Source organism: Hyla sarda, chromosome 4 (genome assembly GCF_029499605.1).
Source record: "Hyla sarda isolate aHylSar1 chromosome 4, aHylSar1.hap1, whole genome shotgun sequence".
Taxonomy (NCBI): domain Eukaryota; kingdom Metazoa; phylum Chordata; class Amphibia; order Anura; family Hylidae; genus Hyla; species Hyla sarda.
Genome location: NC_079192.1, coordinates 163,914,961 through 163,987,049, shown reverse-complemented (window position 1 = coordinate 163,987,049; position 72,089 = coordinate 163,914,961). Strand labels below are relative to the sequence as shown.

Sequence of the window (72,089 nt, the reverse complement as noted above, 5' to 3'; positions counted from 1 at the left end):
TTCGGTCATTAAGACCGGCATTCCCGGTAGCGTTTAGCCGTATTATCCAGTGAGCTTCTCACTGAAGAAGGAGTTTTCCTCTGTCACCTCCATTTTTCGGGGGTGGAATTCTTTCTAAACCTAAAAACTTCAGGTTGCTATAGCTGCCGCCATGTGCTTGGTTCATGTGGGCAATGAACCTAGGAGTTCCCAGCTCGGTTCGAATGGAACGGATATGTTCCCTGAACCGTACCTGGAGCTGCCTAATGGTCTTGCCCACATAGAACCTCCCACAGGGACAGACTAAGGCATATACCACAAAAGTGGATCTGCATGTAATCAGCTCTTTAATTTGATTGTACCATCCTCCTAATGATATGGCATTACTTATATACATATGTATGCAGTGTGGACATGTCCTGCAGGGGTAATTGCCTTTAAGGGGATTTCTCGTTAACCAATCTTTTTCAGGGCGATGACGGTTGGTGGTGTCTTTCAACTTTTTTAGTTTTTCACCTATTGTGATGTTTTTTTCTAAATGTGACCAGTGGAGGATGTTGAACCACGTCATGGAGGTCAGAATTGGCTTCTAAAATGAACCAACTGCGGCGTATAGCACTGGCCACCTGTTGGTTCATGGTGGAATTGGCCAGGGAGAAACAAAATCGTTTGGGGGTCATGTCGCGTTTTTTGTTATGGTTTAAAAGAGCTGATCTATCTAAGCTCCTAACTTCTCGTAGGCTCATCTCAATCATGTTTTCTGGGTATTGTCTCGCCAATAGGCGTTTTTGAGCTCTTCGGCTTGACTCACAAAAACCTTATCTTCGCTGTTGATCCTGCGGAGATGAAGGAACTGGGAATAAGGAATGCTTTTCTTTACGTGTAGGGGGTGCGAACTCTTAAAATACAATAATGCATTTCTGGCAATGGGTTTGCGAAATCCTTCAGTGGTGAGGGTATCCCCCACCACTTTAAGTTTAACGTCCAAAAAGTCAAGTTCAAGGCCCCCAAACACTGCAGTGAAAAGCATATTTTGGGTGTTGGTGTGATTCAGGTATTCAACAAACTTAAAAAAACTCTGTCTCAGAAGAGTCCCAAACGACCAGTATGTCATCGACATACCGGAGGAAGGTCTTGATGTGTCTACAAAAGGATTAGTAGGAGAGAAGACATACTTCCGTTCAAAGACGGTGAGGAACAGATTGGCGTAAGTGTAGGAGACCGGCGTGCCCATGGCTGTGCCGGTCTCTTGCCTGTACCAGTCCTTGCCGTCTTTGAACTCATTGTGAGTCAGAATGAAATGGAGAGCCTCACAGATGCAAGAAACAAATTGTTCTGTCTTGTCTGTTTCAGACAAGACTTCACGGACAGCTTGTACACCTGCATCGTGAAGGATGCGGGTGTACAGGCTCTCGACGTCCAACGATGCGAGTCTGTATGTCTCACACCAGTGGAAGTCATTTACGTATGAGGAGACCATATAGTGGCTGAATGACATGGCGTGGAGGTGGCGGCAACATGAGGAGACCATATAGTGGCTGAATGACACAGCCTGGAGGTGGCAATAGCCTGATGAGACCATAGGGCCTCACATTTAAATTGAAGATTTCAAATGAACCTAAAAAGTGTTATTTAATGTGCCAACAGCATGAGGAGATCACATGGCGGTACGGTGACACAGCCTGGAGGTGGCGGAAGCATGAGGAGACCATATAGTGGATGAATGACAGAGCCTGTAGTTGATGGCAGCATGAGAAGACCCTATAGTGGCTGAATGACACAGCCTGGAGTTGGCGGCAGCAAGAGCAGACCATATAGTGGACTGAATGAATGACACAGCCTGGAGTTGGCAGCAGCATGAGGAGACCACATAGGGGCTGAATGACAGCCTGGAGTTGGCAACAGCATGAGGAGACCATATAGTGGCTGAATGACACAGCCTGGAGGCTGCAGAAGCATGAGGAGACCATATATGTCACGACTCGGCTGGCTGGAGGTGGATCCTCTGTGCCAGAGAGGGATTGGCGTGGACCGTGCTGGTGGACCGGTTCTAAGTTGCTACTGGTATTCACCAGAGCCCGCCGCAAAGCGGGATGGTCTTGCAGCGGCGGTAGCAACCAGGTCGTATCCACCAGCAACGGCTCAACCTCTCTGACTGCTGAAGATAGGCGCGGTACAAGGGAGAAGACAAGAGCAAGGTCGGACGTAGCAGAAGGTCAGGGCAGGCAGCAAGGATCGTAGTCAGGGGCAACGGCAGGAGGTCTGGAACACAGGCTAGGAACACACAAGGGAACGCTTTCACTGGCACAATGGCAACAAGATCCGGCGAGGGAGTGCAGGGGACGTGAGGTATAAGTAGGGAGTGCACAGGTGAGAATACTGATTAGGCCTGCTGCGCCAATCAGTGGCGCAGCGGCCCTTTAAATGGCAGAGACCCGGCGCGCGCGCGCCCTAAGGAGCGGGGCCGCGCACGCCGGGACAACACAGACGGGGAACGGGTCAGGTACGGGAGCCGAGATGCGCATCGCGAGCGGGCGCGTCCCGCATCGCGAATCGCATCCCGGCTGGGAGTAATATCGCAGCGCACCCGGTCAGCAGGTCTGACCGGGGCGCTGCGAATGAGAGAACGCTGCGAGCGCTCCGGGGAGGAGCGGGGACCCGGAGCGCTCGGCGTAACAGTACCCCCCCCCCTTGGGTCTCCCCCTATTTTTGGAGCCTGAGAACCTGAGGATAAGACTTTTGTCCAGGATGTTGTCCTCAGGTTCCCAGGATCTCTCCTCAGGGCCGCAATTCTCCCAGTCGACCAAGAAGAATCTTTTACCTCTGACCGTTTTGGATGCTAGAATCTCCTTCACAGAAAAGACGTCAGAAGATCCGGAAACTGGAATGGGAGAAACAACTTTGGGAGAGAAGCGGTTAAGGATGAGTGGTTTAAGGAGAGAGACATGGAAGGCATTGGGAATACGGAGAGAAGGAGGAAGAAGGAGTTTGTAAGAGACAGGGTTGATCTGGCACTTGATTTTGAAAGGACCAAGATAGCGTGGTCCCAGTTTGTAACTGGGGACACGAAAGCGGACATATTTAGCGGAGAGCCATACCTTGTCTCCGGGAGCAAAAATGGGGGGAGTTCTTCTTTTTTTTATCAGCAAATCTTTTCATCCGGGATGAAGCCTGTAAAAGAGAATTTTGGGTCTCTTTCCATATGGTGGAAAGATCACGAGTCACTTCATCCACAGCGGGCAAACCAGAGGGCAAGGGAGTAGGGAGGGGGGGAAGAGGGTGACGGCCGTACACCACGAAAAATGGGGACTTGGCAGAAGATTCGGAGACTCTGAAGTTGTATGAGAATTCGGCCCATGGTAGAAGATCTGCCCAGTCATCCTGGCGGGAGGAAACAAAATGCCGTAAATAGTCACCCAGGACCTGATTAACTCTTTCTACTTGCCCATTGGATTGGGGATGATAAGAAGAAGAGAAGTTTAATTTGATCTTGAGCTGTTTACAGAGGGCCCTCCAGAATTTAGACACGAATTGGACGCCTCTATCTGAGACGATATGCGTGGGCAAAACGTGAAGGCGAAAAATGTGTACAAAAAATTGCTTTGCCAACTGAGGCGCTGAAGGAAGACCAGGAAGAGGAATAAAATGTGCCATCTTGGAAAATCGATCAACGACCACCCAAACAACTGTATTGCCACGGGATGAGGGCAAGTCCGTAATAAAGTCCATACCAATCTGTGACCAAGGCTGTTCAGGAACAGGCAGAGGATGAAGGAGACCAGCAGGCTTCTGGCGAGGAGTCTTATCCCGGGCACAGACAGTACAGGCCCGCACGAAATCAATAACATCAGTCTCCAGAGTCGGCCACCAATAAAATCGAGAGATGAGTTGCAAGGATTTTTTGATGCCCACATGGCCTGCGAGGTGGGAGGAGTGTCCCCATTTGAGAATCCCGAGACGCTGGCGTGGAGAAACGAAGGTCTTCCCTGGAGGAGTTTGCCTGATGGAAGCTGGAGAAGTGGAGATCAGACAGTCCGGAGGAATGATGTGTTGCGGAGAGACCTCTACTTCAGAGGCATCAGAAGAACGAGAGAGGGCATCGGCCCTAATGTTCTTGTCAGCAGGGCGAAAATGGATTTCAAAGTTAAAACGGGCAAAGAACAACGACCACCTAGCCTGGCGAGGGTTCAGTCGTTGGGCAGACTGGAGATAGGAGAGATTCTTGTGATCAGTGTATATGATAACTGGAAATTTTGATCCCTCCAGCAGGTGCCTCCATTCCTCAAGCGCCAATTAAATGGCCAGTAGTTCTCGATCCCCGATGGAATAGTTTCTCTCCGCCGGGGAGAAGGTCCTAGAAAAAAAAACACAAGTCACAGCATGCCCGGAAGAATTTTTTTGTAGAAGGACAGCTCCAGCTCCCACTGAGGAGGCATCTACCTCCAATAGGAAGGGTTTAGATGGGTCAGGTCTGGAGAGCACGGGAGCGGAAGAAAAGGCAGACTTGAGATGTTTAAATGCGTCTTCCGCTTGGGGGGACCAGGACTTGGGATTGGCATTTTTCTTGGTTAAAGCCACGATAGGAGCCACAATAGTGGAAAAGTGTGGAATAAACTGTCTGTAATAATTGGCGAACCCCAAAAAACGTTGGATAGCACGGAGTCCGGAGGGGCGTGGCCAATCTAAGACGGCAGAGAGTTTATCTGGGTCCATTTGTAGTCCCTGGACAGAGACCAAGTATCCTAGGAAAGGAAGAGATTGACATTCAAAGAGACATTTCTCCATTTTGGCATAAAGTTGATTGTCACGAAGTCTCTGAAGAACCATGCGGACATGCTGGCGGTGTTCTTCTAAGTTGGCAGAAAAAATCAGAATATCGTCCAGATAAACCACAACACAGGAATATAGGAGATCACGAAAAATTTCATTAACAAAGTCTTGGAAGACGGCAGGGGCGTTGCATAGGCCAAAGGGCATGACCAGATACTCAAAGTGTCCATCTCTGGTGTTAAATGCGGTCTTCCATTCGTCCCCCTCCCTGATGCGGATGAGATTATAAGCACCTCTTAAGTCCAGTTTGGTAAAGATGTGGGCACCTTGTAAGCGATCAAAGAGTTCCGAGATAAGAGGTAAGGGGTAGCGTTTTTTTACCGTGATTTTATTAAGTCCGCGGTAATCAATACAAGGACGTAGGGAGCCATCTTTTTTGGATACAAAAAAAAATCCAGCTCCGGCAGGAGAGGAGGACTTGCGGATAAACCCCTTTTTTAAATTCTCCTGGATGTACTCCGACATGGCAAGAGTCTCTGGAGCAGAAAGAGGATAGATTCTGCCCCGGGGTGGGGTAGTACCCGGGAGGAGGTCAATAGGACAGTCATAAGGCCTGTGAGGAGGCAAAGTCTCAGCTTGCTTTTTGCAAAAAACGTCAGAATAGTCCATATAAGCCTTAGGAAGACCGGATACAGGGGGAACCACAGGGTCACGGCAAGGAGTACTGGGCACCGATTTAAGACAGTCCTTGTGACAAGAAGTACCCCAGTTCTTGATTTCTCCTGTGGACCAATCAAGGGTTGGGGAATGGCGTTGAAGCCACGGTAATCCAAGAAGAATTTCAGAAGTGCAGTTGGAGAGGACCAAAAATGCAATTTTTTCGTGATGAGGTCCGATGCACATTAGGATAGGTTCCGTGCGGTAACGCACGGTACAGTCCAATCTTTCATTGTTAACAGAATTGATGTAGAGGGGTCTGGCGAGACTGGTCACCGGGATGTTGAACCTGTTGATGAGAGAGGCCAAAATAAAATTTCCTGCAGATCCGGAATCCAAGAAGGCCGTAGCAGAGAAGGAGAAGGTAGAGGAAGATATCCGCACAGGCACAGTAAGGCGTGGAGAAGCAGAGTAGACATCAAGAACTGTCTCATCTTTGTGCGGAGTCAGCATACGTCTTTCCAGGCGGGGAGGACGGATAGGACAATCTTTCAAGAAGTGTTCGGTACCGGCACAGTACAGGCATAGGTTCTCCATGCGGCGTCGTGTCCTCTCTTGAAGTGTCAAGCGAGACCGGTCAACTTGCATAGCCTCCACGGCGGGAGGCACAGGAACGGATTGCAGAGGACCAGAGGAGAGAGGAGCCGGGGAGAGAAACCGCCTCGTGCGAACAAAGTCCATATCCTGGCGGAGCTCCTGACGCCTTTCGGAAAAACGCATGTCAATGCGGGTGGCAAGATGAATAAGTTCATGCAGGTTAGCAGGAATTTCTCGTGCGGCCAGCACATCTTTAATGTTGCTGGATAGGCCTTTTTTAAAGGTCGCGCAGAGGGCCTCATTATTCCAGGATAATTCGGAGGCAAGAGTACGGAATTGGATGGCGTACTCGCCTACAGAAGAATTACCCTGGACCAGGTTCAGCAGGGCAGTCTCAGCAGAAGAGGCTCGGGCAGGTTCCTCAAAGACACTTCGGATCTCCGTGAAGAAGGAGTGTACAGAGGCAGTGACGGGGTCATTGCGGTCCCAGAGCGGTGTGGCCCATGACAGAGCTTTCCCAGACAGAAGGCTGACTACGAAAGCCACCTTAGACCTTTCAGTTGGAAACTGGTCCGACATCATCTCCAAGTGCAGGGAACATTGCGAAAGAAAGCCACGGCAAAACTTAGAGTCCCCATCAAATTTATCCGGCAAGGATAATCGTAAGCCGGAAGCGGCCACTCGCTGCGGAGGAGGTGCAGGAGCTGGCGGAGGAGATTGTTGCTGGAGCTGTGGTAATAGCTGCTGTAGCATCACGGTCAGTTGAGACAGCTGGTGACCTTGTTGCGCTATCTGTTGCAACTGCTGGGCGACCACCGTGGTGAGGTCGGCGACAACTGGCAGTGGGACTTCAGCGGGATCCATGGCCGGATCTACTGTCACGACTCGGCTGGCAGGAGGTGGATCCTCTGTGCCAGAGAGGGATTGGCGTGGACCGTGCTGGTGGACCGGTTCTAAGTTGCTACTGGTATTCACCAGAGCCCGCCGCAAAGCGGGATGGTCTTGCAGCGGCGGTAGCAACCAGGTCGTATCCACCAGCAACGGCTCAACCTCTCTGACTGCTGAAGATAGGCGTGGTACAAGGGAGAAGACAAGAGCAAGGTCGGACGTAGCAGAAGGTCAGGGCAGGCAGCAAGGATCGTAGTCAGGGGCAACGGCAGGAGGTCTGGAACACAGGCTAGGAACACACAAGGGAACGCTTTCACTGGCACAATGGCAACAAGATCCGGCGAGGGAGTGCAGGGGAAGTGAGGTATGGTAGGGAGTGCACAGGTGAGAATACTGATTAGGCCTGCTGCGCCAATCAGTGGCGCAGCGGCCCTTTAAATGGCAGAGACCCGGCACGCGCGCGCCCTAAGGAGCGGGGCCGCGCACGCCGGGACAACACAGACGGGGAACGGGTCAGGTACGGGAGCCGAGATGCGCATCACGAGCGGGCGCGTCCCGCATCGCGAATCGCATCCCGGCTTGGAGTAATATCGCAGCGCACCCGGTCAGCAGGTCTGACCGGGGCGCTGCGAATGAGAGAATGCTGCGAGCGCTCCGGGGAGGAGCGGGGACCCGGAGCGCTCGGCGTAACAATATAGTTGCAGAATAAGACAGCCTGGAGGTGGCAGCAGCATGAGGAAAACATATGGTGGTAGAATGAGACAGACTGGAAGTGGCATCAAAAGCATCAGGAGTCCTGAAAGTGACCTGGCGACATAGTGGGGGGGGGGCGTGGCAATACAGTACCCTTGCATCACATCAATACTTGGTGGTGTAGGTGGTACATGGTGCTTCTTGCACACCTTTCCTTTTGTTTGATTAAAAAAAAAATTGGGTACATTTATTTTATCATAAGAAATGTTAAGTTTTAGCTAATGCATATCCTCAATACTTACTTGTGGTCTGATGCCGAAGAATGTCTGTAAATGGGGAGCAGCGCCTTAAATATGTTTTGCACAATCCATATTTGTGAAGTGTTGGTGTGGCACGATAGTCAATCTACTTTGATGCATCAGGCATTGGTGAGTGGAAATCCTGGCAGTTCCATGCCTGATTTATCTTCACAAAGGTCAGTCTCTCCACATTTTTCATGGACAGACGAGTTCTCCTTGGCGTTACTATGGCCAGCGCCGCACTAAACACCCACTCTGATGGCACACTACTGGCCGGGCAGGACATCTTTTCCCGGGAAAACTCTGCTAGTTGGGGCCACAAATCAAGATTGGCTTCCCACAAGTCCAGTGGATCTTCAAGGTGTGTTGGCATGGTCCTGTCAAGGTATGCCACCACCTGCTGGTTCAGGTCCTGCTCCAGGTCTACCTGCTGCTGATGAGTTGCTTCACTATGCAGGTGAAGAAAGCTACTCAACAGCGACTGTAGACTCAGGCAGGCTGCTGCTGATTAAGCTGGTACTGCTTTTGCCACCCCACCCCTCCCCAGCAGCCATGGCAGTGGAAGGTGAGCTCAGAGGCCCCCCCGAGTCAGACCTGCAAGAGGATGGACGATGGGGCAAATAGGCATCGGCCAACTGACTACATAGGATGTCTCTGTAGTAGGTCAGTTTGTCCTCCCTCTCAGTGGGTTTAAAAAAGGCCCCCATTTTGTGCCAGTAGCAAGGGTCCAATAAGGTGGAGAGCAAGAATTCATCCCGCTGCCGAATGGTGACAATTCGGCGGTCATTACACAAGCAAGTGAGCATGCATCATGCCATTTGTGCAAGTGACTTGGAGGGACTCCCTGCCTCCATCTCCATTGCATACTGCCACGATGTGTCTGGGTCCTCTGTCTCACCTTCCTCATAACCCTCTAGCTCCTCTAGCTGCTCCTGCTCCTCCTCTCCTGTCAGATGACTACAAAAACTGCCATCTCGGGAAACCTAAACTGTTCTCCACTGTGCCCCTCCCCCTCCTCCTTCAGTTCAGCCCCCACAGGGCTCATGTGGCCGTGAGATGTAGGCACCACGTCTCCATTGCTCTGCTCAACCATTGTTTCCAACACATGTTGTAGTAAATGAAGAAGTGGAATGACAATGTTCCTCCCATAATCATGGCGACTGACCAATAATGTGGCTTCCTCAAAGGGCCTAAGTAAACAACAGGTGTCAGGCATTAGCTGCCACTGCTTGACATTGAAGTTACACAGGGGAGTTCCCCTATCCGCTTGGATCATCAAGAAATCAGTGATGGCTTTTCTCTGCTCGTGTAGTCAGTCCAACACATGGAAGGTGGATTCCAACGTGTGGAAATGTCGCAAATCAGACTATGTTGGGGGATACCGTTCTGACGCTGCAGCTCAAGGAGGGTGTGCTTTGCGATGGAGGAGTGGCTGAAGTGCATACAAAGTTTCTTTTCCATTGTAAGGATTTCTTGCAGATGGGGGGAACACTTTGGGAACTGTTTGACAACCAGATTGAACACGTGTGCCATGCAGGGTGCATGTCTCAGGCATCCTTGTCGCTGCGCAGACAAGATGTTCTTCCCATTGTCGGTCACCATGGTTCCCATTTCCAGTTTTCGTGGAGTAAGCCATGATTCAATTTCTTGATGACTGAATTTTAGCAGTTTGCCAAGGCAAGGCAAATGAAGAACAGCGTGACACAGCCGTGGCCAGCACACATGGTATGCTGGAGGGGCACTGAGACTTGTCCATGCAGTGGAGTCTGAGGACACGGTGGAGGATGAGGAGGCGGAGTTGCACACTGTCACAGGACCAATGGCCTGAGAGCGTGGAGGCAGAAGCGGCGTGACCTGTCAAAGTTGCTGTTGTAGCTGTAGGAACCACATTTACCCAGTGGGCCGTAAAGGACATGTATTGTCGCTGACCGTAGTTACAGCTCCACACGTCAGCATGCCATGCACTTTGGTACACACTGACCGGCTCAAGGACTGGCCCACCTTCTGTTCCACAAAATTGTGCATGGCTGGTACTGCCTTCTTTGCAAAGAAATGACAGCTTGGGACTCTCCACCTCGGCTCAGCACAAGCCATCAGTTCTCTGAAAGGTGCAGAGTCCACCACTTAAAAAAAGGGAGGGACTGCAGTAACAGCAACTTGGACAGGAGCACATTTAGCTCCTGTGTTGTGATATTTTCGTCAGTCGGGAGACGTCATCTTTGTTTTTTGATGCTTCAGTTCCAAGAACATGTTCCCTCACTCTCCTCCTCAATTCACGAGTAGTCATCCCTACATAGATCAGACCATATGGACAGGTAGCATGGTATATGACTCCTATCATTGTACATGTAATTGTGTGGGTGATTTGAAAGGAACACAATCCACTCGAGTCAACAAACTGCGTGGCATCTATTACATTTGGACATGCAACACATTTCCCACATCTGAAACACCCCCATTTGGGTCCCTTCGAACCAAACAATCTATCCATTTTTTGTCCACAATGATGACTGCGCACCAAAAGGTTGCGTAAATTAGCTGAACGCCTAAATGTAATTGCAGGTCTCTTGAGTAAATAGTTTCAGAGTGTGGTCCATCAGTAAGCGGTCCCAATACTTGGTCAATGTGGCCTGTACTTCTGATGCCTGTGCATGGTAAGACATAATATAACTATGATATTAATCAATCTTACCTGAAGTCTCTTCCGTGGCTGTAGTAGAACGTCTCTCTTGTGTGTTTCGCTCTTAGATAAATCGGTTTGTAACCCCCCTGAGGAAGCATTACGCGAACCATTCATAGGGGTAGGTGGTACTGTGTCTCCAGATGAAATGCATGTTGACAAGAATGATCTAATAAGTGCATATCTATTTATTACTATTTTATTTACCTTTCTGTTTTCTATTATGTGGCTAACCTTGGTTATCCGTGGAACTATTCCTATACTATGTTATATGCCTCTCTGTTTCTCTCTCACTGTAATACACTTATTGCTTTGTATCTTGGATGCCATTTTGTATGTACACTTGTATCAACACCCCCTCTTTTCTATGCCTGTTTCATTTTAGTGCCATTTTTCTCATGTTCTATGTTAATGGTTTTTTTTTTTTAACTATATTTTGAACAATAACATTTTGATGAATTCAGGTAGAAAACAGACATGGTGCACATCTACAATCTTGCACAATGATCTAATTGCTTCTCAGCATAATTTCAAAAACGAACAGGTTGTTAGTATATACGTTTTGATCAAAAAGTACAAAGTCCACTCGCCACGTCAAGGCCACCTATTTAGAGTGGGTCCCTAAAGTTCCTAGCATAAAATGGCGTAGCACTGGGCGGCGACCACCACCACCGTGACACCAGTGCCCACAGGGGGAACGACCCACTGGCAGAGCGGCCCCAATGCCACTCAAACCAGTCCATGGGTCGCACCTCCCCGCAGACACAGCACAACGGCAGCAATGGACGCCGCACAGCACCACAACAGTGTGAACAGGATGTTACAGCTCACTTACCATGCTCTCCCATTCAGACTGGGAGGCTGCCAGGAAAGAAAAGGCCCATGTGTAGCTAACTACTACTTATATAGGGTTGGGCTGAGGGGGTGGGGAAGAGTGCAGACACATGTTCAAACAAAAAAAAAAAAGAGGGGATAGAAAACACAATGTGAAGTCAGGTAGAAAACCGACATGGTGCACATCTACAATCCATAATTTTTAATAAAATTTTGATATTTTTCTAATGTGACTGGTGTATTAGTTTGGTGATATACAAAATTTAACTTTGCCGCCTCAATTCTCAATTGTGGAGTGTTTTTCTGCATCTGGGACAGGAAAACTGGTCAGGGTGGAGGGAAAGCTGAATAGAAAAGTAAAGAGATATTCATGATAAACATGATCCATAGTGCTCTGGACCTCAGACTGGGATGAAAATTCACCTTCCAAAAAGACAATAAATCTAAACACAAAACCAACAAAGAGTGGTCAACACTGGAATGGCATGGCAAGAGCCCTGATTTGCACTCAACATCTTGGGGAGGCATGAAAATGGCTTCCAACAACAGTCCCCATCCATCCTGACAGAGCTTGAGAGAATCTGCAGAGAATGCCAAAAAACTTCTAAATCCAGATATTCAAACTTTGTGGCCTCATAACTAAGAAGACTGGAGGCTGCAATCTCTGCCAAAGGGGCTTCAGCTAAGTACTGAGTAAAGGGTCTGAATCAGGGCTCGAGACCTGCAGGAACGCATAGGAACAGAGTTCCTCCACTTTTCCCACAACAGGAACGCAGCTAGCAGTAGTCCTGCAGGACTGTCCAGGCCCATTTTCCTTCCATAGTAAAAAGCAAGCGGGCAGGTAAAATCAGTGATAGGAGGCAGAGGCTCAGAAAAACATTTTTTTTATATGTCGGCCACCTCCTTAATGGTGAAAACTACCTGAAGGCATGTGTGGATCTACTGGAGCGACCTAGCAAGCTAGCGTTTTCCAACCCACTAATCTACTCACTACTGCATGGGAAACCAAGTGCCTCATACATTCTCAATGAAGCAGCCCTGCTCCACAAACAATGAGTAAAGTGTTAGCGACACACGTGTTGTGGTGTGCACAGCAGATGGAGAATATTAAATATGTTGAGGAGGGTGTGCTTTGGCATTGCTGAGGGTGTTGTTAGGGGCATAGCAGAGGGTACGCATAGGGGCATGGCTGAAAATCTTGGTTAAGTTCCAAAACTTTTTCCCAAGGACTTTACTTTCTAGATAGTGTTGAGCGGCATAGGCCATATTCGAATTCGCGAATATTCGCGAATATATGGACGAATATTCGTCATATATTCGCGAATATTCGCATAGTCGTTATATACTCGTTTTATTTTCGCATATGCGAAAATTCGCGCCTGCGAAAATTCGCGAATGCGAAAATTAACATATACAAAATTAGCATACGTGGAAATTCGCATATGCGAAAATTAGCATGTGCGAATTTTCGCACGCCAGTCTCGCACAGTAGTATTACAGCCTTCTTTACAGCACACAAGCTGGAAGCAGAGAGGGATGATCACTGTGATGTGTACTGTGAAGAAAAAATAAAAAATAAAAAACGAATATTCGTAATTACGAATATATAGCGCTATATTCGCGAAATTCGCGAATTCGCGAATATGCGATATTCGCGAATAATATTCGAATTGCGAATATTCGCGAGCAACACTATTTCTAGAGACACATACATATAGTTAGTGAAAAAATGTATAAAAAAAATCAAAATCAGAAAACACTTTGGCCCTAATTTAGCAAACTTTATCTGATCTGTAATTTTGCTTTTTTTTTGGCGCACAACAATTTTCAACCTTGATGTGCCATGGTGCACCAGAAATCCCCAGATGTCTAATCAAAACAACCAGAAACTCTACCAATGGGGTGTAATTGCAAACGAAAATTCAAACATCACATATTTATTAACTTCTTATTAAAAAGTAAAAAGTTTCCAACTGCCTTATTTATCGGCATATAACACAACTTTTAAAACTTAAATTTATGGCAAAAACCCTACCTCCATGTTATACACCGATAAATGTTCTGGTCACTGATTCAAAGTGGCCACAGTGCCGGCTGCTTGTTAATGATAAGCAGCCTATTCGCGGCCACTTTAAAACAGTGATCAGCGGCGGCTCCTGTGGGCAAACATTTCTCCCCTGTTCTGCATTTTATATTTTTTTTATTTATCCATTACCTGGCCGCACTCCGGCAGGCTCAGGCCAGGTGGCAGGCCTTGCAAGGCTGTGTGGCAGGTATGTCAAGGAATAGTGACGTCTCCTGTCGGCTCCTCTGTACGGCGTCAGGGACGTCACTCCTCATTCCCTGCTGTTCTAAACTGTCCGTGCCCGGGCTGCTGAACTTTGATAAGCAGCCGGCGCTGCGGCCACACTGAACAGCGGGGGCTTCAGGGAATGAGGAATGACATCCCTGATGCCATACAGAGGAGCCGGCAGGAGACGTCACTCATCCTTGACATACCTGCTGCACAGCCTTGCAAGACCTGCCGCCTGACCTGAGCCTGCCGGAGCATGGCCAGGTAATGGAGTATAAAAACATAAAAAGCAGGGGGGAGGGGGGATAATGAGCAGGGGGGGGGGGATAAAGAACAGGGGGGGGGTAATGAGCAGGGGGGATAATGAGCAAGGGGGGCGGGATAATGAGTAAAGGGGGGGATAACAAGCAGGGGGAGATAACAGGCAGGGGGAAATGATAAGCAGGGGGGATTAATGAGGCAGGGGAGAATGATGAGGCAGGGGGAATCACAGGGGAAAGGAGGCACAGGTGATCAGATGTGGGAGGTTAATGTGGCACAGAGGCTCATAAAAGGGGAGTATGATGTGACACTGGGGGAGGGGGGGGGGGACCAAACTGAGGAGCAGGGGGAAATCAAAGATAGGGGAATGGTGAGGCATACAGTTCAGAGCTTCCAAGTAATTTATTTTTGCTTTATTTTTTCTCAAATTTCCCTGTGAAAATGAAGGTGCGTATTACACGCCAATGCGTGTTAAACGTGAAAACTTGTCCCTCTTAGTACACTGCTCAAAAAGGGAACACTTAAACAACACAATGTAACTCCAAGTCAATCACACTTCTGTGAAATCACACTGTCCACTTAGGAAGCAACACTGATTGACAATCAATTTCACATGCTGTTGTGAAAGTGGAACAGACAACAGGTGGAAATTATAGGCAATTAACAAGACAGTCCCCCAATACAGGAGTGGTTTTGCAGGCGTGACCACAGACCACTTCTCAGTTCCAATGCTTCCTGGCTGATGTTTTGGTCACTTTTGAATGCTGGCGGTGCTTTCACTCTAGTGGTCGCATGAGACGGAGTCTACAACCCACACAAGTGGCTCAGGTAGTGCAGCTCATCCAGGATGGCACATCAATGTGAGCTGTGGCAAGAAGGTTTGCTATGTCTGTCAGCTTAGTGTCCAGAGCATGGAGGCACTGCCATGAGACAGGCCAGTACATCAGGAGACATGGAGGAGGCCGTAGGAGGGCAACAACCTAGCAGCAGGACTCCTACCTCTGCCTGTGAGCAAGGAGGAGCACTGCCAGAGCCCTGCAAAATGACCTCCAGCAGGCCACAAATGTGCATGTGTCCACTCAAAGGGTCATAAACAGGCTCCATGAGGGTGGTATGAGGGCCCAACGTCCACAGATCGGCTTATAGTCCAACACAGTGCACGACCTTTGGCATTTGCTAGAGAACACCAATATTGACCAATTCGCCACTGGCGCCCTGTGCTCTTCACAGATTAAAGCAGGTTCACACTGAGCACATGTGACAGACGTGACAGAGTGTGGAGATGCCATGGAGAATGTTCTGCTGTCTGCAACATCCCCCAGCATGACTGGTTTGGTGGTGGGTCAGTAATGGTGTGGGGTGGCATTTCTTTTGGGGTCGCACAGCCCTCCATGTGCTTGCCAGAGGTAGTCTGACTGCCATTAGGTACCAAGATAAGATCCTCAGACCCCTTGTGAGACCATATTCTGGTGCGGTTTGCGCTGGGTTCCTCCTAATGCCCAGACAATGCTAGACCTCATGTGGCTGGAGTGTGTCAACAGTTCTTGCAAGAGGAAGGTATTGATGCTATGGACTTGCCCACCTGTTCCACAGACCTGAATCAGATTGAGCACATCTGGGACATAATATCTCGCTCCATCCACCAACGCCACATTATACCACAGACTGTCCAGGAGTTGGCGGATGCATTAGTCCAGGTCTGGAAGGACATCCCTCAGGAGACCACCTCATCAGGAGCATGCCCAGGTGTTGTGGGGATGTCGTACGGTCACGTAGAGGCCACATACACTACTGAGCCTCATTTTGACTTGTTTTAAGGACATTACATCAAAGTTGGATCAGCCTGTAGTGTGGTTTTCCACTTTGATTTTGAGTGTGACTCCCTATCCAGACCTCCATGGGTTGATAAATTTGATTTTCATTGATCATTTTTGTGTGATGTTGTTGTCAGCACATTCAACTATGTAAAGACGAAAGTATTTCATATGATTAGTTCATTCGTTCAAATCTAGGATGTGTTATCTTAGTGTTCCCTCAATTTTTTTGAGCAGTGTAAATGAGGGCCATTTCCTACTCTGGACAGTTCCTGACAGAGGTGCCAGCATGAAGCACTGTGGTCAGACAGAAAATAACTATGCAACTTCCTCTGGAGCATACAGCAGCTTTCTGGCATAAGTTAATTAAAAAAATTGGTTTTCCACCGGAGTACCCCTTTAAAACTACTTGAATACATCCTAGGTACCTATACAGGGCGTTATGGCTCTTAGACAGTGTTAAGGATTATTGCTGAGTTCGAGAGTTGGTACAAACTTATTCACTCGAACCAAACTTTTTGACAAACCTTGTCAAACCTGCTGAAGCGAGTTTCTAAAAAGTTCTCAACTCTATTTAATACTCATAGTTTATGTGCTAGTAACAAATCACATACTATTTATTAGATTGTTAACAAAATATGTAAATATTGATCATGTGGGACAAGGATGATTTCTGTGCATTTATAATTAATTTCTATTCAGTATAATCATACTATACCAGCTAATTTATCCCCAGGAGAAGACATTAAAGATATAAAAGCGCCTGCATTTAGTGTGTCAATATAAATGAGCCGGCTTTACATGTAATGTTCTTACTGACAATTCTTTACCACTATGCAAGGACATCAAGTAGTAGGAAACTGAACAATTCCTCCAAGGACACGAAATCAACTTACAACAAAAAAGCAATATACAGATGTGAACATGGATGGATTTAACAATGGTCAGTGACAAGAGATTGATTCTCCCTGTCTATAAACAAACCAAGAAGTGACTTACATGTCCCATCACTGACTTCCAAATGATAATTTTATTGGATATCTATATCTTATTTCACACATTGGTTACTCCAACATTTAACTTTTTACGTGACCTGTGCACTTTTCTTTCTTCACTAGTTGTAGCATATTCTCCCACTAGGGGCTCATGTACAGTGAGTCCCGTATACCAGACCCAGGCACTCCTTCAAAATCCTATGCACTTTAGATATATTTAAAAAAAAAAACTGAAGTAAAATTTTTTAGGAATCGAGGCTGGGTTCACACTACAGAATTTCCAAGCGCAATTTTGTTTTGAAGTTTTGCTCGTAAATTCAGATGCACAGTGCACACAACATGTTATGTATATGACACATTAGACAGAGCCACCGCTTCAACAAATACACAATGAATGGGCTGGAAACAGATGGTTTCATTAGGGCTGTGTTTTCACTTGGCAGTTTTTTTTTTTTTTTTATCCCAATGCAGTTTTTGAGCCACAGCTAGAAGTGGATCCATGACAAAGGATAAGCATACGTCTCTCCTTTATATTTCCCCTTTGGCTCAAAATGGGAGCAAATCAGTGCAAGCAAATGCCACGTGGAGACGCAGCCTTAAGGTGTACCTGTCATTAACAAAAACTTTTGATATAATGTAGATAATACCATTATACAGTGGGGCAGAAAAGTATTTAGTAAGCCACCAAATGTGCAAGTTCTCACACTTAAAAAGATGGGAGAGACCTTTAATTTTCATCATAGGTATACTTCAACTATGAGAGACATAATGAGAAAAAAAATCCATAAAATCACATTGTCTGATTTTTTAAGAATTTATTTGCAAATTATGGTGGGAAATAAGTATTTGGCCAATATCAAAAGTTCATCTCAATCCTTTGTTATATACCCTTTGTTGGCAATGACAGAGGTCAAACATTTTCTGTAAGTCTTCACAAGGTTTTCACACACTGTTGCTGGTATTTTTGCCCATTCCTCCATGCAGATCTCCTCTAGAGCGGTGATGTTTTGGGGCTGTCGCTGGGTAACACTGACTTTCAACTCCCTCCAAAGGTTTTCTATGGGATTGAGATCTGGAGACTGGCTAGGCAACTCCAGGACCTTGAAATGCTTCTTACAAAGCCACTCCAGTCGTCCTGGTTCCTTAGCAGATAAACAGCCCCAAAGCATGATGTTTCCACCCCCATGCTTCACATTAGGTATGGTGTTCTTTGGATGCAACTCAGCATTCTTCCTCCTCCAACTCGACGTGTTGAGTTCTTAAAAAAAAGTCCTACTTTGGTTTCATCTGACATTCTCCCAATCCTCTTCTGGATCATCCAAAGGCTGTCTAGCAAACTTCAGACGGGCCCTGTACTTAAGTAGGAGGACACGTCCGGCACTGCATGATTTGAGTCCCTGGTGGCGTAGTGTGTTACTGATTGTAGCCTTTGTTACTTTGGTCCCAGCTCTCAGCAGGTCATTTACTAGGTCCCCCCGTGTTGGTTCTGGGATTTTTGCTCACCATTCTTGTGATCATTTTGACACCACTGGGTGAGAACTTGGTGGAGCCCCAGATCGAGGGAGATTATTAGTGGTCTTGTATGTCTTTCATTTTCTAATAATTGCTCCCATAGATGATTTCTTCACACCAAGCGGCTTGCTTATTGCAGATTCAGTCTTCCCAGCCTGGTGCAGGTCTACAATCTTGTTTTTGGTGTCCTTCGACAGCTCTTTGGTCTTGGCCATAGTAGAGTTTGGAGTGTAACTGTTTGAGGTTGTGGACAGGTGTCTACTATACTTTATACTGATAACAAGTTCAAACAGGTGCCATTAACACAGGTAACGAGTGGAGGACAGAGGAGTCTCTTAAAGAAGAAGTTACAGGTCTGTAAGACCCAGAAATCTTGATTATTTGTAGGTGACCAAATACTTATTTTCCACCATAATTAACAAATAAGTTCTTAAAAAATTGGACAATGTGATTTTGGGATTTTTTTTTCTCATTATGTCTCTCATAGTTGAAGTATACTATGATGAAAAGTACAGGCCTCTCTCATCTTTTTAATTGGGGGAACTTGCAGAATTGGTGGCGGACCAAATACTTTTTTTGCCCCACTGTATGTATATTTGTAATATACATTGGTTAAAAAATGTGTATATTTTTGTCCCTACAGCTATTGTCTGTGTGTCTCTGTGAGTCTCTGTGAGTCAAAATACAGGAAGTGTGGGTGGACAAGCAGGGCTCTGTGCAGTGAGGCTCTGTGACACTCCCCTGGCTCACACATCAGGATGATTGACAAGCCCTGCTTGTACTGTCCTCACTTCCTGTATTTGGACTCCTCACAGGGAAACACAGGCAATAACTGCAGCATTATTTCACCCAAAAAATATACATATTTTTTAATCAATGTATATTACAAATATGCATATAATAGTATTATCTACATTATATAAAAAGTTTATTTTCTTCTCTGCATGGAATTCTGCATGACAATCCTGCAGTATAATCTGCAGAAATAATTGCCCATTCACTTCAATGGAATTCCTGCAGTGGAAGTTTGGCAGCGGAATCTCATTAAAGTGTATTGGCTATAAATTCATGCAGAATTCCATGCAGAAATACTGACACCTGAACGTAGCCTTATCATATCAGCTAACATTCTCCATTCAGTGCAAGTCCTTCATACCCTAGACCTGTAAGTCTCAGATGTCCCTGTATATTTTTCCTGTGTTCCATCAGTGATGTACCCACTTCTAAGGTGTGCAGAGATGATAGGTAAAACAACAACTCCCACCATATCTCTAATATTGCTTAGGTTATACTGGTAGAAACTATAGTGTCAATCTGGCAACATGGTCTGTTTGATTATTAAAACAGTAATAATTTTCACAAAGGCATCTGTCACGGCAAATAGGGAACGTGTTATTAAAAATTAAAATCCCACAACCAGATTAACCAATTAGAGAATGTGATAACTAGAAATGAGCGTAGTGAATCTAAGTCAAATTTGTTCCGAATTTCATGAAAAATTTGATTCAGACCAAATCCGAACTTCGATTCGATTCTAAATAACTAATTTCTTCATTAGTGACACCCCTGCGATCGTCCTGTATAATGTGTAGATGAGAGCAGCTTTCTCCTGCTCTCACAGCTCTGCAATAGATAGGACGATTGCAGTGGGTGTCAGAGGTGACATTTGCTGGGACCTGTCCTCAACTGCAGGTACTACTGCTCCCAATATGGAGCACACTTTGCTCCATGCTGGGAGCTGAAGTACCTGCATTAATAGACAGATCGCAGCGAGTGTCACTTCTGACACCAGATGCGATCGTCCTATATAATGTATAGATGCGGGTAGTTAGCTGCTCTTCTCTGGTCGCACTGTAGTATGAGCATATGCCGTAAATATATACCTATTATTCATATTTCCCACAGAGAGCTGTGAGTGGCTGGAACCATCTGGCCAATCACAGCTCTCTGCGGGAAATATGAATAGGTATATATAAGGCCATGCAGGGGACCATAGAAGAGCGGCCAGCCGCATCTATACATTATACAGGAGGATCACAACAGGTGTCAGAAGTGATACGAGCGATCTGTCAATTAGTTAAGGGAATTCTACTCCTATCATGGAACAGTGTGTTCCATGCTGGGAGTAGTAGTACTACCTAAAAAATGTTTTTAAAAAAAGTGAAAAGCACACACACACTACATTTTTATTATTGTCGGCTACATTATTAGTGCCCTGCCTGCCCACATAAATTGATCCATGTTTAAAAATTTAACTCTCATTATAATGAAGATAAATTCTGTTAAATAAACATTTTTCCATCACTACTGTATCTTTTTTAATATTTTTTTTAATGGTACCTGACAACATTTTATTAAAAAGGCATCTCCATCACTTTTTTGGATCGCTAAAGTTCATATTTTCTCCATTATTGCCTCCTAAACGGAGCATTCTAATAACGGATGCAAACTGATGCAAAGGGGTGCCATTTTGTTTCTCATCCATTAGTATCAGCCGTTGGCAGACTCCAGCAGCCGGGACTACTACTACTCCCATCAACTTCTTTCCATGATGGGAGTAGTAGTTCCCTGGCTGCGGAGGCTACATTAGTGCTTGTACTACTACCCCCATCATGGAGCAGAGTATGTTCCATGTTGGAAGTAGTAGTATAGGGGATAGGGATTGATCGCACTTCTGAGACCCAATGCGATCAGCAGTTATAAAGCAGGGGAGCTAGCGGCATGTATATACTACTGTGTACACTTTTATTTTTAAATCCCCCGCCGGGAGTCCTGAATGGCTGGCAACGAGGAGCCATTCAGGGCTCCCGGCGGGGTTTTTAACCTACTACTTTGTCCCCCAAATTTATGCCTCCATGCATGTTTATAATAATTAATTGGCCCCAGTGTGCTCATAATAATTCATTGGCTCCAGCATGCTTATAATAATGCATTGGCCCCAGTGTGCTTCTGAGCAGGGCAGCAGCGGGACATGTCGGGAACCGGGGGTGGTGAATGAATGAGGAGGCAAGGGCACGCGCGTGCCGGAGCTCTTTCACTTAAAGGGCAGGTGCTCAATTAATCAAGTGTCTGCACCTGTCCCCTGTTCTTAAATATCAGCTCCTCCCTTGGTTCCCTGGCGGATCTTTGGTTGCCTACTGCCATAGGGAAAGTTCTGTGTCTCTGTTACTGTGTACCTGTTCTTTGCTACCTTACCTACCCTGCACCTGTGTTACCTGCCCTGACCTACTGCCATCTTGCCACATCCTGCCAGTCTCCTTCTGTGCCACGCCACCTTCCAGCTACCTTGTTGGACGAGTCATGTCAGGGGTAGCGACCTGGGTGCCGCCTGCTGCAGCAAGACCATCCCGCTTTGCGGCGGGCTCTGGTGAAAACCAATGGCCCCTTAGACTCTGCTCCCTGGCACGGCTCACGTCATCATCCACACAGGTCCAGAGGATTCACCACCTGCCTTGACATGTTAAAGTATGGGCTTCTTGTTTGCGCCATAATCTTTAGTTTTAACAGTAGAGCATTGTGGGGTAGATGGGATTCTTTGATCATTTTTTTAAATCTTTTTTTTATGTTAGGTGGCCAAAAAGTATGGCTACTCTTTTTATTTAATGCTACTCTTTAGTTGTTATCTGCTAAAAAGAGCCAGCAGCCGCCAGGTATGGAGAGAACTCGATTCTATAAACCTTCCAATACCTCCTTAATACCACCATCATGTACCAGTTTTTCATGGTAGATTGTGGGTGTAAGCCAACCCCTGATTCTGGCATACACATGAAATCTGTATGCCCCTGGCTGTTCTTTGACGTTTTTCCTATAAGAGGACATTAGAGTTTGTTATGTGGTTTAATCTGTTTTACAGGTCATGGAGTGTATAATGCATCATCAGAAAAAGCTTTTCACTTTCTAGGATTTGGTGATCAAGGAAAGCTTCAGATTTTCTTCTTTCCAGTCTTCCTGTCTATGTATCTAATCACTGTTTCAGGGAACCTGGGAATCATGCTGCTTATAGTGGCAGATACTCATCTGCACACACCGATGTATATTTTCCTTTGTAACCTGGCATTTATTGACCTTTGGTATTCTTCAGGCATCACACCTAAAATGTTGGCTGATTTAGTTACAGTGGAGAAAAGAATATCGTATATTGGGTGTGCATGCCAAATGTATTTCTTTAATGCCCTTGGGAGTAGTGAAAGTTTTTCACTTGCAGTCATGGCCTTTGATCGCTATGTAGCCATATGTAATCCTCTCCTTTACCTGAAGATCATGACCAGGATGAAGTGTGTTCAGTTGATAAGTGGATCCTATGTGGGCGGCTTTCTTCACTCTTTAATACAGACGTGTTCTACTTTTCGTCTTTCATTCTGCGGTTCTCATTACATTCACCATTTCTTTTGTGATATTCCACCTCTGCTGGAGCTGTCCTGTTCTGACACCATTATAAATGAATTCATTCTGTTTATTTTTGCATCTTCTGTCACTTTATCTTCCATTATTGTCATTGTCACTTCTTATATTGCCATTTTACAAGCTGTATTTAGAGGTAACTCTTCCAAAGGGAGACATAAAGCCTTTTCCACTTGTGCCTCTCACTTCACCTGTGTAATTCTATTCTACAGCACAGTTATCTTCATGTATATGAGGCCAAGTTCTAAATATTCCTTAGAACAAGACAAAATTGTTTCTATAGTTTATACATTGGTTATTCCTATGCTAAACCCTCTTATATACAGCTTGCGGAATCGAGAAATAAAGCTAGCACTGAAGAGGATAAAAGCATTTCAATGTAAATAAAACACAAATATGATCAATATTATTTCCCTAGCATCTTTCAGCAGCACAATAATGGGTTAACTTGGTCCCCTGTGTACTTGCAGGACTGTGGAATTTTTAATTAAAAATTAGTATTAGCACCCCTCCTTGATAGCATATAAACCCTCTATCACCCCCGGTCACTGAGTTTTTTTTCAGTCCTGTGTGCAGGACAGAGTTATACCATCTATATGAAGAATGTGTGTTTTACTCTGGGGAGGTGCCGGCGTTACCTCCGAAGTGGGCACGCTATTCAGGTGTCCTGTGAGTCCGGACCTGCGTCTGCAATCTCTCTGCATATTAGTCACGTGGGATGCTGTGACACTCTGGAAGGAGGCAGAGCTCATCTCTATGGTATCCTTCCTATTGGTAGGCTAGCTGGGTGTAAGCCAGCCTAGCCATGTGTTCCAAATTTCTATGTTATTACTGAAGGGGTGTTCCAGGACAAGCTCCTGCAGCCTACAGACACGTCTCTTTGAGCCTGCTCCAATCTTCTGATTGCTGCATTTAAAGTGATTGTGATTAATGAACTTTACTTCTGCTTAAAGATATTATGTTCTTTTTTCTACCCACCTACCCTCCCTTCTATTCCTACACTATGCTGATTATACATTGTATATATTTTTTAGATGTCATCAAGGGACTCAGGAGGTAGAGAGTCTGCTACTAAGTCCACTCAAAAATGCAAACACCTAGCATGTAGGGAGTGTCACATCCCTCTTCCTGATGACTGACAATACTTTACATGTCAATCCTTCCGTCCCTGTCTCTTGGAGTCCGAAGAACCCACTATAAGAGATGCTTAATCTGTGTAAAGGATTTTGTGGAGGGATCCATTAATAGTTTAAAAGATACTTTGGCTTCACAGCCTAAGAAGAGAACTAGATATTGTACTAGTCCACCAATCTCCCCTATGGACGAGGACATTACCTTTTTGGAAGACAAAGCTACTTTAGCTTCTGAGAGCATATCAGATGATGAAGCCCTGACTTCAGGGAAAATTTATTTTCCCGCTGAGAAGACACACAAACTTATTAAGTTAGTGCAGACCGAGGACCACCCTTTAGATGAAGAAGAAGCTTCTTCATCATCTAGAGGGCCAAGGGCCTTTAAGGTGGACAGCTTGGTTAATTCACTTATCCTGACAGAATGGATGAAACCAGAGAAAGCTCCTGTGGTTTCTAAAAGGTTCAAATTAATGTTTCCTTTGAAAGAGTCACAGTCCAAGGGCTGGTTGATCACTCCAAAGGTTGATGTAGCAATAGCCAAGCTGTCTAAAAGAACTCATTCCTGCCGAGGACGGTTCAAGTCTCAAGGACCCCATGGACCGTAGAATTGAAGTCTCCTTTAAAAGAACTTATACTGCTGCAGCTAGCCAGAACGCGGTCTCTATCGCTTCCCAGGAACTAGTCTGTTCCCTTAGGAAATGGCTAAATAAAATTCAAGAAGACATAGACAGTGGGATCCAGAGAGATGATATTCTGGCCACTTTTAAACATGTTAAAGGGGTATTAAAGGCAAAACCTTTTTTTATATATATCAACTGGCTCCGGAAAGTTAAACAGATTTGTAAATTATTTCTATTAAAAAATCTTAATCCTTCCAATAGTTATTAGCTTCTGAAGTTTTCTGTCGAACTGCTCAATGATGATGTCACGTCCCGGGAGCTGTGCATGATGGGAGAATATCCCCATAGGAACTGCACAGCTCCCGGGACGTGAGTCATCAGAGAGCAGTTAGACAGAAAACAACAACTCAACTTCAGAAGCTAATAACTATTGGAAGGATTAAGATTTTTTTTATAGAAGTCATTTACAAATCTGTTTAACTTTCCGGAGCCAGTTGATATATAAAAAAAAGTTTTGGCCCGGAATACCACTTTAATTTAGCTTGGCCAACCAACAAATAAGATTTGCTGCAAAAACTATGGCATTGTCAAAAGCGGGTCGCAGGGCCCTTTGGTTGTGTCCCTGGTCTGGGGACAATCCTTCTAAATACCATTTATGTAATAAAAAAAATTCACCAGGTAGATTGTTTGGTGCAGAATTAGATAATCTTATGTCAGATCTGCCTGACAAGAAAGGGAAATCATTGCAGGCTCCTAGAGCCCATCGCAAGTTCACTAATTACAGGTCTAAATCACCTCAAAGACCTGGACCCTCTAGAGGCTTTACTAGGCTTCACGGTGGTGGAACATCTAGGAGGTGGTGGAGATCCAAGGAATCCCAAGCCAAATAAAAAGCTTGAATTTTGACGGTAAAGATATTCCAGTAGGCGTTCACCTTTCTTAATTTTTTCTGATGTGGGAGCAAATAATAAAAGACCCATGGGTCCTCAAACTTATAAAAGACGGGTACGCTCTCTCTTTTCCATTTCCTCACCAAGACAGGTTTACAATGTCATCAAACCTTCAGGCTACAGAGAAAGTTCTACTGTAAAAATCTATACTAGACCTTCTGCCACTCGCCGCCATAGAACCAGTGCCACCGTCCCAAGTAAAAACAGGAGTATATTCTCCAGTATTTCTAGTGCACAAAGCCCTCAGGAAAATTAAACCGATATATATAGTGAAAAAGACATTTCACATGGAAACAATAAAATCGGTCAAGCCTCTCCTGTCTCAAGGAGACTATATGGCCTCCTTAGACCTGAAGGATGCGTATTTCCATATTCCCATCCTTCCCGTGCACAGAAAATACTTGAGAATTGCGGTTCATATTCAGGGGGTTCCTCAACATTTTCAATTCAAAGTGCTCCCCTTTGGAATAACCACAGCCCCGTTTGTTTTTACCAAAGTGGTATCTGTGGTGGTGTCCGTCCTCAGGTTACAGGGGATAAAAATGATTCCTTACCTAGACAACTGGCAGATTATAGCCAGTACACAAGTAATGTTCCAGGAGCATCTTCAGACTGTTCTTTCCCTACTAAAATATCTAGGCTGGATCGTCAATCAAGAAAATCAGACCTAGTTCCAGCCACAACCAAACAATTCCTTGGTTTTGTAATCAATTCCCAGTCCATGAACATTTGCCCATCTGCTCAGAGGAAAGCTTGCATCCAGTTGGAAGGTCGTTATCTGAAATCTCCTCGCGAAGTAACCCTGAGAACTCTAATGAGGTATCTTGGTCTTCTCTCCTCCTCGGCGGATGCCGTGTCTTGGGTGCTATGGCGCTTACGGCCTCTACAGTTGGAGTTTCTCAGAAAGTGGAACAGAACTTCCTAGGATCTGGAAGCAGTACACAGACTTTCTCTCGCTACCAGGAAATCCCTTCAGTAGTGGATAAACCTCAAAGACGGTGTATCCTTGGAAGAACCTATCTGGATGACACTCACGACAGACTCCTCAGGATCAGGGTGGAGTGCTCATCTAGGGCTCCAGACCACCTCAGCATTCTGGATGATAGAAGAAAATCAACTATCTTCAAATGTGAAAGAGTTAAGAGCCATTTACTACACACTAAAATACTTCAAACCCTTCCTGGTAGGGAAAGCAGTCAGAATCAAGACAGACAACATGGCCTCCATGTTTTATATAAACAAGGAGGCACAAGGTCCTCAATCCTACTTGTAGAAGTAGGAGAATATTATCTTGGGCTGAGCAGAAGACAACCAGGTTGTCAGCTCTTCACATCAGAGGATCCTTGAACATCCTTGCAGCCCGCCTCAGTCGGAATGTGTCTATTCCGGTGGAATGGTCTCTATCCCAGGAGGTTTTTCAGCAAATTGAAGATTTGTGGGGACTTCCAGAGATAGATCTGATGGCAACCAGACTAACTACAAAACTAAACAAGTTTTTCTCTCTTTACGAGACAGACCACCCGTTTATGATAGACGTAATGTCCATTCCTTGGACATTCAGGCTAGCCTATGTGTTCCCACCAACCTTGATGATTCCGAGGGTCTTACCAAGATCAAGCAAGATCAGGCCATGGTAATAGCGATCATTCCATTTTGGCCGAAGAGGTTGTGGTTTTCTGTTCTGATGATGATATCTCAGGGAATCTATTGGGAGTTGGCCCTGCGACCAGACCTTGTCTCTCAGGGAACCCAGTTTTGCCACAGCCTAAAAACTTTCCACCTAACAGCCTGGAAGTTGGTAAGCCCGTATTAAGATTCAAGGAGTTTTCTGATCGGGGGGTAAATACACTAGCACACTCTAGGAGTGTCTCTACACAGAAAACATGCTAGAATCAAGAACATTTAGAAATTTAGATCCCACTTCTCCATCTATTCCACAAATACTTGAATTTTTACAGGATGGTTTTGATAAGGCTTTTTCTCCTAATACTATAGTTCAAGTGTCTGCATTATCAGCCTGTTTTCAGACTAAGTTACATCAAGTATTATAAGTGAAAGACTTCCTTAAAGCCTTAGACAGATTAAGACCAAGAGTGGTTCAATCTGTAACCCCTTGGGACCTAACCTTGGTTATAAATCAAGTATGTGAACATCCATTTGAACCTCTAGAAGAGGTTCCCCTAAAATATGCATCCATGAAGGTAGCCTTCTTGTTGGCAATTACTACTGCCAAAAGAGTAGGAGAATTGGAGGTCCTAGCAGCAATAAAGCCATACCTATCTTTTCATCCTGACAAAGTACTGATAAGATTTTTACCATCTTTTCTTCCAAAGTGTCCCATCTTTTCAAACACTAGCCAAGTAATTTGCCTCCCGAGGTATACTCCCACCTCTGAGGATGGAGAAGTGGACTATAGTAGTCATGACAAAGTAAGGTGTCTAGAACTTAACATCAAACGTACCAAGCCCTTACACAAGGATAAGAACCTTTTTGTCTCTTGTCAGGGGAGTTGCAGAGGCAAAACTGTTTCTAAACCTACAAGATCTAGGTGGATAACTGACTGTATGAAGACAGCCTATGAGGCCCAGGACTCTGAGCCCCCAGAGTTTATTAGGGCTCATTCTACGGGGGCTGCTGCCACATCTTGGGCTTAAAAGGGTTCAGTCACTTTGGACCATATATGTCAGAGTGCTCCATGGTCCACTCCATTGACTTTTTTCAAGCATTATAATTAAAGACTGCATAAAGACGCAAGGGAAGATTAGATAGTTAACCCCTTAACAACCACGGACGTAAATGTACATCCTGGTTTGGCGGTAGTTCCCGTACATTTACGTCCAGTGTATGACCACAAGCATCGGAGCGGTATTTGCGTCATACACGGCAGGTTCTGGCTGCTTTCAGCAGCCGGGGACCCGCCGGCAATGGCCGACATCCGCGATTGCGCGGATGTCAACCATTATCCCCTCAGATGCCGTGATCTGTACAGATCACGGCATCTGCGGCAATGCGCATGTTAAAATAGTAGATCGGATTGCCCACAGCGCTGCCTTTGCGATCCGATCTTCTGTAATGGCGGCCGGAGGTCCCCTCACCTGGCTCCGGCCATCTTCTGCTCTGGTCTGATCGAGCAGACCAGAGCAGAAGATGACCGATAATACTGATCAGTGCTATGTCCTATGCATAGCACTGAACAGTATTAGCAATCAAATGATTGCTATAGATAGTCCCCTATGGGGATATAAAAAGTGTTAAAAAAAAAGTTGAAAAATGTAAAAACAATAAGTAAAAAAAAAAGTGAAAAATCGCCTCCCCCCAAAAAAAAATTGTCAGTTTTTCCCATTTTACCCCCAAAAAGAGTAATTTTTTTAATAAACATATTTGATATCACCACGTGAGTAAATGTCTGAACTATCAAAATATAATGTTAATGATCCCGTACGGTGTACGGCGTAAACTTAATCGTTTTTACAAAAAGTCCAAAAATGATGCTTTTTTGTCACATTTTATAAAAAAAATTAATAAAAATGATATAAAAGTTTTATATATGCAAATGTGGTATCAATACAAAGTTCAGATGAGGGCGCAAAAAATGAGCCCTCATACCGCCCTATATACAAAAAAATGAAAAAGTTATAGGTGGTCAAAATAGGGAGATTTTAGATGACTGATTTTGTACAAAAAGTTTTAGATTTTTTTTAAGCGGTACAAAAATATAAAAGTATCTAGCCATGGGTATCATTTTAATCGTATTGACCCACAGAATAAAGAACACATGTCATTTTTACCTTAAATTGTACAGTGTGAAAACTAAACCCTCCAAAATGTGCAAAATTGTGGTTTTCATGAAAATTTCCTCCCTAAAAAATATTTTTTTTGGGTTCGCGGTACATTTTATGGTAAAATCAGAGGTTTCATTACAAAGAACAATTGGTCACGCAAAAAACAAGCCCTTATATGGGTCTGTAGATGGAAATATGAAAGAGTTACGGATTTTAGAAGGCGAGGAGATAAAAACAAAAATGCTAAAATAAAATTGGCCTGGTCCTTAAGGTGAAAATGGGCTTGGTCCTTAAGGGGTTAATCTGCTTTCCCTTAGTCTTGTCAGCAGCATAATGGTATATGAATGGTCCTTGGATTGTAGCCTTTTGTACTCAGAAATGCTTTTGACTTGATAAAAGGAGGAATCCCAAAAGCTTATCTTTACAAAATACTGCTAGTCCAGTAAAAAAGGTAACACAATAGTAAAGAAAGAAAATAGCCATCAGGCATTGCCAGTGCAGCAAATTGTACCAGTCCGTATGATTCAATTGTGTCATCTGCCTCTTATGGTAACATACTGCAGAAGAATTCATGGAGCGGGGAGTGAGAGCAGCTGCTCTCAGATGCAGGGGCACACCACAGGTGGCAACTAGTTTCGTGTCAGCCGACGCTTCTTCCATCAGCTGACGCCTCTACTCTGGACAGTTCCTAAAACGGAGAGAGGTGTCAGCAGAGAACACTGTGGTCAGACAGAAAAGAAATTCAAAAAGAAAAGAACTTCCTCTGCAGCATGCAGCAGCTGATAAGTACTGGATAGATTAAGATTTTTAAATAGAAGTAATTTACAAATCTGTTTAACTTTCTGGCATCAGTTGATTAGAAAAAAATTGTTTTCTACCGGAGTACCCCTTTAACCCCTTAAGGACTCAGGGTTTTTCCGTTTTTGCACTTTCGTTTTTTCCTCCTTACCTTTAAAAAATCATAACCCTTTCAATTTTCCACCTAAAAATCCATATTATGGCTTATTTTTTGCGTCGCCAATTCTACTTTGCAGTGACATTAGTCATTTTACCCAAAAATGCACGGCAAAACGGAAAAAAAAATCATTGTGCGACAAAATCGAAAAAAAAACGCCATTTTGTAACTTATGGGGGCTTCCGTTTCTACGCAGTGCATATTTCGGTAAAAATTACACCTTATCATTATTCTGTAGGTCCATACGGTTAAAATGATACCCTACTTATATAGGTTTGATTTTGTCGCACTTCTGGAAAAAATCATAACTACATGCAGGAAAATTTATACGTTTAAAAATGTCATCTTCTGACCCCTATAACTTTTTTATTTTTCCACGTACAGGGCGGTATGAGGACTCATTTTTTGCGCCGTGATCTGAAGTTTTTATTTGTATGATTTTTGTTTTGATCTGACTTTTTGATCACTTTTTATTCATTTTTTAATGTTATAAAAAGTTACCAAAATACGCTTTTTTGGACTTTGGAATTTTTTTGCGCGTACGCCATTGACCGTACGGCTTAATTAATGATATATTTTTATAGTTCGGACATTTACGCACGCCGCCGCGTGCCACATATGTTTATTTTTATTTTTTTTTACACTGTTTTTTTTTTTTTTATGGGAAAAGGGGGGTGATTCAAACTTTTATTAGGGAAGGGGTTAAATGACCTTTATTAACACTTTTTTTTAACTTTTTTTTTGCAGTGTTATAGGTCCCATAGGGACCTATAACACTGCTCACACTGATCTCTCATCCTGATCACAGGCGTGTATTAACACGCCTGTGATCAGCATTATCGGCGCTTGACTGCTCCTGCCTGGATCTCAGGCACGGAGCAGTCATTCGTCGATCGGACACCGAGGAGGCAGGTAAGAGCCCTCCCGGTGTCCGATCAGCTGTTCGGGACGCCGCGATTTCACCGCGGCGGTCCCAAACAGCCCGACTGAGCAGCCGGGATACTTTCAGTTTCACTTTAGAAGCGGCGGTCAGCTTTGACCGCCGCTTCTAAAGGGTTAATACCGCACATCGCCGCGATCGGCAATGTGTGGTATTAGCTGCGGGTCCCGGCCGTTGATTAGCGCCGGGACCCACGCGATATGATGCGGGATCGCGGCGCGATCCCGCTTCATATCGCGGGAGCCGGCGCAGGACATAAATATACGTCCTGCGTCGTTAAGGGGTTAATGCACAACTAATGCACTTCCCCTGTATAGCTTTTCTGCTATGGTAATCCCTGTAACACTATAATCACACTCCAACACCATTAACAACATTTTATAATCATCAACAAGCATGAGTGACGATGAGGCCTGTTGAAAGTCTGGACAGAGGACTGGCCTACACTGCCGTTGAGGATGGTGTATGCTGAAGAGTGACATGGGTCTTGGAGATAGAAACCTTCAGAGGGTGTCATTGTGGATTGTGATAGAACCAAGGAGCTAGTGGTAATTTATGGTCTAAACATTATTTAGACCCCAACAAATTAGCAAAAGAACTGGTTGACCACAACCTGGTGCTATTAGAGACTATGAGACAGCCCAACTGCACCAGTAAGAGGCTGATAGATAAAAATCCTCCTCCTGCAAGTGAGGAAATGTTCTAGTGGTATTGGAAACAGTAAGGGTGTTGTTAGGGGCATAGCAGAGGGTACGCAGAGAGGCATGGCTGAAAATCTTGGTTAAGTTCCAACACTTTTTCCCAAGGACTTGACTTTATAGAGGCACATACATATAGTGTCAGCACCAGCAGGGTTAACAGGTGCTGACAAGGTGTTGTTGCAAGGTTGCCGGGTTACGCCCTGCTGTCTGAGTGGCTAGCTACTGATTGACCACATGTGCATCTCCCTATATTACCAGGCATCAGACACTGGGAAGATGCCTGTGAAACTGGTCATTACCTGATTATCTAGCATTCCCTTATTTCCTTGTATACCCGGAAACTTGACTTCTGGCTTCCTATCTGACTTCTCTTTTGTTATAGCGATTTGGCACCTCTACCCACTCCTGGCTAGACTCGGTTTGACTGACATTGACTTTATGTGTGTATGTTTAGTTTGTCTTTGTTAGTTGCTTGTTTCCATGTTGCTCCTGACAACTGACAGGATTGTATTTTATTGTGTTGACATTTGACTCCCCTCACTTATTTAGGAAGGGATTGTCGACCAGTTTCCGGGCCTATCATTTAGGATAGGCAGGCAAGTAGGCAGGGACAGGGGCGCGGGTGAGCTTAGCGAGCACTCCTTCCCTGCCCATATGTGACATTTAGTTAGTGAAAACATTTATCAGAAAAACAGTTTTTTGTGAAGTTAGAAAACATGCTGGCCCTAATTTAGTAAACTGAATCCAACTTGTTGTTATGCTTTGTTTTGGGCGCACACTTAGTGCAACAATTTGCGACCTTGATGTGCCATGGTGCACCAGAAATCCCCAAATGTCCCATCAAAACAACCAGAAACTCTACCAAAGGGCTTGTTGCAAACGCACATACAAACATCACATATTTATTAACTTCTTATTATAAAGTAAAAATTTTCCAACTACCGTATTTATCGGCATATAACACACACTTTTAAAACTTAAATTTATGGCAAAACCCCTACCTGCATGGTATACACCAATCAATGTTCTGGTCACTGATTCAAAGTGGCCACAGTGCCGGCTGCTTGCTAAAGATCAACAGCCTGGCCACGGCCACTTTAAAATAGTGACCAGTGGCGGCTCCTGCGAGCAAACATTTCTCCCCTGTTCTGCATTTTATGTTTTTTATTTATCCATTACCTGGCCGCACTCCGACAGGCCCAGGTCAGGTGGCGGGTCTTGCAAGGCTGTGCGGCAGGTATGTTGAGGATGAGTGATTTCTCCTTTTGGCTCCTCGGCACGACGTCAGGGACGTCACTCCCCATTCCCTGCAGCCTCCGCTGGCGGCTGTTCTAAACTGTCTGCGGCCGGGCTGCTGAACTTTAACAAGCAGTCGGCATTGCAGCCACACTGACCAGCAGGAGCTGCAGGGAATGAGGAGTGACGTCCCTGACGCCATGCAGAGGAGCCGACAGGAGACGTCACTCGTCCTCGACATACCTGCCGCACAGACTTGCAAGACCCGTCGCCTGACCTGAGCCTGCCGGAGCACGGCCAGGTAATGGGGTATAAAAACATAAAAAGCGGGGGGGGGGGGGAAGATAATGAGCAAGGGGGCGAGATAATGAGCAGAGGTGGATAACCAGCAGGGGTGAAATGATGAGTGGGGGGGAGAAAATGATGAGCAGGCGGATAACTATCAGGGGGGAATAATAAGGCAGGGGAGAATGATGAGGTAGAGGGAATCACAGGGGAAAGGAGGCACACAGGTGGGGGAGGTAAATGTGGCACAGGGGCTCCTAAAAGAAAGGGATGCTGTAGCACTGGCAGGGACCAAACTGAGGAGCTGGGGGAATAAAAGGTGGGGGGATGATGAGGCATATAGTTCAGAGCTTCAAAGTCATTTATTTTACATTTATTTTTTTTCTCTCAAATTTCCCTATGAAAATGAAGGTGCGTGTTATACGCCAATGCGTGTTATATGCCGATAAATATGGTAAATGAAATAGATGGTTAGAAAACACACATACAGCAAATTAACCACGGACTTAACTTCTTGTCCTTTTTATAGTTGCTGGATTATGTTTTAGGATATTAGCTTGTTAATATGTTCCCTATTTGTAATGTAGATTTATTACTTTGTAGATAAAGTTCTAAAATTTGGTTGTCGTTGTTTTTTATAAATGCTCCAACTTAATATGAATGGCATGAAATTTCCATAGCGACATCATTTGTTTTTTGTTTTTATCATTGTACGTCAAAACTTGTCCCTTTTAATAAATGAGGGCCATTTCCTACTCATGACAGTTCCTGACAGAGGTGTCAGCACGGAGCACTGTGGTCAGACAGAAAATAACTACACAACTTCCTCTGGAGCATACAGCAGCTTTCTGACACCAGTTAATAAAAAAAAAAAAATTCCACTAGTACCCCATTAAAACTACTTGAATACATCCTAGGTACCTATACAGGGCGTTATGGCTCTAAACAGTGTTTAGGATTATTGCTGAGTTCGAGAGTTGGTACAAACTTATTCACTCGAACAAAACTTTTTGGCAAACCTTGGCAAACCTGCTGAAGCGAGTTTCTTAAAAATTCTCAACTCTATTTAATACTCATAGTTTATGTGCTAGTAACAAATAACATACTATTAATTAGATTGTTAACAAAAGATGGAAATATTAATCATGTGGGACAAGGATGATTTCTGTGCATTTATAATTAATTTCTATTCAGTATAATCATACTACACCAGCTAATTTATCCCCAGGAGAAGACTCAAAGATATAAAAGCTCCTGCATTTAGTGTGTCAATATAAATGAGCCGGCTTTACGTGTAATGTTCTTACTGACAATTCTTTACCACTATGCAAGGACATCCAGTAGTAGGAAACTGAACAATTCCTCCAAGGACAAGAAATCAACTTACTACAAAAAAGCAATATACAGATGTGAACATGGATGGATTTAACAATGGTCAGTGACAAGAGATTGATTCTCCCTGTCTATAAACAAACCAAGAAGTGACTTGCATGCCCCATCACTGACTTCCAAATGATAATTTTATTGGATATCTATATCATATTTAATCAATTGGTTACTCCAACATTTGACTTTTTACGTGACCTGTGCACTTTTCTTTCTTCACTAGTTGTAGCATATTCTCCCACTAGGGGCTCATGTACAGTGAGTCCCGTATACCAGACCCAGGCACTCCTTCAAAATCCTATGCACTTTAGATATATTAAAAAAAAAAACTGAAGTAAACTATAAGCGGTTTTCTAGGGATCGAGGCTGGGTTCACACTCCAGAATTTCTGAGCGCAATTTTGTTTTGAAGTTTTGCTCGTAAATTCAGCTGCACAGTGCACACAACATGTTATGTACATGACACATTAGACAGAGCCACCGCTTCAACAAATACACAATGAATGGGCTGGAAACAGATGGTTTCATTAGGGCTGTGTTTTCACTTGGCAGTTTTTTTTTTTTTTTTTTTTTTTTTAATCCCAATGCAGTTTTTGAGCCACAGCTAGAAGTGGATTCATGACAAAGGATAAGCATAAGGCTAAGTTTCCTCTTTTTTTTTTCTGGCAGTTTTTGGAGATCTGACGCTGCAGTTTTTGAGCCAAAGCCAGAAGTGTATTCAAAAGGAATAGGACATATAAAGGAAGAACTTACACTTCTCCCTTCTTATGGATTCTGACTTTGGCTCAAAAACTGCAGTGGCAGTTTTCCAAAAACTGCCAGAAAAAAACCAAATGGAAACTTAGCCTTAGTCTTTCCTTTATATTTCCCCTTTGGTTCAAAAACTGCAGTTGCAGTGCAAGTAAATGCCAAGTGGAGACGCAGCCTTAAAGTGTACCTGTCGTTAACAAAAACTTTTAAAATAATATAGATAATACCATTATACAGTGGGGCAAAAAAAGGTATTTATTCAGCCACCAAATGTGCAAGTTCTCAAACTTAAAAAGATAAGAGAAGCCTGTAATTTTCACCAGATATACCTCAACCATAAGAGACATAATGAGAAAAACATCCATAAAATCACGCTGTCTGATATTTAAAGAATTTATTAGCAAATTATGGTGGAAAATAAGTATTTGGTCAATAACAAAAGTTCATCTCAATACTTTGTTATATACCCTTTGTTGGCAATGACAGAGGTCAAACGTTTTCTATAAGTCTTCCCAAGTTTTTCACACACTTACTGTGCTGGGCAACACAGACTTTCAACTCCCTTCAAAGGTTGAGATCTGGAGACTGGCTAGGCCACCCTAGGACCTTGAAATGCTACTTACGAAGCAATTCCTTCGTTGTCCGGGTGGTGTGTTTGGGATCATTGTCCGGCTGAAAGACCCAGCCACCTTTCATCGTCAATGCCCTTGCTGATGGAAGGAGGTTTTCACTCAAAATCTCACAATACTTGGCCCCATTCATTCTTTCCTTTACACGGACCAGTCGTCCTGGTCCCTTAGCAGATAAACTGCCCCAAAGCATGATGTTTCCACCCCCATGCATCACAGTAGGTATGGTGTTCTTTGAATGCAACTCAGCATTCTTTCTCCTCCAAACATGACGAGTTTTCACCAAAAAGTTCTACTTTGGTTTCATCTGACCATATGACATTCTCCCAATCCTCTTCTGGATAATCCAAATGCCCTCTAGCAAACTTCAGATGGGCCTGGACATGTACTGGCTTAAGCAGGAGGACTCGTCTGGCACTGCATGATTTGAGTCCCTGGCAGCGTAGTGTGTTACTGATGGTAGCCTTTGTTACTTTGGTCCCAGCTCTCAGCAGGTCATTCACTAGGTCCCCCTGTGTGGTTCTGGCATTTTTGCTCACCATTCTTGTGATAATTTTGACACCACAGGGTGAGATCTTTCGTGGAGCCCCAGATCGAGGGAGATTATCAGTGGTCTTCTATGTCTTCCATTCTATAATAATTGCTCCCACAGTTGATTTCTTCACATCAAGCTGCTTGCCTATTGCAGATTCAGTCTTCCCAGCATGGTGCAGGTCTACAATTTTGTTTCTGGTGTCCTTTGAGAGCTCTTTGGTCTTGGCCATAGTGGAGTTTGGAGTGTGACTGTTTGAGGTTGTGGACAGGTGTCTTTTATACTGATAACAAGTTCAAACAGGTGCCATTTACACAGGTAATGAGTGGAGGACAGAGGAGACTCTTAAAGAAGTTACAGGTCTGTGAGAGCCAGAAATCTTGCTTGTTTGTTGGTGACCAAATACTTATTTTCCACCATAATTTGCAAATAAATTCTTTAAAAGTCAGACAATGTGATTTTATGGATTTTATGGATTCTTTTTTCTCATTTTGTCTCTCATAGTTGTGGTATATCTATGATGAAAATTACAGGCCTCTCTCATCTTTTGAAGTGGGAGAACTTGCACAATTGGTGGCTGACTAAATACTTTTTTGCCCCACTGTATGTATATTTGTAATATACATTGGTTAAAAAAATGTGTATATTTTTGTCCCTACAGCTATTGTCTGTGTGTCCCTGTGAGGAGTCCAAATACAGGAAGTGTGGGTGGACAAGCAGGGCCCTGTGCAGTGAGGCTCTGTGACACTCCTTTGGCTCACACATCAGGATGATTGACAAGCCCTGCTTGACCTGTCCTTACTTCCTGTATTTGGACTCCTCACAGGGAAACACGGGCAATAACTGCAGGGACAGCATTTTTTCACCCAAAAATATACAATGTTTTTAATCAATGCATATTACAAATATGAACAGAGTTAGCTGCTTCCAGCCCTTTTCATTGTGTGTTTGCTGGAGCTGCAGCTCTGCTGGTTAGTTGATCAACATTAATGTAAAAATCCTTTTAGTAGATTGCATGTTCTTAGTTTAAACAACTCTAAAGCTAAGATGAGGACTTAACCTCTTAAGGACCAAGTACATACCCGTACGTCATGTGGAATCTCAGTAGGCACCCCGCGCAAATGCCCAGGGGGTCATCCGACCCCCCCATGTCAGCGATAGGCGCAAATCGCAAGTGAATTTACACTTTAGATTTGCGCCAATTTCTGGTCATATGGGTCTATGGTGACCCGGAATATAAGGGGGATCGCGGTTGTCCATGACACCCACGATCCCCCTGAAGGGATAGGAGCGAGGTGGCAGGGGTGCCACCCCTCCTATCCCTGCTATTGGTCGCCAGAAGAGACGACCAATAGCAGATCGGGGGCGGGGGGATTAACTTTCGGTTTCCACGTTCTGCCCACCCACAATAGGCCGGACAGAACGGGTAAACCGAAGGGGAACGGGGACGAAGTCCACTTACCCATCGGTGGTGGCAGGGGGCAGTGATCGTGGTGGCAGCAGGCGGCAGAAGAGGACGGCTATGCGGCTCCCTGGATCCTACGGAACCCGGTGAGTTGCCTAGCAACATCTGGAGGGCTACAGTCTGAGATCACGATACAGTGGTCTCTGAGCTGTAGCCCTCCAGATGTTGCAAAACTACAACTCCCAGCATGCCCACACAGCTGTTTGCTTTGTGGGCATGCTGGGATTTGTAGTTTTACAACAGCTGGAGGGCCCTCTAGATCTTGCAAAACTACAACTCCCAGCATGCCCACACAGCTGTTTGCTGTCTGGGCATGCTTGGATTTGTAGTTTTGCAACATCTGGAGGGCCACAGTTTGGAGATCACTGTGCAGTGGTCTCTAAACTGTAGACCTCCAGATGTTGCAAAGCTTCAAATCCCAGCATGCCCAAACATCAAACAGCTGTCTTGGCATGCTGGGAGTTGTAGTTGCGTACTTCCAGCTGTTGCATAACTACAACTCCCAGCATGCCCTTCGGCGATCAGCACATGTTGGGAGTTTAAGTTATGCAACAGCTGGAGGCACACTGGTTTAAAAATACTGAGTTAGGTAACAGAACCTAACTGAATGTTTTCCAACCAGTGTGCCTCCAGCTGTTGCAAAAGTACAACTGTAGTTTTGAAACAGCTGGAGGTTTGCCCCCCCCCCCCCCATGTGAATGTACAGGGTACATTCACATGGGCAGGTTTACAGTAAGTTTCCTGCTTCAAGTTTGGGCTGCGGCAAATTTTTCGCTGCAGCGCAAACTTCTAGCGGGATACTCACCGTAACCCGCCAGTGCGAATGTACCCTAAAAAAACACTATACTGCACTACACTAACACAAAATAAAGGGTAAAACACTACATATACACCCCTTTACACTGTCCCCCCCAATAAAAATGAAAAACATATTGTACGGCAGTGTTTCCAAAACGGAGCCTCCAGCTGTTGCAAAACAACAACTTCCAGCATATCTGGACAGCCACTGAACTGTCCATGCATGCTGGGAGTTTAGCAACAGCTGGAGGCACCCTGTTTGGGAATCACTGGAGTAGAATACCCCTATGTCCACCCCTATGCAATCCCTAATTTAGTCCTCAAATGCGCATGGCGCTCTCTCACTTCAGAGCCCTGTCGTATTTCAAGGAAACAGTTTACGCCCACATAAAGGGTATTTCCGTACTCGGGAGAAATTGCACTACACATTTTTTTTCCCCTCCTTTTACCCCTTATGAAAATGAAAAGTTGGGGTCTACACAAGCCTGTTAGTGTAAAAAAATAAAAACATTATCCCTAACATGCTGGTGTTGCCCCATACTTTTCATTTTCACAAGAGGTAAAAGGAAAAAAAAAGACCCCCAAAATTTGTAACGCAATTTCTCCTGAGTACGGAAATACCCCATATGTGAGCATAAAATGCTCTGCGGACGCACAATGATGCTCGGGAGTGAGAGCGCACTATGTACATTTGAGGCCTTAATTGGTGATTTTACAGTAGTTCTGACATAAACGCAAAAAAAATTAAGTATGCCTTAACACCCCACAGGTGTTTAATGAAAATTCTTCAAAGTTGTATGGAAAAATGCTGGTGTTACCCAAAATATTTCATTTTCACAAGGGAAAATAGGAAAAAAGCCCCCCAAAATTTGTAACCCCATTTCTTCTGAGTAAGAAAATACCCCATATGTGGATGTAAAGTGCTCTGCGGGTGCACAACAATGCTCAGAAGAGAGGGAGCGCCATTTGGATTTTGGAAAGAGAATGTTTCCGAAATTGAAGGCCACGTGTGTTTACAAAGCCCCCATAGTGCCAGAATAATGGACCCTCACACCCACATGTGACCCCATTTTGGAAGCTATATCCCTCACGTAATGTAAGTGGTACAGTGAGTATTTACGCCCCACAGGTGTCTGACAGATTTTTGGAACAGTGGTCCGTGAAAATGAAAAGTTTAATTTTTCATTTGCACAGCCCACTGTTCCAAAGATCTGTCAAACGCCAGTGGGGTGTAAATACTCACTGCACCCCTTATTAAATTCTGTCAGGGGTGTAGCTTCCAAAATGGGGTAACATGTGGGGGGTCCACTGTTCTGGCACCATGGGGGGCTTTGTAAACGCACAAGGCCCCTGATTTCATTCCAAACAAATTCACTCTCCGAAAGCTCAATGGCGCTCTTTCTCTTCTGAGCATTGTAGTGCGCCAGCAGAGCACTTGATTTCCACACATGGGGTATTTCCATACTCAGAACAAATGAGGTGACAAATTTTGGGGGTCATTTTCTCCTATTACCCCATGTAAAATGTAAAATTTTGGGGAAAAGCAGCATTTTAGTGAAAAAAAAATTCATTTACACATCCAACTTTAACGAAAAGTTGTCAAACACCTGTGGGGTGTTAAGGCTCACTGTACCACTTGTTACATTCCTTGAGGGGTGTAGTTTCCAAAATAGTATGCCATGTGAGGTTTTTTTTTGCTGTCCTTGCACCATAGAGGCTTCCTAAATGGGACATGCCCCCCAAAAACCATTTCAGCAAAATTTGCTTTCCAAAAGCCAAATGTGACTCCTACTCTTCTGAGCATTATAGAGCGCCCACAGTGCATTTGACATCCACACATGGGGTATTTCCATACTCAAAAGAGATGGGGTTACAAATTTTGGGGGCATGTTCTACTATTACCTCTTGTAAAAACGTAAAATTTGGGGGAACAGCAGCATTTTAGTGAAAAAATAAATGATTTACACATCCAACTTTAACTAAAAGTCTTCAAACACCTGTGGGGTGTTAAGGCTCACTGTACCTCTTGTTACATTCCTTGAGGGGTGTTATTTCCAAAATAGTTGCCATGTGTTTTTTTTTGCTGTCCTGGCACCATAAGGGCTTCCTAAATGTGACGTGCCCCCCAAAAACTATTTCAGCAAAACTCACTCTCCAAAATTCCATTGTCGCTCCTTCCCTTCTAAGCCCCCTGCTGCGACCGCCGAACACTTTACATACACATATGAGGTATTTCCTTACTCAAGAGAAATTGGGTTACAAATTTTAGGAAGATTTAGCTCCTTTTATCCCTTGTAAAAATTCAAAAACTGGGTTTACAAGAACATTCGAGTGTAAAAAATGAAGATTTTTAATTTTCTCTTGAACTTTGCTGCTATTCCTGTGAAACACCTAAAGGGTTAACATAGTTACATAGTTAGTATGGCTGAAAAAAGACATACATCCATCAAGTCCAACCAGGGAATTGAAGTGAAGGGTGTAAGGAGATAAGGGAAAGGGATGTAGTTTTATAATTCTGCATAAGCATTAATGTTATTTTGTTCCAGGAATGTATCTAACCCTGTTTTAAAGCTGTTAATTGTTCCTGCTGTGACCAGTTCCTGAGGTAGACTGTTCCATAAATTCACAGTCCTTATGGTAAAGAAGGCGTGTCGCCCCTTGAGACTAAGCCTTTTCTTCTCCTGACGGAGGGAGTGCCCCCTCGTCCTTTGGGGGGGTTTAACCTGGAACAGTTTTATACCATATTTTTTGCATGGGCCATTTATATACTTATATACGTTTATCATATCCCCCTTAAACATCTCTTCTCAAGACTAAACAATTGTAACTCCTTTAATCGCTCCTCATAGCTAAGATGTTCCATGCCCCATATTAGTTTAGTAGCACGTCTCTGCACCCTTTCCAGCTCTGCAGTGTCCCTTTTATGTACAGGCGACCAAAACTGAACAGCATATTCCAGGTGAGGCCGTACCAATGCTCTATAAAGGAGGAGTATTATGTCCCTGTCCCTTGAGTCCATGCCTCTTTTTATACATGACAATATCCTGCTGGCTTTGGAAGCAGCAGCCTGACATTGCATGCTATTCTAAAGTCTGTGATCCACAAGTACACCCAGATCTTTCTCTACCAGTGACTCTGCCAGTTTAATCCCCCCTAAGACATACGACGCATGCATCTTATTAGTACCCAGATGCATAACTTTACATTTATCCACATTGAACCTCATTTGCCAAGTGGATGCCCAGACACTTAGTCTATCCAAGTCATCTTGTAACTTATGCACATCCTCTATAGACTGTACTGTGCTACAAAGCTTGGTGTAATCTGCAAAGATAGAAACAGAGCTGTTAATACCATCCTCTATATCATTGATAAATAAATTAAACAGCAGCGGGCCCAGTACAGAACCTTGGGGTACACCACTAACAACCGGGGACCAACCAGAGTACGAATCCTTGACCACCACTCTCTGGGTACGATCCATGAGCCAGTGTTCAATCCAGTTACAAACTAAAGTTTCCAAGCCCAAAGACCTTAACTTACCTGTCAGACGTCTATGAGGGACAGTATCAAATGCTTTAGCAAAATCCAGAAACACTATATCCACAGCAATTCCTCTGTCAAGGCTTCTACTCACCTCTTCATAAAAGCAAATTAGATTGGTTTGACAACTTCTATCCTTAGTAAACCCATGCTGGCTATCACTTATAATACTATTATCCCCTATGTATTCCTGTATGTAATCCCGTATAAGTCCTTCAAACAATTTACCCACAATGCACGTTAGACTTACCGGTCTATAATTGCCTGGCGAAGACCTAGAGCCCTTCTTAAAGATTGGTACCACATTAGCCTTGTGCCAGTCCCTTGGCACAATACCAGACACCAGAGAATCTCTAAATATCATTAGCAAGGGTACTTACCTCTCTAAGAACTCTTGGGTGTAGTCCATCCGGTCCTGGAGATTTGCTTACATTTACTTTACTTAACTTACCTTATACCATCACTACATTAAGCCAGTTCAGTACATTACATGATGTGCTACCAGCACTGACCTGTCCAATGTCAGCTCCTTCTTCCATAGTATATACAGAACTAAAGAACCCATTCAGTAGCTCCGCCTTCTCTTGATTGCCCGTGACAACCTCCCCATTATCACTATTAAGGGGACCTACATGCTCTGTCCTTGTTTTTTTTGTATTTATATATCTAAAAAAATATTTAGGATTAGTTTTGCTTTCTTTGGCCACCTGTCTCTCATTTTGAATTTTTACTGTTTTTATTACATTTTTACAGATTTTATTAAGCTCCTTATACTGTTTAACCCCTTCAGGACGGAGCCCATTTTGGCCTTAAGGACCGGAGCGTTTTTTGCACATCTGACCACTGTCACTTTAAACATTAATAACTCTGGAATGCTTTTAGTTATCATTCTGATTCCGAGACTGTTTTTTCGTGACATATTCTACTTTAACATAGTGGTAAATTTTTGTCGATACTTGCATCCTTTCTTGGTGAAAAATCCGTAAATTTGATGAAAAATTTGAAAATTTAGCATTTTTCTAACTTTGAAGCTCTCTGCTTGTAAGGAAAATGGATATTACGAATACATTTTTTTTTGGTTCACATATATAATATGTCTACTTTATGTTTGCATCATAAAATTGATGAGTTTTTACTTTTGGAAGACACCAGAGGGCTTCAACGGTCAGCAGCAATTTTCCGATTTTTCACAAAATTTTCAAACTCAGTATTTTTCAGGGACCAGTTCAGGTTTGAAGTGGATTTGAAGGGTCTTCATATTAGAAATACCCCATAAATGACCCCATTATAAAAACTACACCCCCCAAAGTATTCAAAATGACATTCAGTCAGCGTTTTAACCCTTTAGGTGTTTCACACGAATAGCAGCAAAGTGAAGGAGAAAATTCACAATCTTCATTTTTTACACTCACATGTTCTTGTAGACCCAATTTTTGAATTTTTACAAGGGGTAAAAGGACAAAATTTTTACTTGTATTTGTAGCCCAATTTCTCTCGAGTAAGCACATACCTCATATGTCTATGTAAAGTGTTCGGCGGGCGCAGTAGAGGGCTCAGAAGGGAAGGAGCGACAAGGGGATTTTGGAGAGTACGTTTTTCTGAAATGGTTTTTGGGGGGCATGTTACCTTTAGGAAGCCCTTATGGTGCCAGAACAGCAAAAAAAAACCACATGGCATACCATTTTGGAAACTAGACCCCTCGGGGAATGTAACATGGGATAAAGTGAACCTTAATACCCCACAGGTGTTTCACGACTTTTGCAAATGTAAAAAAAAAAAAAAAATATTTTACCTAAAATGCTTGTTTTCCCCAAAAATTTTTATTTTTAAAAAGGGTAATAGCAGAAAATATCCCTAAAAATTTTAAGCCCAATTTCTCCTGATTCAGAAAACACCCCATATGGGGGTGAAAAGTGCTCTGCTGGCGCACTACAGGTCTCGGAAGAGAAGGAGTCACATTTGGCTTTTTGAAAGCAAATTTTGCTCGGGCGGCATGCCGCATTTAGGAGCCCCTATGGTGCCAGGATAGCAAAAAAAAACCCACATGGCATACCATTTTGGAAACTAGACCCCTCGGGCAACGTAACAAGGGGTTAAGTGAACCTTTATACCCCACAGGTGTTTCACGACTTTTGCATATGTAAAAAAAAAATTATTTTTTTTACCTAAAATGCTTGTTTTCCCAAAAAATTTACATTTTTAAAAAGGGTAAAAGCAGAAAATACCCCCCAAAATTTGTAACACAATTTCTCCCGAGTACGGCGATACCCCATATGTGGCCCTAAACTGTTGCCTTGAAATACGACAGGGCTCCAAAGTGAGAGCGCCATGTGCATTTGAGGCCTAAATTAGGGATTGCATAGGGGTGGACATAGGGGTATTCTACGCCAGTGATTCCCAAACAGGGTGCCTCCAGCTGTTGCAAAACTCCCAGCATGCCTGGACAGTCAACGGCTGTCCGACAATACTGGGAGTTGTTTTGCAACAGCTGGAGGCTCCGTTCTGGAAACAGTGGCGTACCAGACGTTTTTCATTTTTATTGGGGAGGGCAGGGGGGCTGTATAGGGGTATGTGTATATGTAGTGTTTTTTACTTTTTATTTTATTTTTTGTGGTAGTGTAGTGTAGTGTTTTTAGAGTACAGTCGCATGGGCGGGGGTTCACAGTAGTTTCTCGCTGGCAATTTGAGCTGCAGCAGAAAGTTTGCGGCAGCTCAAATTTGCAGCCAGATACTTACTGTAATCCTCCGACCATGTGAGTGTACCCTGTACGTTCACATTGGGGGGGGGGGGGGGGGACATCCAGCTGTTGCATAACTACAACTCCCAGCATGCCCGTTGGCTGTCGGTGACTGCTGAGAGTTGCAGTTTTGCAACAGCTGTAGGCACACTGGTTATGTATCACGGAGTTTGTGACCTAACTCAGTGTTTCACAACCAGTGTGCCTCCAGGTGTTGCAAAACTACAACTCCCAGCATGTACGGTGCATGGTGTACGGTGACTGCTGAGAGTTGTAGTTTGCAACAGCTGGAGGCACACCGGTCGTGAAACACTGAGATAGGTAAAAAAAAACTCTGAGTTTCACAACCAGTGTGCCTTCAGCTGTTGCAAAACTACAACTCTCAGCAGTCACCGACAGCCAACGGGCATGCTGGGAGTTGTAGTTATGCAACCAGCAGATGCACCACTACAACTCCCAGCATGCACTTTAGCTGTTTGTGCAAGCTGGGAGTTGTAGTTAGACAACAGCTGAAGGTACACTTTTCCATAGAAAGAATGTGCCTCCAGCTGTTGCAAAACCATAAGTCCCAGCATGCCCATAAGGGAATGCTGGGAGTTGTGGTGGTCTGCCTCCTGCTGTTGCATAACTACAGCTCCCAGCATGCCCTTTTTGCATGCTGGGAGCTGTTGCTAAGCAACAGCAGGAGGCTGTCACTCACCTCCAACGATACAGACACTGCAGGTCAGTCCCTCGTCGTCTCCGCCGCCGCAGCTGCTCCTGGGGCCCCGATCCCAACAGGGACGCCGGGGATCGGGGTCCCCAGCACCCGGGGTATAAGTCCCGCACCCGCTCACGTCCTCCAGAAGAGGGGCGGAGCGGGTGCGGGAGTGACACCCGCAGCAGGCGCCCTGATTGGTCGGCCGGTAATCCGGCCGACGAATCAGGGCGATCGTGAGGTGGCACCAGTGCCACCTCACCCCTGCAGGCTCTGGCTGTTCGGGGCCGTCAGAGACGGCCCCGAACAGCCAGTAATTCCGGGTCACCGGGTCACTGGAGACCCGATTGACCCGGAATCGCCGCAGATCGTTGGACTGAATTGTCCAGCGATCTGCGGCGATCGCCGACATGGGGGGACATAATGACCCCCCTGGGCGATATGCCGAGATGCCTGCTGAACGATTTCAGCAGGCATCCGGCTCCGGTCCCCAACCGGCTAGCGGTGGGGGCCGGAATTCCCACGGGCGTATGGATACGCCCTCGGTCCTTAAGGACTCGGGATGCAGGGCGTATCCATACGCCCTATGTCCTGAAGAGGTTAAATGTTATAGCTGACCCATCAGATTTGAATTTTTTGAAGGCTATTTTTTTGTTGTTTATTGCTCTTTTAACATCATTTGTCAGCCATGTAGGATTTAGTTTTAATCGTTTATATTTGTTCCCCTTTGGTATATATTTAGCTGTATAGTTATTTAGAGTTGATTTAAAGATGTCCCATTTACCTTCTGTATCAGTATTTGAGAACACCTCCCCCCAGTCTATGTCCTGTAGTGCAGCTCTCAGCCCAGGGAAATTTGCCTTTTTAAAGTTATATGTTTTTGCCTTCCCCGTCTGTCTTTGTTTTCTACATTTTAAGTCAAAAGTAACTATATTGTGGTCGCTATTACCAAGGTTTTCCCTCACAGTTACATTACTTGCCATCTCTGCGTTGTTGGAAATGATCAGATCCGACAAGGCATCACTTCTTGTTGGGTCCTCCACAAACTGGCCCATAAAATTATCCTGCAATAAATTTAGGAATTTTCTCCCCTTTGTAGCTTTAGCCAGCCCCCGGCCCCAATCTATATCTGGATAGTTAAAATCTCCCATTATTACCACTGTACCTGCCCGGGCAGCCCTCTCTATTTGTTTATGCAGCCGAACTTCTATCTCTTCAGTGATATTAGGGGGTCTGTAGATTACACCAAATACTATTTTTTCAATATTTCCCTCCTTTTGTAATTCTACCCACAATGATTTCACATCCTCAGAATCATCACACACTATGGCATCGTTCACACTTACTGAATGTAATTTTGAATACTTTGATGGGTGCAGTCTGTATAATGGGGTCATTTATTGGGTATTTCTAATATGAAGGTGTTACGCCGAGCGCTCCGGGTCCCTGCTCCTCCCCGGAGCGCTCACGGCGTCTCTCTCCCTGCAGCGCCCCGGTCAGTCCCGCTGACCGGGAGCGCTGCACTGACATGGCCGTCGGGGATGCGATTCGCACAGCGGGACGCGCCCGCTCGCGAATCGCATCCCAAGTCACTTACCCGTCCCGGTCCCCTGCTGTCATGTGCTGGCGCGCGCGGCTCCGCTCTCTAGGGCGCGAGCGCGCCAGCTCTCTGAGACTTAAAGGGCCAGTGCACCAATGATTGGTGCCTGGCCCAATTAGCTTAATTGGCTTCCACCTGCTCCCTGGCTATATCTGCTCACTGCCCCTGCACTCCCTTGCCGGATCTTGTTGCCTTGTGCCAGTGAAAGCGTTTAGTGTTGTCCAAAGCCTGTGTTACCTGAACTCCTGCTATCCACCTTGACTACGAACCTTGCCGCCTGCCACGACCTTCTGCTACGTCTGACCTTGCCTCTGCCTAGTCCTTCTGTCCCACGCCTTCTCAGCAGTCAGCGAGGTTGAGCCGTTGCTAGTGGATACGACCTGGTTGCTACTGCCGCAGCAAGACCATCCCGCTTTGCGGCGGGCTCTGGTGAACACCAGTAGCCTCTTAGAACCGGTCCACCAGCACGGTCCACGCCAATCCCTCGCTGACACAGTGGATCCACAACCTGTAAGCCGAATCGTGACAGTAGATCCGGCCATGGATCCCGCTGAGGTGCCGCTGCCAAGTCTCGCTGACCTTACCACGGTGGTCGCTCAGCAATCGCAGCAAATTGCCCAACAAGGACAGCAGCTGTCGCAGTTGACCGCCACGTTACAGCAACTTCTGCCTCTGCTACAGCAGCAACCATCTCCCGCGCCAGCTCCTGCACCTCCTCCGCAGCGAGTGGCCACTCCTAGCCTCCGCTTGTCCCTGCCGGACAAATTTGATGGGGACTCTAGACTCTGCCGTGGATTTCTGTCTCAATGTTCCCTGCATATGGAGATGTTGTCGGACTTGTTTCCTACAGAACGGTCTAAGGTGGCGTTCGTAGTGAGCCTTCTTTCAGGAAAGGCCTTGTCTTGGGCCACACCGCTCTGGGACCGCAATGATCCTGCCACAGCCACAGTCCAGTCCTTCTTCGCTGAAGTCCGCAGTGTCTTCAAGGAACCAGCCCGAGCTTCTTCTGCCGAGACTGCCCTGCTGAACCTGGTCCAGGGTAATTCTTCAGTGGGCGAGTACGCCATCCAATTTCGTACTCTTGCTTCCGAATTATCATGGAATAACGAGGCTCTCTGCGCGACCTTTAAAAAAGGCCTATCCAGTAGCATCAAGGATGTGCTGGCCGCACGAGAGATTCCTGCCAACCTGCAAGAACTTATCCATTTGGCCACCCGCATTGACATGCATTTTTCTGAGAGACATCAGGAGCTCCGCCAGGAAAAAGACTTAGATCTCTGGGCACCTCTCCCACAGTATCCGTTGCAATCTACACCTGGGCCTCCCGCCGAGGAGGCCATGCAAGTGGATCGGTCTCGCCTGACCCAGGAAGAGAGGAATCGCCGTAGGGAAGAAAATCTTTGTCTGTACTGTGCCAGTACTGAGCATTTCTTGGTGGATTGCCCTATTCGTCCTCCACGTCTGGGAAACGCACGCACGCACCCAGCTCACGTGGGTGTGGCGTCTCTTGGTTCTAAGTCTGCTTCTCCACGTCTCACGGTGCCCGTGCGGATTTCTCCTTCAGCCAACTCCTCCCTCTCAGCCGTGGCCTGCTTGGACTCTGGTGCCTCTGGGAATTTCATTTTGGATTCTTTGGTGAATAAATTCTGCATCCCGGTGACCCGTCTCGTCAAGCCGCTCTACATTTCCGCGGTCAACGGAGTTAGATTGGATTGCACCGTGCGTTACCGCACAAAACCCCTCTTAATGTGCATTGGACCCCACCACGAAAGGATTGAATTTTTCGTCCTTCCCAACTGCACCTCTGAGGTCCTCCTCGGTCTGCCATGGCTCCAGCTTCATTCTCCCACCCTTGACTGGACCACCGGGGAGATCAAGAACTGGGACTCTGCTTGCCACAAGAAATGCCTCTCCCCCCCTCCCAGTCCCGTCAGGCAAGCCTCAGTGCCTCCTCATGGTCCCCGTCCTGGTGTCACCCTTCCCCGTGCCAAGCTTCACCCTCTGCCCTCCCTCCCCATTCCCACTCCTGCTGTACTGCCTGCCTTTGAGGAAACCCTCCATTCACTCCCGTTGTCCTCGTCCCAGGTAAAGCAGTTGTCGGACAAAAAAAGGGGGAGACCTAAGGGGGGGGGGTACTGTTACGCCGAGCGCTCCGGGTCCCTGCTCCTCCCCGGAGCGCTCACGGCGTCTCTCTCCCTGCAGCGCCCCGGTCAGTCCCGCTGACCGGGAGCGCTGCACTGACATGGCCGTCGGGGATGCGATTCGCACAGCGGGACGCGCCCGCTCGCGAATCGCATCCCAAGTCACTTACCCGTCCCGGTCCCCTGCTGTCATGTGCTTGCGCGCGCGGCTCCACTCTCTAGGGCGCGCGCGCGCCAGCTCTCTGACACTTAAAGGGCCAGTGCACCAATGATTGGTGCCTGGCCCAATTAGCTTAATTGGCTCCACCTGCTCCCTGGCTATATCTGCTCACTGCCCCTGCACTCCCTTGCCGGATCTTGTTGCCTTGTGCCAGTGAAAGCGTTTAGTGTTGTCCAAAGCCTGTGTTACCTGAACTCCTGCTATCCACCTTGACTACGAACCTTGCCGCCTGCCACGACCTTCTGCTACGTCTGACCTTGCCTCTGCCTAGTCCTTCTGTCCCACGCCTTCTCAGCAGTCAGCGAGGTTGAGCCGTTGCTAGTGGATACGACCTGGTTGCTACTGCCGCAGCAAGACCATCCCGCTTTGCGGCGGGCTCTGATGAACACCAGTAGCCTCTTAGAACCGGTCCACCAGCACGGTCCACGCCAATCCCTCGCTGACACAGTGGATCCACAACCTGTAAGCCGAATCGTGACAGAAGGCCCTTCAAATCCACTTCAAAACTGAACTGGTCCCTGAAAAATTCTGATTTAGAAAATTTTGTGAAAAATTGGAAAATTGCTGCTGTACTTTGAAGCCATCTGATGTCTTCCAATAGTAAAAACATGGCAACTTTAAGATGCAAACATAAAGTAGACATATTGTATATGTGAATCAATATATAATTTAATTTGGAATGTCTATTTTCCTGATAAGCAGAGAGCTTCAAAGTTAAAAAAAAATGCAAAATTTTCAATTTTTTCATAACATTTTGGCATTTTTCACCAAGAAATGTGCAAATATCGATGAAATTTCACCACTAACATAAAGTAGAATATGTAACAAAAAAACAATCTCGGAATCAGAATGAAAGGTAAAAGCATCCCAGAGTTATTAATACTTAAAGTGACAATGGTCAGATGTGCAAAAACGCTCTGGTCCGTATGGCCAAAATGGGCCTGGTCCTTAAGGGGTTAAACATTGATTCTGAACTAAATCCTTGGCTATGTTCACACAGCAGAATTTCTCCATGGAATTCTGCATGAAAATTCTGCAGTAATATCTGCAGAAATAACTGCCCATTCACTTCAATGGAATCCCTGCAGTGGAAATTCTGCAGCGGAATCCCATTAAAATGTATTGGCTATAAATTAATGCAGAATTCCATGCAGAAATACTGGCACCTGAACATAGCCTTATCATATAAGCTAACATTCTCCATTCAGTGCAAGTGAATAGGGTTCTTCATACCCTAGACCTGTAAGTCTCAGATGTCCCTGTATATTTTTCCTGTGTTCCATCAGTGATGTACCCACTTCTAAGGTGTGCAGAGATGATAGGTAAAACAACAACTCCTACCATATCTCTAATATTGCTTAGGTTATACTGGTAGAAACTATAGTGTCAATCTGGCAACATGGTCTGTTCGATTATTGCAACAGTAATAATTTTCACAAAGGCATCTGTCACGGCAAATAGGGAACGTGTTATTAAGAATGTAAATGCCACCCCCAGATTAACCAATTAGAGAATGTAATATCCCTGTCAAAAGATTTGTGTTTTTAGGGCAATACTGTGGTTGTTAGAAATAAGTTTGCATGTCTGGGGGTATCACATTCCAGAAATCAGGTGCAGCACGAGTAAAGTTTGGAGACAAGAGAGAGAACTTCAGGTTAGGGAAGATGTTACCATTAGGTCGGTAGTAGATAAAGTAGAGAAAAAAAGCTATTTTACAATTTTATTTATTTATTTATTTACGCATTTACGCTGTCCACTTTGTGGTAAAACAGCATTTTATTTCTTTATGTTGTGGATCAGTACAATGATAGCCATACCCCTATTAGGCTAGGTTTGCATCAGAATTCTGAGCACCGTTATGGAGCTCCATTCATTGATTATGTTATTATAACATTATTTTAATTGGATACTCCGGTGGAAAACAAACTTTTTAAAATCAACTGGTGCCAGAAAGTTTAACAGATTTGTAAATTACTTCTATTTAAATATATTAATCCGTACAGTAATTATCAGCTGCTGTATGCGCCACAGGAAGTTCTTTTCTTTTTTAATTTCTTTTCTGCCTAACTACAGCACTCTCTGTTGACATTCTTTTTATTATAAAAATACAAAACTTATCCAATACAGAAAAAAGAAAAAGAAAACAAGCTTAACCAGCTATAACATAAATAAAATAAAAAATAAAAACCCTGCCTGCCCGGTTAACCCAGCTTAATAGAAAAATTTATAAATAAATAAACCCACTGACCTAACCAAACTGTCTAAACAGCACACTGACACACACATACTGAAAATTAACATAAAAATAGCACAACTTGGCTTAAAATAAATAAATTAGCACTACCCGGCTATAACTCAAAAACATCCATACTCGGGAAACACACAAGAAGAAAACAAAACAATAAAACAAAACAAAACTGAAAAAAATAATAAACCTAATAAACCACATATCAACTGAAATAAATCAAATAAACCACATATATATTATAGAATATAAATAAACAATCAAATATATAAACATATAAATAAACATATGCATAAATAAACATATGCACTACAGAAAACCTTTTAGCAAAATCAACAGAAAACCCTAGAAAAAAAATGGAAAAAACCCTACACTAAAACTGTGCCCTCACCCACACCACCCCTCCTGCACATGGGTCAGAGTCCATACCGTTCATGCAGTTCACAAAGTCCTGTCCTTAACTGATCCATGTCAGGTCCTCCCCAAAGCAAACAAATAAACAAAAAACACCACCACCCACAGATACACCCTCCCCACCTAGCACTCCTCCCAACCAACTTAAACACAAACTTATGCACACTAAACCAGAACCCACTTTAGGCCCAAGTTTGGTCGCCTGTAAGCCCTTCATAACGTATCAGCTTAAAACAAAACAAAAAGCTAGCGTGCACATGCATTAGCCCACCACCGGGAAGAAGGATGGCAGACTTGATACATCAAAATAATTTTAAACTCTTTCCCTAACTCCCCCTACAATTCTCCCTAATTCTATCCCTCCATTAAAACTGACCCTACTCTCACCCTATCTCTATCCCTATAACACTTCCCCTAACCAAAACATAAGGTACTCTACCCAAAAGGTCTAGTACCTAGGGCACATCAAAAGAAAACCCTCTCCATAGGAGAGAAGCCCTACTGGTACCAAGACTGCCATACTCCAAAGACCTGATCTTCCCGGGGTCACCGGTGATATTCCTACAGACCTCCACTTCGGAGAGGATTTTTTGTTGGGTTGACACTAAACACTGTGCGTTACACGTGTAGTACCTAATGATTAAACAAACTAAGAATAAATTGCCCCGGTCTCGGCCACCCAGGTTCCTAAATGCCCCATAAGCCCATTCTGGATAGGTAAGGCTGGCAAGTTGACTCCAGCCGATGGAAGCACCAACCCGGTTGTAAACCCCTATATTAAAGGGACAATAAAGCAGGAAGTGGTCCATGCTTTCCAGCGTGTCCCAGCACTCTTCTCGGCCATCAGATTTCCTGCACTTCAGGTTGTCCTTTACATATAGCTTCCCCTGAAAGCAGCGCCAGGCCAAGTCCCAAAACTTCTGGGGGATCCTTTTCATGTTCAAAAGATGCAACCCCACCCTCGGATCTCGACCTGGGCAGTCCCTGAGCGCTAGAGGCATCTGGAAGTGGGTCAACAGAACCCGTTTGTCAAGGAAATGCCTTGACTGGGTCCTGATCTCCCACACTCCCAGACCCCACCGATGTATTGCCTTCAGAATCGGGGTAGTGTAAGCCGGAAGATATCCGTGGGGCGTACGGAGGTCCTTCACTCGCCCTCCTCTCTCCCGTTCCTGGAAGAAAGGCCGAAACTATTCCCTGCAGGAGAGTACCCACGGAGAAGCCCTCTCTCACCAGAGGTTTGAGATGTTGGCTTTCAAGAAGGTGTTGTTTAAGAACACCACTGGGTTTATCATAGAGAAACCCCCTAGTCTCCTCGTGTGGTACGTAACCTCCCTCTTGACTAGGTTCATCCTGTTCCCCCATAACATCTGGAAAAACAGGCTGTAGATCCTAGTGTAGTAAGCCTCTGGCAAGATACATACACTGCCCAGATAGATAAACAAGGGGAGCAAGTACGATTTGATCAAGTGTACCTTTTCCCTAAGGGTCAAAGACCAACACTTCCACTCGTCCACCTTCTGAGTGGCATCCTGGAGCTTACCATCCCAGTTTTTGGTGGGATAATCATCCTGGATAAATGTGATGCCTAAGACTTTTGCCAATTCTTGGGGCCCTGGAAGGGTGTCCGGGAGATCAAACGTGGGATCCCCCTTCCCAGCCAGAGACTCTCACACTTATCCCAGTTGATCTTAGACCCGTATGCCTCCGAGTAGCGGTCCACCTCATCGACCTCCTCTCTCTCGGAGAAGAAAATAGTGACATCGTAAGCGTACGCCACCACTCTCTGGGTGACATCCAGCTCAGCCAGACTCATCCCGACTCCAGCCAACGACCCACAATCTACCCTCGGGACAAAGGGATCGATTGCAAACACGTATAAAAGCTGGCTCAAAGGACAACCCTGACGGACTCCGGACCCCACCTCAAAAGAGCAGCCAGACCATCCGCTCACCAGCGGGAAACTCTCTGCCCCTGCACTTAAGACAATTAACAAAAGTACTCGGTAAGCCATATCTCAGGAGGACGGACCAGAGGTACTCGTGGTTCACCCGATCAAACGCATTGGCCTGATCCAGGGACAGTAAGTACCCCTTCCAGAAATCTGCACAACTCCGCTCCACTGCCTCCCTGACACCAAGGACAGCACTTAAGGTGCTTCGGCCTGGAACAGAGCAGTGCTAAGCCCCTGAAAGGAGCCGGGGTGCAAACTTCACCAGCCGTTAAACAGTATCTTGGCCAGAAGCTTCCTGTCCGTATTGAGAAGAGCTATGGGCCTCCAATTCTTAATACGGCTAGGATCTTTACCCTTTGACAGAAGAATCAGGGCTTACCTCCTCATTGACTTCGGCAGAGTGCCCGAGGAGAGACACTCATTGAATACCTTAGTCAAGAGCGGAGCTAAAGACTCCTTAAAGGTCCTGTACCAGTCGGATGTTAAGCCATCCGGACCTGTCGACTTCTTAGGGGCAAGCCCCTCGATCACCAGTCTCACTTTCTCTTCCCTGATTTCTTCTGCCAAAATGCCAAGAGGTCTACCCCTGGCTCAGGAATGGTTTAAGCCAGGAAACCCGACATCACATCCCGATCCAGATCCTTCCTTCCCAAGAGGTGCGAGTAGAAGTATCTGACGACCTCCAAGATCCCTGATCTAGACCGATTCAGAGATCCTGTACTATCAATCAGTCCTGAAATGACTTTACTACTCACTGACATCTTACAGTTTCTGTAAGGGTCGGGCGAGCGGTACCTCCCGTAATCCCTCTCACAAACCAAAGATGCGTGCCTATCGTACTGACACCTCATCAGCAAGGACTTCACTCTGGAGATATCCTCTCGGCTACCTCCAGTCGAGAAGTTCGAGTTTCCTCCTCAGACCCTGATACAGGCGATACTTGTTCAGGGACCTGAGGCTCGAGAGCTGGCGGAAGAACCCCGCAACCCGCTTCTTGAATATCTCCCACCACTACAGCTTATTACTACAAAGATCCAGTAAAGGTACCTGACTTTGAAGAAAATCTTCAAAGGACTGTCTTACCTCCGCTTCCTTTAGGAGGGACGAATTTAGCTTCCAGTAACCTTTACCCATCCGGGGGGTTTCTGAAACATTCAGGGAAAACAAAATCATACAGTGATCGGAGAACTCAACCACGGACACTGCGGAAGAGACGGCTTCCTCCTTTAAATAAAACCTATCTATCCTAGACCTGCGACTAGTGTTGAGCGGCATAGGCCATATTCCAATTCTCGATATTTCGCGAATATATGGACGAATATTCGGCATATATTCGCTAAATTCGCATATTCGGAACATTTGCGTTTTATTTTCGCATATGTGAAAATTTGCATATGCGAAAATTAGCATATACTAAAATTTGCATATGCAGAAATTTGCATATGCGAAAATTTACATATGCAAATTTTCGCATATACAAAAATTTGCTTCGCCACTAGCCCTGTTGCGCCCCCATCCCAGCCCGTACCCTCCCCAGCCGAGGCAGCTTCACAGCTCCCCTCAGCCGGAGCGGCTGCAGCACGGGCAAAGGCGCTGGGACAACGGCTAAAAGGGTGCCCGAGGACACCACACAGGTGGCACCAGATCTGCCTGCAGGATGCGGCCAGATGACCCACCCCACCACACAATGCACAGACCTGCACAGTACAGGCTGCGCTAAAGTGGGTGGGGCTGCCACACTTGTGACAGACCTCAGGCTGCCCCTGGTAGAAGACCTGGATCCTATCCCGTCCAAGGAAGGCGGCTGACGGAATGTGGGTTACCGTACTCCCTGAACGCTTGAGTTTGATGGAAAATGTCCAGGCCCCAGACCAGATCCCGTGCTCAAAGTTTTTCTTGGACATATCCGTAACATCCCCATACCGTCCGAGCCAGGTCATGATGTCATAACAAGAAAGCGACGCGTTACGGGTCAAAACGGTCACTTTCTTGACAGAGTTCTGACGGGAAATCGCATTAACGGCGAAATCCCGCCAGCCGGGCTCGTTCTTCGCCACTTCATAGTTTGACCAGAAGAGTTCAAGAAACTCAGACGAACCGTAGGGGTGAATCAGGGCAAAGATGTCACTTGCCCTGAATTCCATCTGAAGGAGGAGCTCAACCACTTTAGCACGAGGTGGACACGCATCCTCACCCCTCCAAATCAGACGGACCACATTCCTACGGTTATTGTCCTGCCCGGGTGTCGGGAGGGACCAGACCACCTCCCCATTCCGCTCTCAGAAAGCCCCCAAACCGTGCCTCTCTATCCAGAAAGACAGGTCGACCTCACCCCTTCCCTCTACCTGGATCGACCTGTCACCCCTGCATAGAGCCTCCAGGAGGCACTGTTGCAGAGTCGGACGGAGACGGGGACCCCCCTGAACCCCTGGCAGCGACATTGGCATAGCTCCTAGGAGCAATCACTACCAGGGGGGGGGCAGCCAGACCAGACCCAGAACCACCTATACCATCATTCACACCACTACTCTCATCCTCTCTATTTCCATCCATACTAGACTTCCCATTCATACCACCACCACTCCCACCAACATTCACTCCACTGACACTTCCAAATACACTACTACACTCAGCATTCACACACCTTGCACTCTTGACCTGACTAACAAGCTCTGGGCTGGCTGGGACTTGTAGTGTTGCTGGTCTTAGAATCCTCTTCTGTGCTGGGCTAGCTGCTGCTGGGGTCGGCGCTGTTGTCTCCTGCTGAGTCTGGGGCTGCCGCATCGGGCGCACCCCAGCTCCTTCCACAGTGCCAGCACCTGATTTTCCCTACCGCACAGGCTCTGCGGATGATATCGGCACCCGGACACTCCCCCACTCACAGTGGAGTGCCCCGCAGTGTCCGCAGAACACACTGGACTCGGAGGACCGCCCCCCGAGCACAAAGATGCAATACTCCCCCCTCACAGCAAAAATTGGTCTCCCAAGGTTGAAGAGGCCTTTTCTCAGTTTAAGCCTGCCTTCGCTACTGCACCACATCTCTCTAGACCAGATCCTCCAAAACCTGATCACGGCATCTGAGGGGTTAATGGCGGACATCCGCACAATCGCGGATGTCTGCCATTACCGGCGGGTCCCCAGCTGCTGATAGCAGCTGGAACCTGCTGTGTATGACGCGAGCACCGCTCCGATGCTCCCGGCCATACACAGGATGTACATGTACGTCCTGGTGCGCCGAGTACCGCCAAACCAGGACGTACATTTATGTCCATGGTTGTTAAGGGGTTAATCAGGTTCTGGAAGGCTACCTGCAACATTTTGTTTCTGCCCAGCAGGACAATTGGGTTGATCAACCCTGTCTCTTACAAATTATGCCTGCCCTCCTCCCCCCGCATTCTTTCCATGTCTGCCTACTTTAGCCCTTGGTCATTAACCGCTTCTCTCAGAAAGTTGTTGCTCCCTCTCCTGTCTCTGGTAATTCAGACATTTTTGAGTTTAAGGAGATCCTTGCTACAAAAACTATTAGATGAAAACGTTATTTTCTTGTAGACTGGAAGGGGTTTGGTCCAGAAGAGAGGTCTTGGGAGCCGGAGGAAAATATTTTTAATTGCAGTCTGTTCGAGACTTTCTTAGACCGAAGAAGAGGGGGAGACCCAAGGGGGGTACTGTTAAGGGCAGCACTCTCCCCTGTTTCTACCCATCCTAGGACTCTCGTTGCAGAATGCGCCCGCACATGTGTCCTGAGCGTTGCTAGGGGCAACCTGAGCACTCCCCCTCCTGTGCCCGTGGTGGCTCTGGGACTCGCTATGTGGGATGCACCCACATGCAAGTCCCAAGCGTCCCCCTCACCTCGCTCTGCACCCGGCTGTTTCTCTGTCCTCCTTCGCCGGCGCGAACATCCCCTTCCCTTAAGGGTACGCACTTGCTGGCATTGCTAAATTTAAAGGGTTAGGACACCCATAATTGGTTCTTCTCTTAGAGGACTCTATATTAGTCCCCGGCACCTCCCTAATATGGTGCCGGATCTTTGTGCTTAGTGCCCTAGAGAAAGCATTTCTGAGTTTGTGCCATATTAGTGTTTTTAACCTCTAGATTGTGACCTGACTTTGCTCCTTTGCCGCCTGTCTACTGACCTTGTTCCTGTGACCCGACTAGGCTTCTTTGCTGCCAGCCTTCTGACCTGTGCTACGTCTAACTATGCTACTTCTCTGTGCCAAGTTCATCTGGGCATCCTGTGTGGACAGATCGTGCCAGGGGTAGCGACCTGGGTGGCGCCTGCTGCAGCAAGACCATCCCGCTTTGCTGCGGGCTCTGGGGAAAACCAGCAGCACCTTAGACTCCGCTCCCTGGTGCAGTTCAGCCATTGTCCACACAGGTCAGCAGATCCACCTCCCTGCCATCTACGGTAAGACCATTACATCTATGATGTATTTCCTATAAGAGGACATTAGAGTTTGTAATGCGGTTTAATCTGTTTTACAGGTCATGGAGCGTATAATGCATCATCAGAAAAAGCTTTTCACTTTTTAGGATTTGGTGATCAAGGAAAGCTTCAGATTTTCTTCTTTCCAGTCTTCCTGTCTATGTATCTAATCACTGTTTCAGGGAACCTGGGAATCATGCTGCTTATAGTGGCAGATACTCATCTGCACACACCGATGTATATTTTCCTTTGTAACCTGGCATTTATTGACCTTTGGTATTCTTCAGGCATCACACCTAAAATGTTGGCTGATTTAGTTACAGTGGAGAAAAGAATATCGTATATTGGGTGTGCATGCCAAATGTATTTCTTCGTTGCCCTTGGGAGTAGTGAAAGTTTTTCACTTGCAGTCATGGCCTTTGATCGCTATGTAGCCATATGTAATCCTCTCCTTTACCTGAAGATCATGACCAGGATGAAGTGTGTTCAGTTGATAAGTGGATCCTATGTGGGCGGCTTTCTTCACTCTTTAATACAGACATGTTCTACTTTTCGTCTTTTATTCTGCGGTTCTCATTACATTCGCCATTTCTTTTGTGATATTCCACCTCTGCTGAAGCTGTCCTGTTCTGACACCATTATAAATGAATTCATTCTGTCTATTTTTGCATCTTCTGTCACTTTCACTTCCATTATTGTGATTGTCACTTCTTATATTGCCATTTTACAAGCTGTATTTAGAGGTAACTCTTCCAAAGGGAGACATAAAGCCTTTTCCACTTGTGCCTCTCACTTCACCTGTGTAATTCTATTCTACAGCACAGTTATCTTCATGTATATGAGGCCGAGTTCTATATATTCCTTAGAACAAGACAGAATTGTTTCTATAGTTTATACATTGGTTATTCCTATGCTAAACCCTCTTATATACAGCTTGCGGAATCGAGAAATAAAGCTAGCACTGAAGAGGATAAAAGCATTCTAATGTAAATAAAACACAAATATGATCAATCTCTACATTTTTGTTGTTTTGTGAATTGTGTAAATGTGTGTGTATATTTACTGGGGGTTATTTAATTTTTATATTTTTTAAATGTACAAATAATACAATACAAAATGGATCAGTACATATTACAAAGGACAGGATAAAATAAATTTACAGTTTAATTTTCAATTTTTGATATATTTCCCTCCCCCCTCGCCCAACCCAATCCAGGGGAGAAGAATTTTTATGCTAAATTACCATTTATTCCATATGTTACTATATTTCAATATTCCTTTTTTTGACTGTTGCACTAATCCAGGCCCCATAGTTTGGAGTCATGTCCGATAACCAGACTCTCAAGATAAGAGTTTTTGCACAAATAAAGACTCTAGCCATAAGTTTACCCACTTACCCCTTTATTATCTATTCCAAGAATCACTTGCTGAAATGATAATAATGAATGGTCTCGAATAATATCTCTTTCCTTCAAATGGTTAAATATTTTAGTCCAGAATTCATATATTGTATCACAATTCCATATGATATGAAAGAAATTCAACTCTTCCGTTCCACATCTGGAGCAGTTAGAGTGACTCCAATATTTAAATCTTGCAAGGTTTTGTGGTGTATAGTCAAGTTTATGAATACATTTAAATTGTATAATTTAGAAATTTGTGTTAAATGAAAGATTTTTTAAATTATTAGTAATTGCTTCCCTGTGCTCTCAACTTATATTAAAAAAGGGGTGTTTCCCTTACAGTTTTGAAAAATCCCAACATATTTACTAATATAAATGTGGTGGATTTGAGCTCTGGAAAACCCGACAGTTTATAACTGTTGTAAAAATAAAAAAGTGTAGGGAAAAGCAAAACATTGGGAGAATTTTGTAAATACCATCAGAAAAGACCTGTCAGGAACAAAATCCACAAAGAAAACTACAAGCCACTCTTAGTAAATCAGGCCCAATGTACCTTACCTCACAAGCTTCTCTCTGCATCTCCTGGTGAGTGTGTAGGTACAGCTTGCAAGCTACACCTCCCCACAAGCCACAGCCCTTCTTTTTTCAGCCCTATTTTGTTTCAGCTAAAGGTCAAAAACATCACTTTGATCTGATATATCCACATTACATGTCGCTTAACCACAATCTCTTCATCATGGCTCAGCTCCAGTCCACAAGCTCTGGGCATCTCTGATCCAGCTTGCAAAGCCTGCCCCCTCCCACAAGCCATGCCCCACAAAGCCACATCCCCTTCCATTTTTGGCCTGCAATATTTTTAACACAGCTCAGCCCCACCTGAGGACAGGGTATGAGGATGGAATATAAGGACAGAATATGTGCGTCAGGATATGATAATGAGATATAAGGATGGAATAAGAGGATGGATATGTGGATGGGATATGAACACAGGATATGTTTTTGGGATATGAGGACAGGACTTGAAGTTAGCATATGAGGGATGGGATGTGAGGACGGGATTGAGGAAATATTGGTGATTGTATTGTGGTAGTATGCACCTATTCCTGACTGAAAAGGCAGAGTACTTTTGTCTCCAACTGTGTGATTGTGTATTTATATGTTGTCAAATTTCCATTCTTGTGTTGAAGTTGTGGTTTAGTTTAGGGAGTGATGAGAGGTGTACTGCAAATCTCACCATTGTTTTTATGCAATACAGGGAGGGGACATCGTATATGAGTTGCTGTGGTATGTTTACCAAGGCTGCTTTTTAGTCCCATTCCAGCCCTAGGTATCTGGTATCAGGATGTTAGCAGCAGAATTATTTTTCAAGGATGTCGCACATACAGTCAATCAGACCACCACATGGCTCTTAAATAAAATTCACCATATAGTGAATTCAGTAACGTTATATCCAGTGACTCAAAGATAATGTCATCTTTTATAGCAGTTTTCTACTCCATCCTTTTTTTCATCCATCCATCCCACAACTCCTGATCACAACTCATCTTTGCACAGTTTGCCATACATATTTGATTCCTCACTTTCCCAGCATACTACCTATCTCCCGCCATCTGCAAAATCCCCAATCATAGTGCCCCAGCTAGTAATAGTGTGGTAATAATGCCCAACCTTGGTTCCCCACACACTAATACTAACACCTTTTTTGCCCCATAGAGTAAAAGAGGTCTCATAATAGTAATAGTGCCCTCTTTAGGTCCGAAACAGTAACAGTGTTCTTACATAGTAATAGCATGCTAGTTTGTGCTTTACTCAATGGTAATGTTTCTCCGGTGTGCCCAGATACAACAAGATCAGTAATGTATTTTGTACACCAGACTCAGATAACAGTGCCCTTTTTACCCAAATTAAAATAATAACTTTCTACTGCCTGCTCTTCATGGCTTGGTGCGTGCAGACTACAAAGTACAGGGATGTCATTATGCGACTGTAATAGGTTAATGACAATTTCAGTTTGTTCCAACATCTTGTAGGTTTTGAGGACAAAGCAGCTGGTTGCTGCCGAGTAAAGTATGTTGGTAGGCTGTGCTCATTTTAGGTTGCCCATGATCATTATCCGATTCATTTCACTAGTTAATGGATTTAAAGGGAATATGTAAACTCTATATCATGCTCAGAGCTCAAGTGTCATGCTGGCATTGCTAAGCTGAAGCATGCAGCTTCCTCCCTCCCCCATTCCTCCCTGGATTGATTGATTAATTGATTGATGTATAGGACTGCAAGTGCTGTACGTGGAGCTCTGTTTATAAGTCATGCAGAGCACGGCAAGGAGGGGTGGGGAGAGAGGAGGCATGCATGCTGCAGCTCAGCACAACCTCCATAATACTAATCAAGATATAGATCTAACAGATTCAATTGAATATCATAGCTGATCGATATATGATGGTGCTGCATTGTAGAGAGCTTTGTAGACTAGTAGGAGAAATTTGAATTTGTTTCTTAGAGAAATGGCAAAGAAAGTTAATGTAATAGGTGCCAATAAGCAGAAATTTACAGTTGAGTTAAGAAAAATTAGGAAGTGGATTAGTGTTTTGAGCAGTGTCACTGTTGAGGTAGGGATTGGTGCAAGAGGCAGGCTATACAAGTAGACCGCCGATATTAATGATCAGTGATATGCCTATGCATAGCACAAAACAGTATTAGCAATAAAATAAAGTCCACTAGAGGGACTTAAAAAAATCCTATTGACCCACAGATTAGATACTGTGTCAGTTTTAACGTAAAGTGCACTGCGTTAAAATAAAGTCTTCCAAAGTTTGTAAAGTTTTAGGGTTTTCTATTCTATTTTCTATTCCCCTATATAGTAAAATGAAAGGTTTCATCACAAAGTACAATTGGACATGCAAAAAAACAAGCCCTTATATGGGTCTGTAGATGTATAGCTATAGGACAATAGACTAAATCGATAAGATTCGATGAGAAGAATGGGGGTAGCAGGGGTGAGATGGTGATACAGCAGGACATGGGGTAATACAGAAGAGAAGACAATACAGCACAGGTCATTGTAAGTTTTGATAATGGGCTAAGAAGCTCAAACTACATTGAGTCCTCTGTTGTTTGAATGATAAAAAAAACTATCATTTTGGCTTCAAATGTCTTTCTTTCTTGGGTGTTTTTGAAGTTTCCTTTCAGAATCTTGATTTTAAGGTCATGTATGGAGTGGCCTGTTTGGGTGAAATGGTGTCCAACTGGGGTGCATTAGTCCTTTTCTCTATGGTTGTTGATAGATGATCTTTGGAGGTTCATCCTTGGTGCATTGTATCATATAGATAACATTCTCAGTTGTGCAGGAGTATAGTCTTTTCATTTTGTATGTCCTGTTGTTGTGGGTGGCCTCAGACTTTGTACAGATGTGTTGGCAGAGCTTACAGCGAGGTTTGGTGCATGGTTTGGTCCCATTGTCTGTATATGATGTTTTTTGTGGGTAGTTTCCTATTAACCAACTTTTGTTTTAAACTGGGTGGTTGTCTAAAGGCCAAGATGAGAGGTTCCGGGAAGATTTCTTTTAACAATTCATCTTCTGCTAATATTGGCTGCAGGACCTTGATGATTTTGCATATTTCCTCAAGGGCCGGATTGTAAGTGGCTACCAGTGGTACGCATGATGAGGTTTGTTTCTCTCAGTATTGTAGCAGGTGTTCACGTGGTGTTTGAAAGGCAGAGTGGCTTTTCTTATTAATTGTTCTTGGATTGTAACCTTTTGTAGTCAGAAATGCTTTGGAATTGATAAAGGGTGGAATCCCGAAAGCTTGTCTTTACAAAATACTGTAAGTCCAATAAAAAAGGTATTACAAGATTCTGCAACATCCTATAATTCTTCATTATTAGAAATAGGATATATAAAATAGTTTTTCAAAGAAAACCATGGCAGAAAATTGTTATCAATTTCACAAAATCATATGGGTGCAGTGTTGCTCCAATAACTACGTTTTTCTTCCAAACATTTAAAAAAAAATCCTAATGTGTACGGAGGAGCTAACTATTTGGCCATCCCTTACTCATGATAGATTTGAAGCTCTCCTATAAATGCCTTCACACAACCTAACAACTTGTCACATCCCCGCTCTAACTGGTTTGGAATATTTTCCTTAGATTTATGGAATCTCTCTTCCTATCTTTAACCAAACTCCAACTCCCCTCTCCCAACCCTGTGATATTTCCTGGCCACACACCCCTCCCCTCCCCTCCCCCGCTTTGCATAACATGGGGCCTGTAAACTGTTACTCTCATGCCCCTATCTGAATAGACACTCTTGAGATGAGTAACAGGTCCCACAACCTAACCTTGATTTCAGTATAATGTTTCTTTCAATTTGTTTTGTTAAATGTTAGTGCAAAGGATGCCTTCTCTTGAAATTTATATTACTACTGTCTATTTTAAAAGGTTGTATCGTACAAACATGTATTTGATTCTATATCCGCTATTGTTATGAAACTACATTTCCTTGTAAATGTCTACAGAGCTCGGCTCCTGTTCTTTTGTTACTGTTTGTAATTCTGTTTCTATTTCCTAACAATAAAAACAGACTTGTTAAAAAAAATCCTACTGTGTAATTAATAAGGCAGCATAATATTAAGAATCATACAATTTGCATACATAATTTACATTTTTTTATTTATTTTTTTTAGAAAAAGAATCAGATTCTAATGGATTCTAATGGTTGGATTTGCATTTCTATCTCCATGTGAATGATCAATTAGAAATCCTAACATCCATATTATGGCCGTCGAAAAGATGGTTGAAAAAAAATTGCTCAAAGCTTACTTTGGAATAATTGTATTATAGCTAATTTTATGTCTTTGTTTCTCAAGCTATAAATTAATGGATTTAACATTGGTAGTACCACTGTATAAAACACAGTTGCCATATTTACATTATTTCTAGAGGATGGAGATTTTGGAGCAAGATACACATAAAGAACTGTACTATAAAGTAACGTCACTGCTATCATATGGGAGGCACATGTAGAATAGGCCTTTTGCCTTCCTTCTGGAGCTGTTATTTTTAGAATGGTTACAAAAATAGACATATATGACCCAATAATGAGCACAATGCAAGGCGTGGTGACAGAAGATGAAAAAACAAATAGAACTATTTCATTTATTGTTGTGTCTGTACAAGAGATACTTAATAATGGAGGGAAATCACAGACAAAATGATAGAGGATATTAGATGAACAGAAGGAAAGATGAAAGGTGCAGCTAGTTTCTATTAGAGAATGAATAAGTCCAGTACTATAAACTCCAAGCATCAATGCCAGACATGTCTTCTTCTGCATTGTCAGGTTATAGTGTAGTGGGTTACATATTGCCACATAACGGTCATAAGCCATAATAGCAAAAAGAATACACTCATTACTTCCAAGAGCACAGAATATGAAGAGTTGTATAGCACAACCTAAATAAGAAATTGTTGTCTTACTAAAATACAGGCCTACGAGCATCTTTGGAGCAATATCTGATGCATAAACAACATCTATAACAGAAAGGTTGCTAAGAAAAAAGTACATGGGTGTATGAAACTTTATATTATTACAGACAAGATAAATGATCCCAATGTTTCCCAAAAGAGAAACAATATATACGATTAAAAACACAAAAAACAAACATACATTTTGGTAAGGTTCACCAGAAAAACCAATAAGGACAAACTCATTTATCAAGGAGTGGTTGTCTTCAGAAATGGCCATTAAGACATCTCTGCAAAATGAAAATAGATGTAATTCAGCATAGATACTTTCTTTATAAAAAGATTTTTTTTACAATTTCAATTTGACTGTATTCAGTCATTTCGTTTACATTAGAATCTGCAGCATAAAATCCTGCGCATCAAATCTGTGTAGAATACTGTGAGTTAATACACCATAAAGGGGCTACCCGGTGGGAGTAGGGGGGTTCTCACTATGTCCATGGTGTGGGATATAAAAAAATAAACCTCTACTTACCTCCAGCTCTCCTGCGGTGTCTCCTGTGTCGTCTCCTGTGTCCTGCTATGGTCCCCCATGCGATTGTCTTCCTGAGCTGCAGCGTGACTTGTCATACTGCTGCTTAGCGAATCCCTAACCAAGATAAGTAGAGGTTTATTTTTTATATCCCACACAATGAGCATAAATAGGGAGGGCTAGTAAGATGATGAGCAACTCTCTGATTAGAAATGCTAGAGCAAATAATACTACAAGAAAGTTTTCTAAAGGTATAATATAAAATCTAAGCCCTTACCTTAACCCCTCAGGGTTTTTCAGTTTTTGCACTTTCGTTTTTTCCTCCTTACCTTTAAAAATCATAACCCTTTCAATTTTCCCTCTAAAAATCAATATTATGGCTTATTTTTTGCATCACCAATTCTACTTTGCAGTAACATTAGCCATTTTTCCCAAAAATTCACGGCGAAACGGAAAAAAATATCATTGTGCGACAAAATCGAAGAAAAAACGCCATTTTGTAACATTTTGGGGGCTTCCATTTCTACGCAGTGCATATTTCGGTAAAAATGACACCTTATCATTATTCTGTAGGTCCATACGGTTAAAATGATACCCTACTTATATAGGTTTGATTTTGTCGTACTTCTGGAAAAAATCATAACTACATGCAGGAAAATTTATACGTTTAAAAATGTCATCTTCTGACCCCTATAACTTTTTTATTTTTCCACATACAGGGCGGTATGAGGACTCATATTTTGCGCCATGATCTGAAGTTTTTATCGGTATGATTTTTGTTTTGATCTGACTTTTTGATTACTTTTTATTCATTTTTTAATGGTATAAAAAGTGACCAAAAATACGCTTTTTTGACTTTGGAATTTTTTTGCGCATACGCCATTGACCGTGCGGCTCAATTAATTATATATGTTTTATAGTTTGGACATTTACGCACGCGTCGATACCACATATGTTTATATTTTTTTTAATTTACACTGTTTTATTTTTTTAAACTTTTTTTTTGCAGTGTTGTAGGTCCCATAGGGACCTATAACACTGCACACACTGATCTCTCATGCTGATCACTGGCGTGTATTAACATGCCTGTGATCAGAGTTATCGTCGCTTGACTGCTCCTGCCTGGATCTCAGGCACGGAGCAGTCATTCGTCGATCAGACACCGATGATACCGGTAAGGGCCCTCCCGGTGTCCTGTAAGCTGTTCGGGATGCCGCGATTTCACCGGGGCGGTCCCGAACAGCCCGACTGACTAGCCGGGATAGTTTCACTTTCACTTTAGAAGCGGCGGTCAGCTTTGACCGCCGCTTCTAAAGGGTTAATACCGCACATTGCCGCGATTGGTGATGTGTGGTATTAGCCGCAGGTCCCGGCCGTTGATGAGCGCCGGGACCGACGCGATGTGATGCGGTGTCGCAGTGCGACCCCGCTTCAAATCGCGGGAGGCGGCTCAGGACGTAAATATACGTCCTGCGTCGTTAAGGGGTTAATACATGAAAAGCATTGTCTATGTGTTCTTACCCTTATTTTTATTAATTATAAACCCTATGTCCATAAACTTTAAAGGAATAAAATTGGCACCAGTTGATTAGAAAAAAATTGTTTTCTACCGGAGTACCCCTTTAACCTCTTAAGGACGCAGGGCGTATGGATACGCCCTGCATCCCGAGTCCTTAAGGACGCAGGGCGTATCCATACGCCAGTGGGAATTCCGGCCCCCACCGCTAGCCGGTTGGGGACCGGAGCCGGATGCCTGCTGAAATCGTTCAGCAGGCATCCCGGCATATCGCCCAGGGGGGTCATTATGCCCCCCCATGTCGGCGATCGCCGCAGATCGCTGTACAATTCAGTCCAGCGATCTGCGGCGATTCCGGGTCAATCGGGTCTCCAGTGACCCGGTGACCCGGAATTACTGGCTGTTCGGGGCCGTCTCTGACGGCCCCGAACAGCCAGAGCCTGCAGGGGTGAGGTGGCACTGATGCCACCTCACGATCGCCCTGATTCGTCGGCCGGATTACCGGCCGACCAATCAGGGCGCCTGCTGCGGGCGTCACTCCCGCACCCGCTCCGCCCCTCTTCCGGAGGGCGTGAGCGGGTGCAGGAAGATGACCCCGGGTGCTGGGGACCCCGATCCCCGGCGTCCATGTTGGGATCGGGGCCCCAGGAGCGACGGCGGCAGCGAGGGACAGTCCAGCGATGAAGCAACAGCAGGAGGTGAGTTACAGCCTCCTGCTGTTGCTTAGCAACAGCTCCCAGCATGCAAAAAGGGCATGCTGGGAGCTGTAGTTATGCAACAGCAGGAGGCAGACCACCACAACTCCCAGCATTCCCGTATGGGCATGCTGGGACTTATGGTTTTGCAACAGCTGGAGGCACATTATTTCTATGGAAAAGTGTACCTTCAGCTGTTGTATAACTACAACTCCCAGCTTGCACAAACAGCTAAAGTGCATGCTGGGAGTTGTAGTGGTGCATCTGCTGGTTGCATAACTACAACTCCCAGCATTCCCGTTTGCTGTCGGTGACTGCTGAGAGTTGTAGTTTTGCAACAGCTGAAGGCACACTGGTTGTGAAACTTAGAGTTTTTTTTTTTTACCTAACTCAGTGTTTCACGACCGGTGTGCCTCCAGCAGTTGCAAACTACAACTCCCAGCAGTCACCTTACACCATGCACCGTACATGCTGGGAGTTGTAGTTTTGCAACAGCTGGAGGCACACTGGTTTTGAAACACTGAGTAAGGTCACAAACTCCGTGATACATAACCAGTGTGCCTACAGCTGTTGCAAAACTAAAACTCTCAGCATGTACAGTCTGTCAGCGCATGCTGGGAGTTTTAGTTTTGCAACAGCTGGAGGTCCCCCCCAATGTGAATGTACAGGGTACACTCACATGGGCGGAGGATTACAGTAGGTATCGGGCTGCAAGTTTGAGCTGCAGCAAATTTTCTGCAACAGCTCAAACTGCCAGCGATAAACTACTGTGAACCCCCGCCCGTGCGACTGCACCCTAAAAACACTACACTACACTAACACAAAAAATAAAATAAAAAGTAAAAAACACTACGTATACACATACCCCTATACAACCCCCCTCCCCTCCCCAATAAAAATGAAAAACATCTGGTACGCCATGGTTTCCAAAACGGAGCCTCCAGCTGTTGCAAAACAACAACTCCCAGTATTGTCGGACAGCCGTTGACTGTCCAGGCATGCTGGGAGTTTTGCAACAGCTGGAGGCCCCCTGTTTGGGAATCACTGGCGTAGAATACCCCTATTTCCACCCCTATGCAATCCCTAATTTAGGCCTCAAATGCGCATGGCGCTCTCACTTTGGAGCCCTGTCGTATTTCAAGGCAACAGTTAAGGGTCACATATGGGGTATCGCTGTACTCGGGAGAAATTGGGCTTCAAATTTTGGGGGGTATTTTCTGCTTTTACCCTTTTTAAAAATGTAAAGTTTTTGGGAAAAGAAGCATTTTAGGTAAAATTTTTTTTATTTTTTTTACATATGCAATAGTCGTGAAACGCCTGTGGGGTATTAAGGTTCACTTAACCCCTTATTACGTTCCCCGAGGGGTCTAGTTTCCAAAATGGTATGCCATGTGGGTATTTTTTGCGGTCCTGACACCATAGGGGCTTCCTAAATGCGGCATGCCCCCAGAGCAAAATTTGCTTTCAAAAAGCCAAATGTGACTCATTCTCTTCTGAGACCTGTAGTGCGCCAGCAGAGCACTTTTCACCCCCATATGGGGTGTTTTCTGAATCGGGAGAAATTGGACTTCAAATTTTGGGGGGTATTTTCTGCTTTAACCCTTTGTATAAATGTAAATTTTTGGGGAAACCAAGCATTTTAGGTAAATTTTTTTATTTTTTTTTACATATGCAAAAGTCGTGAAACACCTGTAGGGTATTAAGGTTCACTTTACCCCTTGTTACGTTCCCCGAGGGGTCTAGTTTCCAAAATGGTATGCCATGTGTTTTTTTTTTTGCTGTCCTGGCACCATAGGGGCTTCCTAAATGCGGCATGCCCCCAGAGCAAAATTTCCTTCAAAAAAGCCAAATGTGACTCCTTCTCTTCTGAGACCTGTAGTGCGCCAGCAGAGCACTTTTCACCCCCATATGGGGTGTTTTCTGAATAGGGAGAAATTGGGCTTCAAATTTTGGGGTGTATTTTCTGCTATTACCCTTTTTAAAAATGTAAAACTTTAGGGAAACCAAGCATTTTAGGTAAAAAATTTTTTTTTTTTTTACATATGCAAAAGTCGTGAATCACCTGTGGGGTATTAAGGTTCACATTACCCCTTGTTACGTTCCCTGAGGGGTCTAGTTTCCAAAATGGTATGCCATGTGGGGTTTTTTGCAGTTCTGGCACCATAGGGGCTTCCTAAAGGTGACATGCCCCCCAAAAACCATTTGACGCTCCTTCCCTTCTGAGCCCTCTACTGCGCCCGCCGAACAATTAACATAGAAATATGAGGTATGTCCTTACTCGAGAGAAATTGGGTTTCAAATACAAGTAAAAATTTTCTCCTTTTTACCCCTTGTAAAAATTCAAAAATTGGGTCTACAAGAACAAGCGAGTGTAAAAAATGAAGATTGTGTATTTTCTCCTTCACTTTGCTGCTATTCCTGTGAAACACCTAAAGGGTTAAAACACTTACTGAATGTCATTTTGAATACTTTCGGGGGTGCAGTTTTTATAATGGGGTCATTTATGGGGTATTTCTAATATGAAGACCCTTCAAATCCACTTCAAACCTGAACTGGTCCCTGAAAAAAAGCGAGTTTCAAAATTTTGTGAAAAATTGGAAAATTGCTGCGGAACTTTGAAGCCCTCTGATGTCTTCCAAAAGTAAAAACTCATCAATTTTATGATGCAAATATAAAGTAGACATATTGTATATGTGAATAAAAAAAATAATTATTTTGAATATCCATTTTCCTTACAAGCAGAGAGCTTCAAAGTTAGAAAAATGCAAAATTTTCAAATTTTTCATCAAATTTTGGGATTTTTCACCAAGAAAGGATGCAAGTTACCACAAAATTTTACCACTAAGTTAAAGTAGAATATGTCACGAAAAAACAATCTCGGAATCAGAATGATAACTAAAAGCATTCCAGAGTTATTAATGTTTAAAGTGACAGTGGTCAGAATTGCAAAAAATGGCCGAGTCCTTAAGGTGAAAAAGGGCTCAGTCCTTAAGGGGTTAATGCACAACTAATGCACTTCCCCTGTATAGCTTTTCTGCTATGGTAATCCCTGTAACACTACAATCACACTCCAACACCATTAACAACATTTTATAATCATCAACAAGCATGAGAGACGATGAGGCCTGTTGAAAGTCTGGACAGAGGACTGGCCTACACTGCCATTGAGGATGGTATATGCTGAAGAGTGACATGGGTCTTGGACATAGAAACCTTCAGAGGGTGTCATTGTGGATTGTGATAGATCCAAGGAGCTAGTGGTAATGTATGGTCTGAACATTATTTAGGCCCCAACAAATTAGCAAAAGAACTGGTTGACCACAACCTGGTGCTATTAAAGACTATGAGACAGCCCAACTGCACCAGTAAGAGGCTGATAGATAAAAATCCTCCTCCTGCAAGTGAGGAAATGTTCTTGTGGTATTGGAAACAGTAAGTTAAAATATAAGGTGTAGGTTAAAGCAATTGTATGGATCATACAATAAAATAAAATAAATAGCGCATACTATCTATATAGCACGTAGTTTTAAGCACCAAGTAACAATACCCACTGTCATTTGAAAGCTTTCAGAATGAAACAAGGCGACATCATGAAGACCAGCTGCTATGTATTTATTTAGACGCTTTTGCTTTGCGTGCTTTATATTTATTAATTTCCTACATTAATT

General features: G+C 44.5%; 3 protein-coding genes across 3 annotated transcripts; 2 read left to right on the top strand and 1 right to left on the bottom strand.

The window, feature by feature from the left end:
* Positions 1-21,977: 21,977 nt before the first annotated feature.
* LOC130367410 (olfactory receptor 1019-like) lies at positions 21,978-25,332 on the top strand. Its single transcript, XM_056569829.1, has 4 exons — positions 21,978-22,008; positions 22,126-23,040; positions 24,286-24,327; positions 25,211-25,332. The coding sequence occupies exons 1-4, from the start codon at positions 21,978-21,980 to the stop codon at positions 25,330-25,332; spliced, it is 1,110 nt and encodes a 369-aa protein (XP_056425804.1).
* A 911-nt stretch (positions 25,333-26,243) lies between these two features.
* LOC130367409 (olfactory receptor 1019-like) lies at positions 26,244-59,794 on the top strand. The gene is made up of 4 exons (XM_056569828.1): positions 26,244-26,513; positions 26,938-27,174; positions 57,806-57,860; positions 58,869-59,794. Exons 1-4 carry the CDS (start codon positions 26,244-26,246, stop codon positions 59,792-59,794), a joined length of 1,488 nt encoding a protein of 495 aa, XP_056425803.1.
* Positions 59,795-65,022: 5,228 nt separating this feature from the next.
* Positions 65,023-65,958, bottom strand: LOC130367408 (olfactory receptor 1019-like). The gene has a single exon (XM_056569827.1). It carries the CDS (start codon positions 65,956-65,958, stop codon positions 65,023-65,025), a length of 936 nt encoding a protein of 311 aa, XP_056425802.1.
* Between the last annotated feature and the right edge of the window lie 6,131 nt (positions 65,959-72,089).

Bases quoted from the DNA above. Each gene is read 5' to 3' on its own strand.
- LOC130367410 (XM_056569829.1), top strand. From the start codon at position 21,978: ATGTACCAGTTTTTCATGGTAGATTGTGGGT. The intron at 22,009-22,125 runs GTAAGCCAACCC...TCTGTTTTACAG, and splicing joins TTTCATGGTAGATTGTGGGT to GTCATGGAGTGTATAATGCA. The intron at 24,328-25,210 runs GTTGATGTAGCA...CACTAATTACAG, and splicing joins GCTGGTTGATCACTCCAAAG to GTCTAAATCACCTCAAAGAC.
- LOC130367409 (XM_056569828.1), top strand. From the start codon at position 26,244: ATGGCGCTTACGGCCTCTACAGTTGGAGTTTCTCAGAAAGTGGAACAG. The intron at 27,175-57,805 runs GTAAGCCCGTAT...TGCCTACTTTAG, and splicing joins ACCTAACAGCCTGGAAGTTG to CCCTTGGTCATTAACCGCTT. The intron at 57,861-58,868 runs GTAATTCAGACA...TCTGTTTTACAG, and splicing joins TGCTCCCTCTCCTGTCTCTG to GTCATGGAGCGTATAATGCA.
- LOC130367408 (XM_056569827.1), bottom strand. From the start codon at position 65,958: ATGGCCATTTCTGAAGACAACCACTCCTTGATAAATGAGTTTGTCCTT.